The sequence below is a fragment of the Uranotaenia lowii genome, chromosome 1, assembly GCF_029784155.1.
Source record: "Uranotaenia lowii strain MFRU-FL chromosome 1, ASM2978415v1, whole genome shotgun sequence".
In the NCBI taxonomy this organism is placed as follows: domain Eukaryota; kingdom Metazoa; phylum Arthropoda; class Insecta; order Diptera; family Culicidae; genus Uranotaenia; species Uranotaenia lowii.
In genome coordinates, this window is record NC_073691.1 from 2,705,476 (window position 1) to 2,766,423 (window position 60,948).

The window sequence follows — 60,948 nt, forward strand, 5'->3', positions numbered from 1 at the left end:
TGGGTTTGATTCGCGGCATCGACAAGAAAACTTTTGGGTTCGATTCCCATAATTGTTCGACAGGTAAGAGGTGTTTGCTCTTATAACTGGTTATAAAATAAGAATGTTCAATCAGTTGCCAGCTGGTCAGGTCTATTCATATCTCTAACATATCTCTCACTTCATGGAATCAATTATCTTCACTTTTTTGCAAATTTTGGTCTTCTAGGACATTCTAAACGATTAACCATGTAAACTTAGGTCGAATAGTTGTTTTTCAGCTGTTTTTGGGTCTCCCACTGGGGCTTTTCTCGATCCTACCTAAAAAATTTTGCCAATAGACTTCCAAATTGAACGCTATCTCAAAAACCACTTGCTTGATAGATTGTCATCAAATGTTGTACGCGTACACATTACATTACTATTTAGGTGGCTACACTGAAAATTTCAACTATATTCATTCAGGCATTCAAAAGTTGTTCACAAAACAAAGTGTTGCATTTTTTTCGAATACACTCCTTATACACGAATGCCCGAATGCCTGTAAATAAACTAACCCTCAGTCAACTTTCACTTTGACGCTAACAAGATTCGATGTACCGTTGTAGCTACATAGGGTTTCAAAAAAGGTGCACTGTTTTCCCAAAAAATATCAAAAAACGTCGATTTACCAAACTTTAAAAGTCATAGACAAATCAAATTTGATTATTTTAAAGAAATTAGCGAAAATTAGAGAATTAAGCACTTGAAGAATATAGCAAAAAAACAAAAAATATTCTGCCATTGTTTTGGCTGATTGCCAGCGATTCTTCACTGCGCGAAGGCTGGCTAAGGAAGCAAATATCTCGAATTCTTTCATGCAACGATTGGTCAAACATGACTTAAATGGGTAAGAGCGAAACGTTATTTGATAACAACAAAACGATATAGAGCACTGCGACTTGAGCTTTTTTTTTTTTTTTTTTGCAAGGATTTTCATCCGTTTGGATGATTCATCCCGAAAACCCAGTGCGACTTGAGCGCTCAAAGCGATTGCTGTCTAAATTGCAGAAGAAGCAGCTGATCGATCGTCCTGTTCTCAGACGAGAAACTTTCTTTGACAGATCCTCCTAATTCATGTACGGATTGGTATAGTTCACCCCTGAAGGCTGAGGATGCCCCACAGAATGTGAAATTCATTTTTACTATCGAGCTTCCCACCGGGGTTTTGGTATTTTAGGCGGTTGCTTCGAGTGGATTGAAGATGACTCCTGTTTTCAAAGAAGCCTCAAATACTGAATTCTACATGAAAATTTTGAAAAATCAGATACTTCCGTTGCTTTTTCTCATCGTAATGGATGAGATTTTGACTGGATCAATTGACTGTAGACCAAACCGAGGATTGCCGTGGAATCCTTTGACAATGGAGCAGCTAAACGACCGTGACCTGGCAGACGATATTGTTTTGCTCGCCCAAACACAACAAGACATGCAGAGCAAACTCGATGACCTCACCGAAAGCTCCAAGGCAGCAGGTCTCAAAATCAATGTCGGAAAGACCAAGTCGATGGAGATCAACACAGGAAATCCTCCCAATTTCGTGGTAGCTGGCAAAGATACCGTCACTTCAAGATAAAGAAGTGGGCTTTGCCGCGAACATTAATTCTTCTCTACGGACTTTCGATGTTCGCAACGTCACCTTAAGAGTTCGGACAACAAGATTCATGCATCTAGCCATGGTAACAAATGTGTGTCTTCGAAAAACAAATCTGCTTTAAAAGTATATCTGTTGGAAGTGAGTACTTCAGAGCCATCTACAATGCTTTAAATGCTAAAAATATCTTTTGGTTGACCTTTTGGACGAATTATTTATTAACCTAGGGTTGCCATCCGTCCCGCAAAAGCGGGACATGTCCCGCTTTTCTGTGGAATGTCCCGCCGTCCCGCTTTTTCCTCAAAATGTCCCGCTTTTTTCATGGAATTTTTTTATAAAATTCACTGACTTATACTGGAAAAAATCAAACTTACCTTCATTTCAATCCATTTGTTCTACATAAAAAACCAAAGTTTACATAAGACAATTATTCAGTATAATACCCTTAAAATACAATAAAATTCTGATTTAGTTGAGAGTTATTGAGGCACGTTCAATGAATGCAATGTAAATAACTTTGGTTTGGACAAATTATTGTTTAAATTACTTTGAAATGATTATAAATCTCAGTTTATTGATAGAATCCTAATTAAATTGCCTTTTATACACCACTTTTTTAGACTCAGTTTTCTAAAGTATACAATGATGAAAGATTTCTTGAGTTTTCAAATTTATAAAACCAATTTGAAATATATTTGCTATTGTACAAAGATTTTTCATGCAATATTAAATCCGCCGTTGACATGTTAGACTTGAAATATTTCTCTTAAATATTGTGTTAATTTGCAAGAACCGTGGAAAATAAACCTATTTATGAAAAAAAAGACGGTGTAACATGACTTCTACATGGTCGCAATTCGACCAGACCGAACTGAACGCCAATTTGAAAAAAATTTAGTTATCTATTGCAACGGATGCGAAACATGATAAACTACCTATCCAATGAAAATCAGAACATTTTTACTATTTTTACTGATTTTATTAGAAAATTTCAATGTTGCAGACAGTCGAAATGGCAAAAATGCGTTGCGCCAAAGTGAACTGAGAGCCAGCTTTGAGGTGAAGATGAAAAGCATGTTTGGGTCATGAAACTGATTTTGTGCGAAATAAGCTTATGTTTGTTGGTTTTTTTTCTTTTCAAAACAGTTCTTCGGTTTGTCAGGAACTAATATCTAACAAATTAAATGGTAAGAAACGTTCCCGTAGCTAAAAACTTCATGTTGCGGATTGTTAACATTTCGTTCAGCCAAACTGAACCGAATCCCTTGAATTTTGTTTTCCAATTTACTTAAGTGAATGTTAGGATTTTTGACATTTAACGATAAAAGATGCTTTATTTTATTGCTCACTGTCGTTCAGAACGCAACCGGTAAGTTAAAATCACAGATATTCCGCTTTTCAAAAGTGCGAAATTTGTATGGCTCGGTTCACTCTGGCTCAACGAAAAAAAACATTTTTCAAGCATCAGTCATACTCGTTGGGTGCTGCTTGTAAACCGCCTATAAGTAGGCTCCTACGTTTAAAACAAATTGCCCATTCAAATGATGGTGCATGACAATTTTTTAAACATTTTTGTCCGACCAGAGTGAACTGGGTGCAAACATAATGCTATTAAAGTTAAGTTTTCTGCTTGTTGTGTAATCAGAAATCGACCAGTATAACCTCGATGGCTTTATAAGAGTCTAAATGTGATGGTAAAATGATTAAATAAGATATCTGATGAAATGGTATCAATTGGTAGGGCTGTGAACTTCGAACTCGATTTTCTCGAAATCAAGTTTATGGCGTTCAGTTCGGTCTGGTCGAATCGCGACCACATGTAAGACAAAATGGGGCAAAATCAATCCGCGTTAAAAGAAAAACCTTAGTGTACCTTTTATGAACAACTTTGGCTGATGGTATTCGTATAAGTTTGGCAATTAAGCTTTTTATAAAAGTTTCTTAAATGTCCCGCTTTTTTCGCCTGTGTCCCGCTTTTTTGTCATGAAATGTCCCGCTTTTTTCTGAAAGTATCTGGCAAGCCTATATTAACCATATATTGCCATTCGGAAAAAATTGATTTGAATTTGAATTAAACCGAAACTCTGCTTTTCTAATTTTACTCTGTTCGAGAAGAAAATCATCTATTGAATGCTCAATTGGGAATCTTTTTGTTCATAAAAATAAGTATGTTGAAATTGATACCAACAGTGCGAATACGAACAACGGTTGCTTTGATAATTTTGTATGTTATTTGACGTTGAAGTTGTTTAATACTCAAACCATTGACCCCCATGGAGGGTTTACAAGCTATTTTAGTCGCCTGTTATGATACCCCTTCTCAGAAGGGAGCAGCACTGAGCGCATAGAAAGAATTTTCGATAAGTTTCATGGGTCTGTAGCTGGGTAACAAGTTGAGAAAGTGGAGTGCTTCCACTATCTTGGTAGCAAGATAATGCCTGATGGTGGTACCAGAAAAGACATCGAAACCCGGATCAGAAAGGCCCGAATTGGCATCTGGCAGTCACGCCAGATCTCTACGAACGAAAATCCGAATCTTCAACTCAAACGTCAAATCTGTATTGTTGTACGGGTGTGAAACTTGGTGCACATATGCGGTGACGATGCAAAAACTGCAAGTATTTGTGAATCACTGCCTGCGGAGTATCATCCGCGCTTGGTGGCCTGGCAATTGGGTCTCAAATGAGGAACTACATCGCCGGTGTCATCAAAGGGTTCTAGAAATCGAGATTCGGGAGCTCAATTGGAGATTTGCAGAGAGGCACTTAAATGGAATCTAGAGGGACATCGGAGGAGAGGCAGGCCCAGAAACTCGTGGTGGCGAGACCTATCCGCCGAAGTACGAACTGTCGATGAGAGTCTTGACTGGGACCAAGTGAAGATGCTGGCTCCGGATGGTCAACAGTGGATGTCTTTTACCAAGGCCCTATGTACCAGAGGATCGGCGCGAGAACATTAAGTAAGTAAGTAAGATACTTCCGTGGATTCGGGCAAACTTTGGTGAACCCGAGAATGTTGATTTTCAACAAAATTTCATACCTCGAAACCTGGCCTGGCTGTAGGAGAATATGACGTTTAGACCGAAGGCTCTTTGGCCCTCCGAGCAGTCCCGATTTGAACCCCTCGACTATTCGATATGGGAAGGCGATTCTCTGAACGCTTTTATCTCTAAGGCTTCAATGTCAGAGACCTATTTTGAGAAGCTATGCTTTTGATTCAGATCTCACCTGGAGATAGTAATAGAGAACGAATGTGGATACATCGAATGATTGTTTCTTGATATGATTATCTGTATGCCTGAATGAATTAAAAGGTTTTTAAATCATTCAAGGGGCCCTTGAAATATTACGTAACACGTTTAGGGGGGAGGGGGTATAGCAGCTTGTTACGGTTTGCAGATTTCGGATAGAAAATCTGATGAGAATGATTAACGAGAGGAGTGAGGGGTTGAAAATGATCGAAAATTGCGTTACGTAATACTTGAATGGCCCCTTAATAATCAAATGTTTTAGAATCTTGATTTCGGATTTTCGAATTTTTTCTAGGTCATACTGTAGATATTGTAATTTTAAATGACAGATAGGTAAAAGAGTTTGAACTTTATCCGATTCGTTTATATTGTTTTTATACTGTTTGAGCGAAAAAAGGAACAATACTTAGACGAAATGAAAAGTTAATATGATTTTCTCACGATGCATAACCACCACCAATTTCAAACGCCAAACCCCAAAAAAAGTCGGCTTTGTAATTGTTTCGCTTCACAACCTGTTGCCGGATGGATCGATCGAATAAGTGCGGCACTCTTATTCAATTTGTTCAAATTAATGACTTCATTGATGTGAGTCACATTCATTGATGGCTGGACCAATGGCCGACCATATAGCATCGGCTTAAGAAATATTTTACGATTTCCGAATGTAATAATTATTGCACGCTCATAAAAGCCTCCCAACACCGGACAAAACGTGTGGATTTGTGGTGACATAATGTCCGTCAATGGAGTGGCCCCTCCGGTCACCATATTCCGAGTCCTACACGTAATGATTTACGATGGTTGACATTTCACCGTTCCGCGTTGACAATTTACGAGAAAAAAAAACTATCAAAAACAAAGCGCAAAAAAGCTGGTAGGTAGTTACTACCAAACATCAATCACCGAGCGACTCCGATCGAGAAGTGCCCAAACAACACGAAGAAACGACACTTGGAAAACAAACTTTATCGAATGTTTTTCGGTGACCCCTTCTATACTTTTGTCGTACCCCTCCTTAACATGCCGTTATGGACATGCCCGGCACTCGATCGACGCTCCTTTTAAGGACATCTTTAACATCACCTCAACAAAAGGTACGCAGCGAATAAGTAGCCAAAAATCGCGAATCAGACCCCTGCCTGTCCTGTCCTGTCCTGTTCTGTCTTTTATATTTGTATCCATGTAGGAAACGTGCTGGCTGAGGCAGACGGTTCGATTCGACTAGGTTCGGTCTCGTGACTTGACTGACTGGCAGCAAGCAGGAGGAAGTTAAGCGCACCATGCGATTCAACCATCGCCCGATGGCCAAGTCAGGCCAACCAAGCCAGGTCGGATGGGATCCGGTCGGGGCACAAAATCGCCTTAAATAGCAAGTGCGGAAGCGCGCATATTTGTTGATCGCTGATGTTGTCGCGGGTCGAACAAACGCCGGCACAGCAAAGTCCATGAACCAAGACGAGGTGTAAGTAAGATTTGCATTGCTCAGGCAGGATGTTTGGAATTGTTTTTTTTTGGATTGTTATCCATTTATATTCTGGAACATTTTACGCATGATCGAAACTTCGAGTCATATCTTTAATTTTTGTTGATTTATCAATTAAGTATTTTTGTCATTTTTGTCATTTTGTGATCTATATTATTTTAGAATTCAATTGTCATTTTTATCATTTTATCATTATCATTTTTGTCATTTTTTATATGTTTTTTTTCAATTCGTTCTTTTTGTAATTTTCAATTATTCGTAGCATTCTTATCATTTACTCAAAGTCCCTACGTCCAGAGAAAGTCGGTCCTGCAAATTCAAATAGTTATAACTTGCTTACCACTAATCCGAATTTCACGATCTTGTTGAATCACTTGTAGTATCTAGTTTTAGTTTGTAAAATTTATTTTTTGCCAAAATCAAAAAATTATGATAGTAGTGGTAACATTTTTTTTTGAAAAGTTACCTCAACTTCACCCATTAATCGTTAAAAATTGGTTGAAAATGCTAAATATGTCTTGTTTTGTTTTCAACTTTTCGTTTGTGTGATTACTTTTAAATAAAATAAGAGTCCTTCCTTTTAAATAATTGTTTGTTAGAAAATGAAGACTGAAGAAGAACAAACCGATTTTCTGTGCCAAAACTAACATAAAAATAAAAAATATCATTATCTTAGCTTAGCTTGATTGACTACTCACATCCACCTTAAATCATTGAACCCGAAATTATTCATACCATTTTTCAAATATCGGATGATTCGATGTTCTTTGAATTTTTTGAGGAATTTAATTTCAATGAAGGTAAATACATTTCGAATTCCATTATCTCTAGCGTGGCTCAGCAAACATACTTCCACATCGTCGATGGTTGTTACTGAGGCCATCAATTTTGATCAATGGTCAAAAAAATGTTGCATAGGATTGGCAGTAAAGGGTGATACGGTCAAAATTTGGTCAAGGGACAACGCGTGTAAATCGGTGAAATCGTTTATTAAAATCAAATTATATTTCTTTTTCAAGTAAATTAGTATAAAATTCAGGAAACATATTCAGTTAGGCTTCCGCTTTTCCAAATCCGAATTGCCGGGCCTTACGCTTAACCCCTGCCATCAGATTTTGTACAGCCACCTTGTCCACCTTCTTCGCCGCAGAAAGCCAGTTTGCCTTGAACTGCTGCTCGTCCTTAGCAGTTTTTTGGTCTTCTTTAGGTTCCGCTTGACAATAGCCCAGTATTTCTCAATTGGGTGGAGCTCTGGCGTGTTGGGAGGGTTCTTGTCCTTGGGAACCACCTGCACGTTATTGGCGGCGTACCAATCCATGGCCTTTTTACCGTAATGGCAAGATGCCAAATCCGGCCAAAACAGTACGGAACAACCGTGTTTCTTCAGGAAAGGCAGCAGACGTTTAATCAAACACTCTTTCACGTAAATTTCTTGGTTGACAGTCCCGGAAGCTATGAAAATGCTGCTTTTCAAGCCACAAGTACAGATGGATTGCTAAACCAGATATTTCTTCGCGAACTTTGACAGTTTCATGTGCTTGAAAATATCTGCTACCTTTCCCCTTCCTTTTGCCGTATAAAACTCCTGTCCCGGAAGCTGCTTGTAGTCGGCTTTGACGTAGGTTTCGTCGTCCATTACTTCGCAGTCAAACTTCGTCAGCATCGTCGTGTACAGCCTCCGGGATCGCGCTTTGGCCGTCACTACCTTCTTGTAAGTCGATAGTTCGGCTCGTTCTTTGGCTCGATGCACGGTTGTAGACGATACACCCAGCTTATTTGCGGCATCTCGGAGAGAGAGGTTAGGGTTTCGCTTGAAACTACCGGCAACTCTCTTTGTCGTCTCAGCGGCTTCCGGTTTTCGATTTCCCCCCGATCCAGACTTCCTGGCAGTCGAAAAACGTTCCCCAAACACTTAAATTACATTTGTAACAGCAAAATTTTGATATGCTGCTCTTCTTCCTTGGACATTTTGACAACTGAAGAGTGAATTCCAAAATCTAAATAGGAGCAACATTCTACACACACACCTTCAAAATTAGGGAGGTTTAGGTTTTTCAAATGCAAAATCGAAAGAAATACGTCAAGTTGATATTGACCTAATTTTGACCGTATCACCCTTTAATTAAAATTAAACGGACTCACTCACCAATTTCTCTAATCCGATTGAGGACTCCTAAAAAAAATTCCTTTTAAATTCTTGGAAAGGGCTACGAGCTGCATTCAGCATTCTCCGGAAAGTAGGTTTGATGTTTTTCCTCAAGGCCATCACATTAAAATAAAAACCCATTAGAATAAACAATATCATTCAACAAAAAAAAGGAACCTCTACATTTCAATATCTAGATCAAAATACTGAAACCTTATTGAAAAGTGTTGTTTTACAAAAAAAAAAAATCTCAAGACTTCAAGTAATAAATTTTGTCATTGATGATTTAAATGAATTGCATATTGCATTTTTTTTGCATATTAAAGGTGAACAAATTTGCTATCAATCGTCCCAACCAGTGCTGCAAATTATCTTCAAGCACGAATGATACTGACTGTGATTTTCTATCAGTGTAAAAAGCTTCATCTGAAAAGAACGGAATAGAAAAGTCAACAAATATAAAAGCTTCTGATCGGCTCGGTCATCCTCGTGCCTACAGAAAGCTGTGTGAGTGTGTCTATCAGTCAGTAGAAAGCTCACTCGTAAACCCGAACTAACTTGTTTCACTCGAAAGCTACGAAAGCGTCTTTCGCTTGGGCATTTCTGTCACTTACTGTTTTTGATCAGTGACTGCAGCTTAAGCATTCAATCAGTGTCAACGAAAGTTGCAGATAATTTCAGTAAGCATTTGTTTTTGCCATTTTTGCAAATTATGAATTGGGATTCAAAAAGAAAACGCGAATTGAAAATCGCTGAGACTATACGTTTACTTGAAGGGGGACAAGAGGATGGATGTATATAAAAAAAAATTAAATTTATGGTAATTAATAATGACAAAAACATGATAAAATGAGGTCAAAAAATGACAAAATTTTTACACAATGTGATAAATATGTTGAAAACATGATTAAATTTTGACAAAAGTATGAGAAAAATCTGACAAATATGACTAAAATTTGACAATAAAATGACATCAGTCAAACAATTATGTCATAAATATGATAAAAAATTGACAATAAAATGACAAAACATAACAAAAATAAGACAAAAATCCTACAAATGAGACAAAAATGTGACAAATGTGATAAAAATATGAAAAATAACACAAAAATGAAGCAAATTATTTACAATACAATGACAAAACATGACAACAAAATTATAAAATTTTGACAAAGTCTGACAAAAACGACATAAATTTAACAATAAAATGATTTAACTTCGAGAAAACTTTGTCAAAAACATGTGTTATGTGATGAAAATAAGACAACATTATGACATAAATCTTATTATTGAAACAAAATTATCACAAAAAATTGACAATAAAATTATTTATGTGGTTAAAAAATGACAACAATCTGGAAGATTTGTAATATTTAATCATTTTGTCAAATTTTTACATAGTTTGACGACATAGTCGTATTTTTGTTCTTTTGATATCAAATTTTCAAATATATAAATTTGTCTGACTTCACAATTTCATGTCATGATTTTGTCAATTTATTGACATATTTTTACCACGCTTGTCATAATTTTGTTATATTTGTCATATTTTTGTCAATTGTTTACGACATTTGTCATTTTTTTTTTGCCATGATTTTGTCTTTTTTGTCATATTTTTGTTAAAATATTGTCACATTTTAATCAGATTTGTCATATTTTCGACAGAGTTGTGTTAGTAAATATTTTTTCATTGTATTGTAAATTTCATTCCTATTTGTCAGATTTTTTTTTGTCATAATTTTGTCATACTTTTACCACATTTGTCATGTTTTGTCATTTTATTGCCAACTTTTTGTCATAATTTTGTCCCCCACATTCGTCTACACGCTCCCTCGCCAGCGTTCGTCTCGCCAACCCGAACACTCATTTCTAAACCTTCCCACCTCTTCACACCATTTGAAACAGACGTATTTTTTATCAGAATCCTTCAAAAATAGCGATCTCAGCAGTAATTCTGAAATTTGCGCAGGTCTAGCGAGTCGAACAATCTTTGTCACCATTCAACTAAACTTAATGATAATAGAAGGAAGCTTTTTTCACTTTCAGCAATGTTCGCTTGAAACTGAAAATGTAGATTGGATAACCTCATGAACCTGCAAAGAGCCTGAAAGTATACTAAGCACCGATGTTGCCGATTGATGAATGAGTGTGCAGAGAGCTTTCAGGACTGAGCTTTCAGTTCATTCTCGTATGAATCTAGTTGGAATTTAACTGACCGATACACTGCAATAAAGTCAGCTGATAATTTCTCACTGACACTGAAAATTTGCAGCACTGGTCCCAACATCATTTTTGCGTATGATCAACAGTATTGTTGATATTAGTGACTATATGATAGAAAAAAAATTTAAAAAAACGCATCTTTTTAGACAAAATTTTGTTTTAGCGAATGGTCGGTCAATAAAGTTCACGATTTTTTTAAAATTTTGTAAATAAATAAAGAAGCTATTATTGTCCCAACATTCACTTCTTCAATATAAGCTTAAACCTTCATTTATGATTTCTAAAAAAAATATTTTCCAACTTTTTTCATACAAAAATTGTGTGTTACTTTAAGGAACGATTTATCAATTTTTCTGATGCATCCAAAAGAATTTTTACAGACGAACATATGCACATATCGAATTCGAAAATTTAACGAGTTGCCCACATTTTGTTTTTATTATTTTAGAATACTATTTCCGGAAAAAATACTATACGAGATTTATATTTCGTGTTTGATTCTCATTTCACATACCTTGGTATTGGTATATGCTATATCCTACATGTTATATTCTTCCAAACAGGCCTACTCAGATCACAGTACAGTACCACAGTAGGCCGTATTATCGCTTCGCTGTAAGTCATTAACTAAGTGTGTTCCGTTTGGTGGACGAGTCAAGCAAGAGCTCCTCTACAGACACCAGTTCGGTTTGAGAGCAGGTCTCGAGGTTATCATGTAGGCAGGTGACCGGACTGGCGACAGCAGCCGCCGAGAGTCACTCTTCCTTCAACGTGGCGCCAAGCCAATCCAACGCATACTTACAGAATTTACCTACTTTGACATGCCGGCCGGTTGCACCATCACGCTAATTCCGCGAAATCTTACACCATACATTGATTAAACATACTTTGGATTAATTACACACAGAGTAAGAGAGATTGAAATGCCCCAACATTGGACCCAAAACAAATAATTGTATCTAGGCTCTAATCACACGATGAAGCGACGAACCTATAGCTGATGTGTAGATTTAGAAGACGTAATCAGATCGTCAGTGCCACTAGCTAGCTATCTAGCAAGCGTACAGTGATCATAATAATGATGCTATCTGGAGTGTGCACACGAGCCACAACACTTGAAGAAGCGAAGCGCCAGATTGGTAGATGCCTGAAAGTGGGCCTAATTTAAGCCAATGTTTTGGGTGGTACACGTCACGCGATTATAGTGCCAAACTCTCACTACGCCGCGCCGGTCGTAAAAGCTGCGATGCATTTATGGATCGAGATTGGTCGTATAATAACCGAAGATGAGTCGCGGCACCGCGCACCTGTAGGCTTGCTGCTAAGTGTGAAGCTGCCTATAATTGTCGAAAAATGAAACACGATATTGATCGCTACATGATTACAGAGAGCCTCTGATTGTGCGGAGATTTTCGGTTGCACTTATCTGATGTAAAACGGAATCGAGTAAAAGTGAAAATTTGATAGCTCCGTTGAAAATGTTAAAAACATGTTTGAACCCATTTCAAAAGTATGTTTTCCCTTAAATTACGTAGGGAATCGATCACCTCAAATTAACCATAATCAACATTTTAAAGGGTCAATTGCACCCGGCGACAGCCAAAAAAGTACTTAAACGATATAGCGATAATTCACCATTTATGACCAACAATGGCCCGAACAAACTGGTTTCCGATTTGAAGCGACCAGTTGAACTGATCGGTCAACAAGCTCATATGTACGTACGCTCCTCGAGTTTTTCCCCCATTTCAACGGCCCATTCATGTCGAAGTTGAGTTCAAAAAACGCATACTTCATTTGGATGACCATTTAAGGTACCGATCGCGGCGAAGTCGCGACTCGCGAAAAGCGGCTGAATATATTCACACACAAACATGTATTATTAACTCAAAATCCCAGAAAGGTAAGCGCTGGATGGAAACTACTGGTGGCTGGCAGTCAACATATCCCTTTTAAAGCTTAACATTATGTACATAAACTGATCGCGTCGACCCCATAGACAACTTTGTGCATTCGATTCGAGGCAAGTCACTTCAGACAGTGAGGCGCTTCAGGACGTTCGTTCCTTCTTTATTTGACCGAATAGTTGTCCTTCAACTCGCATAAAGTTCTTACGAACCGTCTCAATCAGCAATGGCTAGCGATCACAGAATAATTATTTTCGCGCCTTATAGCAGGATTGAACTTGATTTTACTAGGCGATTGATGTTTTAATCCTTTCATAGTTGACAATAATTTTGCATGTTTTTTTTTTTAATTCTAACAGGTCGAAATAATCCTCGAGTAGACTATTGTTCGCATGACGAAACAAGATGCCGTGACAGCGTTGACGATTTTCCCTAAATAGGTTTTACCTGTCAAACTATTTTCGTGGCATAACAATGGAAGACAAACAGCCGAGCCGAAAACAATAATCATAAATCCACAACCGGCCTAAACCTGACAGCCATTTGACCGGAGAATGCATTTGCAAAACTTTGGCGATCAGAAATCGGGCCGAGGGAACCATCACAACAAAAAAACCCAGTTGGCCATGTTCGGTAACCAACTTGATTACCCACCATGGAGAACATGGCATTGCGGGTACCGAAATTTGACCATTCACACAGCCTACTACTACTGACTGAGGTGCTGCTTCTTTCTGTCTAATACCGACAAGAAGTATGAAAAAAATACGACGCACCTTTCTTCAAATGCAAACGGTCCAAAAGTTTAAACAACAAAGAAAAACTTTGTAATCCGGCAAATCAAGCGGGTTTGCGAATGTTGTTCGCAAAATTGTGTAATCTTGGAGCACTTTTTCTTTTATATACATTTATTTGCGTCTTTCTTCCTCATCATTTCGGTGAACCGAAAACCGAATGTCCAATTGTTGATCTGTTGCCAAATTTTTGTTTCCTTCCTTTCATCCAAAGTTGTTGTTTGGTTGGGGTACGGCCAACGGCATCTGAGCTAGAGATAGGATGAAAAGTTCAACGCACCTTTATCCAGCGAATCAAAACACGACTAAATAAACGATACTCGACTGTAGTTGCGACTTAGGCAGGATTTATGTTGTAGTTCAAATCTACAATATTTATAAAATATTGAATCTGTATTTAACTTGAAGAAAACGTTTTTGATAAGCCTACTTTTTTTTTCAAATTATTGGTTGATGCTCCACTGACAGGTCGTCTAAGTCCAATATTTTAAAGCGTATATATTGTTAGATAAGCTGGTGAAATAACGCTCAAACATGTTCTTGAGTTGGGATTGAGGAAGTCCAAAACGTAATGTATCATTAAATCTGCCATTTTCACAAAAATTATAAAAGTTTTCGTCATTTCGCAAACAATTTTCGATCTGATACGATCTTTTGTCAAAGTCTATGCCAAACCTTCTCCCAAAAATTCAACCAGGTTGGTGGTCGCGTCGCATTGAAAGCTCTTACATTTATTTCGCGGCCTAGCTGGCTAGGGGATGGACGTGATGAGAGATGTGTTTTTTTATCTAGCGACACGTTTCGTTGCCGCATCGCGAGCGGATAAGCCAACGCCAACAATAACAGCAACGAAAATTTAAAAAAAAAAACGAAGCCCGCAAGACTTTCGATTCATGAATTTTAGATGCATCTCTCGTGAAACACAAAAGTATCTATTAACTATTAGGAGGCAGAAAGCTGAAGACCACCGCTGCGGCTAGGAAAAAAAACAGAGCATAACGTTTTCCTCCACACCAGGTGCCAGGTGAGATTGAAATGTGGTATCTATACTTTTTCTCTCCTCTTCCAGTCGGCAATAATATTAATTGCAAGGTGTGAATCACCAATTTGGGGGAGCTGCCATTGGGGGCGTTGATAATAAAGGTGTCTCATCTTCATCACACTTTGAGGGTGTACAAGATGGATTAACACTATTTTTGTTTATCTAACATGCATAAAAGCTCTTCAGCCCCGCGGTGTGATAGCCTAATGCTGTTTCAATCAGTTTAGAAAAAAGGAATGAAATATGATTCTAGATTTCCAACTTCGCAACACTAAGATTTCCTAAATCAGATGTAGCACGTTCGAAATGTTACCAAAAATATGTATTTTATTCTCCATTTTTCTGATACTATCGAAATAAGCGATAAGCGGATACCGAAGCTTACAACAAAATTATTGGAACTTATTAATTTATATTTTGTTTTCATAAAAGTTACAAAATTGGTCAAAATCAATTTGAATCATTTGAATCATCATGTCTTAAGCATTCGGATTTTAACATTGGCTCTTACAGTTTTCAATTTGGCAACCGTTCTTCTTTAAAAAGTTCAGATGGTGCATTTAGACATGAATCCTCTTCACGCACCAGATAAGTGCTTGTTACCATAGCATATCATAGCATAGGGTGACTACACACATCTCGAATTGGCTGATACACGAGTACAACTGATAATTCATAACAACACAAGATGCCAAAATGAGCACCTGGATTCAATACTCATTTCAAGCGTTGCCCTTGAAGATCAGTAAGGTGCTACAATGCACAGCGCAACATGTCAATGTATATATTTTAGCGACGATCTGAAACAGCAGAGAACTCTTATGACCCAGGATGCTGTGTTCAGAGAGGTGGGGAAGAATAATTTATGCTGAATCCTACTTGGCGAATAGGACTGAAGAAAAATAAAATAAACAAATACTAAAATCCGCTGTTCCCGACAGTAGATTCTCAACACTGATACCGAATTTATTATTGTTTTTCCTAAACTTTTACTTTCTCTAAAAACGATTTTTAATTCAACATAATCGTAGAATATCATCACTGATACTTCACTACCGAATTCTAACAGAATTAAGACCGTTCATAAAATTTTTAAAATAGAAAATTTTCTCGGAGCAGATATGAACACAACCGACTGCGATAACTTTTCATGGCCAACCCAGATACCAAATAAATGCGTGCTGTAACCATAGGTATCAGTTCTCCCAGACTGCTTAGAAACTTTGCCGCAGAAAACGTGCCCGAATAAACTGCACGAAATCACCAACGAGCTGTCCCACAGCACGTGGAAACCAGGTGTCCAAGGGTCCCATATGACTGGGATACGATCAAAGAGACATTGTTAAGTCCCTTCAGCTGAATAAAGCTCGAAGTACGGGTGGCATCCCGGGCATGGCAGTAAAGACCGCGATCATGGAACACCCTGAAATGCTCCGGTCGCCACTGCAACAGTACGTGGATGAGAGGGTCTTTCCAGATGTGTGGAAGCGGCAGAGATTGATGCTCCTGTCGCCACCAAGAAAGCCACCAGGTGACCCATAAATATATCGCCCGATATGTCTCTTGGACACGGCTGTTAGAGAAGGTGGTCCAGCTCTACACCGAGGGCGAGAACGGCCTTTCCGACAAACAGTTTGGTTTTTGGAGAGGCTGCAGTACGGTGGATGCCATTCGATCAGTCATAGAAGGGGCAGACGAAGCCAGGTTGAAAGGAGGAGAGGATCGATTTTGCGCAGGGGTCACCTTTACGTGCGGTACGCCTTTAAGAGCGTCAGTTGGGCAGCGATTACGTCGTAGCTTCGTATGAGGATCCCCCCCCCCCATATATCTGTAGGATGGCGAAGTGTTACTTCCGTTACCGCCAATTGCAGCGTATGACAGTGAGATTCTTGGTAGGGGTTCCACAAGGATCGATTCTTGGCCCGGTATTGTGGAACATCGTCTACGACAAACTGTTGAGGCCTAGTGGGAATCGCCGATGCAGTGGTTCTCCTGGCAAGACCGAGATGGTACTGATCACAAACCTGATATCAGCAAAAGCAGGACGATTGCTGGTGGACCGTGTGCAATCGAGCCCGAGCGTGCGATTCAGTAACAGGGGGCGATGATCGACAATCGGCTGAGCTTTACGAGTCATGTCGATTACGCATGCAAAAAAACTTCACGCGTGGCATGTCGAACAACTGAGCGATCCGTTGCAGCAGGAGGAGGGTCCTGGCGAGCGTGATCACGTCCATTCTGCGATATGAAGTGGCAGCCTTGAGCAGGCAGTGTAATCTGCAGAAGCTCTGCCGGCGTGCAGCGGCTGATGAACCTGTGGGTGATCAGCGGATACCGAACCGCGTCATCGGTAGTAGCTGATGTTGTGGCGGATGTCATTCCCATTTCGGTCTTGCTAGAGGAAGCTATCTTCTGCTACGAGCATAGGCACACGCCCAACGTGCGGAAACATGTCAGAGAGGCCTCGATGTCCAACTGGCGGCAGCAGTGAGACAGCTCGGAAAGCGACCTGTGGACCCATCGTTTGATACTTAACGTCGGATTTTGGATGGATCGGAAACATGGAGAGATAGATTTCTGCATGACACAGTTCTTAACTGGTTACGGATGCTTCATGCAATTACCACCATCGGTTGGGTGATTTCGCCACTCTGCCTATTCTGCGGTGATATGGTTCAGACGCCAAAGCATGTAGTGATCAACTGTGCAAGGTTCGAAGGGGTACTCATGAAAATGCTTGCCGCCTGTGGAGCCGATACGACAGCCGACAACATCGTGCGAAGGATTTGCCAGAATACCAATGCTTGGCGCGTGATCTGCGGCGGAGGGGATAAGACAATACCTCCTCTGTAGTCGAACTCGTAAAGGAAAGAGTATTCACGCTGTGGAATACTTTCGGGTAGAGAGGTTTCACGTCACGAGATTGCGTAGTAGAGGGAACACATCTGCTTCGTTCAGTCGTAGTTTATTTTCCCGAAGTATGACTCCTGTCGCAACACTGAATATGGCAATCTTGGGGTTCGATGCAGAGCAAGGAAATCTTGAATATGTATAAAAATCTCGTATTCATAAGTTTCGATTAGCGAAAAGAATGTTTGCCGTGCGGAGCCCGTTTTAAAATATTCATGTAAACCAAACTTCATGAAAACTTCAAAGAAAAAATATAGATCGATAACACTCAAATTTTCTGCTGCAATCCCTGCAACAGACACTGTTTAAGTCTGTGTAAAACCAGAGCGACTCTTCTTCTTCTTGTTAGTTACGGTCCATTGAGTGGTTTAATTTTTCCCCCATGTTAGAAATGCACGATTTGAATTACTACAACAATAATAAGCCATGCATTTGCCGGATTTGTTCATCTTTGAGCATGACAACTATTGAACGATCTTGCCAGAAAGAAAGCATAATTTCCAATGCACCCTCCTCCCTAACCGGCTTCAAACGGGCGAGACCATTTTACATCGAAAATTTCTTTCGATATGTTTTCGTTCGAGCCATCCGTTTAAATCTTCATGTGATGTCTCCGAGTTGTGACGACTATTCAGTTTCTTTCGTGCTTGAGCGACTTGATTAATTGTAAAAAGTGGTAGCTTTGTCCAAGAGAGTGATAGTTTTGTATTGATTTCTCGTGCCGGTTCTGTTTTTCAACGAAATATCAATCACTAATGGGTGACACAACATCTTGTAAATTGAGTTTTTGATTGATTCGTTTGATAGGCGAAGCAATAAATTTTATTTCAAAAAATGTTTTTTCGAAGGTTTAGCTTTCTCTAGGAAAATAATCCTTTCAAGGATATTCTACAAAATTCCAAAATAAATTCTCTTTATCTATCTTTAATGCTTTGATGGTTTATAACATGGTCGATCAACCAAAAATTCAATCTTCCAGTATTTACCAATAAAAAAAAACCTTATTCGAATGGGGTGCTGCTGGAAGCCTGTGATTTTTTTTGGTTAAATATAAGCATCCAAGCAGCTAGGGTCAATGGTTGCTTATTACTTCTTACCCATTTTGAAAACTGCAACCCATGCCTGCCTAGATCGTTTTCCTCATTGTAGCTAGAAGCCGCGTGGTCTCCTTTGCTTCCGATGGTAACCACCAAAAACTACTTAGTGGAGTTGGCGTTTCAAATTAATTCCGATATTTTATTAGTTATCTGTCTTTTCCTCAACTAACCAACTATTCTCGATGACTTCCCATCGAGCGTTGCACGCGAACGGCGATGGGCGCGCGATCGATCGCTTTTGTTTTTTTTCTTCGTTCCGAAATTCGTGTGAATTTCATTTCACACGTCGGTAGATTGCTGATCGATGAGATGGAATGGAATGAAAATTTGAGGTGCATCAAAGCAAGCTGTTGGTTTTCTAACAACTGTTTGCTCGGTATGCTTGATGGTTTCCATTTTTCGGAAAGCGATGGTTGACGCCGGATTAAGAAGGGCTTCTCGATTTTCGTCAAATATTTCGCGCGCCTGTTCATGTCCGAAAGAAATAAATATTTCAAAGCTTTTTAACCATATAATTTTTTTAATTTTCAGGGGAAATTGAGGTTAGGTATATGTTTCCATGGGAGATGAACAATTTGTGAGTCATTTTCCGCGGAGCTCAACTCAGGGGGGCTCGAGCTTTAACGGTGCTCACGTGTGGATGGGCGGATTGAGCCAGCGTGTTCGCTGCATTATGGGCAGCTAAAAAGTTGTTTTAATTAGTTTTACGAGTGTTTAATGAGAAGATTATGACTCGTGCTAAAATTAACTACAAAGAAGCTTGCTGCGGCCAGTCGGAAGGGAACAAGCTCTGACGTGCAGCAGACCACCGAAACGGGTATCTGCTATTAGTTTTCCAGATGTTAATTATTTCTTTGTAAAATTCCGTATGCCGTCAAATAAGGAAAATTGTTTAAAGCTCACTCATAACATTTTAAAACGGACCAATATCTTTCTAATGATCACACGAACATTTCTGATAACGAACGGAAACGATACCATGTGATTAGGGTGCCATTGATATGATCATGGAATTGTTTTCAAGTAACCATTGATATGATCATTGAATTGTTTTCAAGTAACCATTGTTAATATAATAACAACGAGCTCACGCTCTTTACTTCAAAGGGTTTTAATTTATACAGAAGTATTTTAACGCGGTTTTTTACGCGGGTAGAAGCACGATTATCTGAGAAAAAATTCATTATCGAAGGAAAACACTTCGAATTTATTGGAAACTTGAAGGATCTCTGGCCTTAAGATTCGGTTTATGAGACCTGAGACCTAAAATGAAGGATCTAAGACATGAGACCTGAGAAATAGAACATGGGACGTGAGACGCGTGCCATGAGACGTGAGATCTACGCAGTGAGCCTTGAGTAGTAAGACGTGTGGAGTGAGAAGTGAAAAGTGTGGCGTGAGGCGTGGGATGTGAGACGTGACAAATTAGAAGTGAGACGTGAGAAATGAGCCGTAAGAAGTGAGAAGTAAGAATTGAGCCGTGCGAAGTGAAAAATGAGACGTTCTCACGTTTCACCGCTCACTTCTTACTTCTCACGTCTCAGTTTTCAGATCTCATGTCTCAGGTCTCGGGTCTCGGGTCTCAAATCTCAGTTCGCATGTCTCAGGTTTCAGGTCTCAAGTCACAGGTCTCAGGTCTCAAGTCTCATCTCTTAAGGCTCAGGTTTGTCTCCAGCCGCAGGTCTAAGATCTCAGATTTCATGTCTACGTATCTACGAGCATGTTCGCCGGTCTCAACTTCAAGGTTGTTTTACAAGGTTCGTAGAAACTTTACTGTATGCGAATTGTAAAAATAAAAAAAAAGGTTAAATTTACCGAGATAGCAAGGTTAACGCTCTAGAAACTTACAGTTAAATTAGTTTTAAGTAGTTTTAAGTGTTGTCGTCTACAAAGATTGACTGAATAATAAATAAATAAATAAAATAGAAAACCATAAAAGGTAACTTCTATTTCTTCGAGGTGAAACTCACCTCGTAGCAAGGTGAAGTTTACCTGAATCGAGCTGAAAAAAGTACAATTCACCTAGAAAAAGGTAAACACAAAAAAGTACACAAAGAAGGTGGCCGAAAGGAAGCAGGAGTATTTATCCGGTAAAGGAGCAAAACCGGATTTCCACGAGCCTAGGGGAAGGACGTTGCTCTGGTCTTACTCCAAAAAAAAATATTTTTTTTCAAAATATGATCATACATCCCCAAAACAATTGTTATAAGGTCAAAGTCCCCATCAATCTTGAAGAAATATCAAATTTTTAACACATTTTGTTTATTTTATAGCCAAAGCAGGATACCATTCGGGGGAAAAATTTGGGCTTGTGATATAGCTCAGTTGGCAAGTCTGTTGTCTCCTGAGCCGATGTCCGCGAGTTCGAGCCCAAGAGTAAACATCGAACACAGTTGTACCGGATAATTTTTCAATAACGATCCGCCAACTGCAACGTTGATAAAGTCGCGAATGCCATAAAGATGGTAAAACGACTATAATCGAAACAAAAAAAAAAAAATCGGGGGAAAACGGGGGAATGGAAAAACGGTATAAAATTTACCGTTTTGCTAAGTGAATCTCAAAAACTTTTTCTAGGTAAATTGAAAAAAGGTACAATTCTCCTTTTTTCTAGGTGAATGAAAAAAAGGTAAAATTTATCGAGAAAGATGGGTGAAAAAAATCAACCCTGGCTCTCGGCAAATTTTACCTTAATTTTTACCTTTTACCTTTACCTTAATTTTTCCTATGCCCAAATTTCAAAAACTCAAGGATGCTTCTATTGGAATCAATGCTGATCTGTAGCTGTTGATTTGTGGCGAAGTGTGGAATAAATTTCAGGAAAATATGCATAAATATTTTAAATCTTTTACCGTGTTAGTTAGGTATTGTTCAAAAATCCAGGTCGGGATGACCTTTTCATTTAAAAACACGGTTTTTTATTAATCATCATCCAACCCACCCAAACTGCATGTTAATGTGTCGAAAGTGCAACAATGTGAAGCATCATTTTCCATACGTCACGTTTTCCAGCCAGAGAAGTGATTCGAATCAGCGATTTCTTGTGTATGTAACATCAAAAAGTTCCCCTCTCTCGCTTTATAACTGGGAAGAGGAGTAAGTAGTACCCTTGAATCCCGTCACCGTAATCGGTCAAAACCCCAAGTGGACCGGTTTTTTTTCTCTTTCTCCAGTTCGCGCTTCGATTTACCAACAAACGGCTTGTCTTCGCCTCCATAATTGTGCTTGAAATTCAATGCCAAGTGCGCGACATTACCACCTTATACCTACTTTTATATGTAGGTATGTAGACACTTGAATGGGGACTCTCTTCGATTAGGACGTGTGTTGCTGAACTTTTAGTCGGTTGAAAAACTTTAACTTAAAAAATTATTATTAAATTTAAGTTTTTCCCCATGAAGTATGTTGTTGTTGTTTAATTGTAGATATTTGAGCGAACAGCATTCACTATTTGATAAATCTATTACGCGATGAATTATCTGATACCTACTGCAGGTCTACTTACTGAATCACTTGTGATACAGCTCAGTTGGCAAGTCAGTTGCTTCCTGAACCGATGTCCGTGAGTTCGAGTCCAAGAGTAAACATCGAATACAGTAGTACCGGGTAAGTTTTCCAATAACTGCCCGCCAACTATACTAAAAAAAAAACGACTATATCCGAAACCAAAAAAACACATCAGAGTATAAGTAAAATTGAGTTAATATAAGACAATTGTAGATAATTGAACGAAAAATTATATCAAGTGAATGTAGAAATCACCCTGGATCAAATTTCGATACACTGGAAAGAATGAATTTTTTCTTCACGTGTTGTCGGCACCTTTCTAGTTATTACATTTGTATACATAGATTCTAGAACCAAATAGCTTTGATTTTTTTTTATTGTGTGTGGATGTGTGTTGTAGCTGAAACCCACGTGAAACAAATTCCGTCTGGTCGCGCGTTCTTCGCGACGACGACGTAGGAACCTATCAGAACAGAACCGGTTTTCCGTGAGGGCGGCTTGACTACGACTACGAGGAAAGCAAGGAAACGCTGGCCCCGTAGTCGTTCGTTACCCACTTTTTTTTCTCTTCGTCTCTCCTTTTTACGAGTTTTATGGCATTACTTTATTTAGACATGTCACGAATCGCATCCGGAAACAAATGCAGGAAACCTTTCGATTGTATTGTATACCTGGGGTACCTGGCAGTTTTGTGCTTCCTTCTTTCTGTTGGCTAATTTAATAATTTCACCGTGCGTCTTTGGCGCGCTGTTGGTTAGTTTTTGGTAATTCGATTTTGTAATAATTTCCAAAGCAGGTCATGAACTTGTAAATTCAATTTGGCCGAAAACAGCCAACTGAGATTTTCTGAACTCAACAATCATGATCGATCGTAGTAGGCATAGAATGACAGACTGACTCCGACGAAGATCTGCTTCTATAAAAGGTGCCGGCAGCGTGTGAGGCATCTCGTAAAACGGTACGATTAACCTTGTTGTACGCTGCCTGCCGATCAGAAAGGATGCACGCGCGTAGGTGATCCTTGTGTGTGAAATGCGGTCAGCTATTGAGCCTCCGAGAATCGAAAACATTCTCCCACACGTTTGATCGAGGAGGCACTTCGAGTTGAGTAGGTATTTGCGCGTGGCACAAAATTAAGCGCCGTCGATCGAATTCGGCACAAGGGTACATGATTATAGGTAGCTCTTCAATGCCATTGTTGCTCGTCGTCAGTGACAGTTGCATTGCTCAACAGGTTTGTCGATTGAGGCTTATCGTGGTTCTACTCAACGAAAAGCGTTAAGTTACGGGTGGAACACAAAATTTTCAAAATGATAATTATTATTGTGCATATTCGGTCAACCTTGTTATAGGTAAACATAAATCGAAAACAGGCAAAGCCTTAGTGAGTAAAGACCCTCTAAAAATTGGGCTTTATTCTGCAAACCACGTGACGTGACATGTCAAATTGTACCACTTAGTGCTGTGCTGCCTTTAGAACCCCTTCCAGACGAAACAAAAATGATTTTTCAGTACAAAATATTCAATTTTCCCATACAAACCTAAAAGTTCAAATTTAGTCATGTAAACGTTACTTAAAAATTCTGCAAAAAATCATGAATGAGTTTTGGACCAAAACGAAGCTTTTAAGACCCCAGGGTTTGAGAAATTCAAAAATGACCCTAAATCGACTCAGTCTACTGTTAGAGGCCGTCGACAACATAAGGGGTCGGAACGGAGAACCCGTAATGTGCACACACACGTCATGGCCTGGTGGACTGAACTGGTGGTGCTTCTGCAGAGTGCTTAGGGAAACATTCATGTAACTTATCGAAAATTTCTTCTATGCGCTCAATGCTGCACCCTCCTAAAGATAGATTTATAAGAGGCAACTAAAATAGCTTGTACAACACTATCTGGGATCAATGCACAATGGAAAAAAATCCTTCCTACATAAACCAAATCTATGAAAAAATACTTTCCTTTAGTCAAAATTTCCGAAGAATCGATTGGACATAATTTCAGACGCCGCACAAGCTTTCAAATGGAGTAAAAGTGAATAGTAGTGCTTCTACAAACTATTTTAATAGATAACTGCATTTTTAGGCAGCTAAAATGCTCCTCTATCGCTAAGGTGTGCTGGATGATTTTGGTCAAGAAATACATAAGTACTTGGCACCGTGTGAACGCCTCGGAAATTCTAAGATCCCTAAATCAAAAAATTTGAATTGCATCTAGGTCACTAAAAAGTGAATTTCTTGGACCGATAATCAGAATAATGTTGTACTTTCCGATGCAGCTTGATATATTATATCAAGTATATATAGTATATAGTTAATTTCAATAAATAATCTAGATTTTTGTAGAAAAACCTGAGAGATACTATCCTTATTTCGCATTCTCAAGCCGGTCTTTTTCACATATTATAAAAAAACGATCAGAAAATCTTCTTATAGTCGGCAATATTAAAGAAAAGGGACCAAACTCCATAATCGCAGCTAAACAATCATTCTGGTAGGTAGGGGAGAGGCGGGCTATATGCGCATTGCGCATATTAAGGAAAACCCTCATTTTCTCCCATATTCCGATAGATAGGAGTCTGAAAACTATATGCACATGAGCGGACATCTGTTTTATATACGTTAGAGCACTTTTTCTGTTAGAATCTCTTACAGTTTTTGTGGAAATAATTTTATAATAAAAGAAGTCAAAATAGCCGATTTCCGAAACCGGCGGGCTAAATGCGCATATTTATGTTTTAAGCTATATTTCATTTACACTTGCAATATTTTGAAATTATTTAATTGAAAATGGTAGAAACGGATGTTAAGCATACGTCAAGGCTGAAATTTTGGTGAAATTTTTTACATCACTAGTTCTCTTGCATGAAATATAGTTAAGTATGCCATATGGCCATATTTCATGGTAATATTTTGTTTATATTGTATTTCTATCAGATCACTATGAAGTTCTTCTTTTTTCGCTGTAAGATCGTGGTTTGAGCGTAGATTGAAAGTTTAAATGAAAGAAAGTAAAAAATTTATAAGAACAATCTATTTTTCTTGATATAGGCATTTAACCTGCCTTGATATGGGCATTCAGAACCTGTCTGTTATTCCAATATCTTATCATTTACAACTCTGCCAAAAGCTTCAATTTGTTGAATTTCCGATTTCCAGATAAATGAGAAAGAAAAACAATTAAAATTTTTGTTCACAGAATCTGTACGCACAATAATTAAAGTTCAATATATTATAACAAAACTGACAAAAATCTTGTTTGAATTTTTAAATTTTTTCGACTTTATATAACAATTTAATTTTTTCATCCCATGTGTTAAAAGCGTATTACCCTCAAACTGCAATGATTAGATCTGATGAATCTTTAGCCATATCGTCAATCGGCTGTATGCGCATATTACCCAACATGCGCATTTAGGAACACTTCCCCCTACCATGTAATCGAAGAGCCAAAAAGATTGATGGGAACGGTTCCTCCGAATATTTACCTTAATCACAGTAATTGATTTGACATTCTTCGTACGATGGGCGGAGAGAGAAACGGCACCAACGAGATATTTGGTAGTCCTATAGGTATAGTTTCGCCAGTCTTACAACATCGAGCAACCGGGCGGCGTTCAAAGGTCACCCGGTAAATGGCGAACACCGCGGAAATTATCGCCGGAACGGAACGGAACGGAACGGGGTTACCAAACAGCAACAAGTCTACGCCTAACGCCTACGAGCGAAGCGCGATCACGCAAAGGTATTCAACAACCCTATTTGGAGATGACGCGCGAAGAAAGCGAAACTGATCATCATCAACGTCGTCATGTACCATACATATGTAGATATTAGCTTGTCTGTCTATTTAGTTAGTAGCATGGCATGGAGCGCAGTAGGCCGCGAAAACCATCGATCCTCGTGGGCCTGCCTAGTGCTGGCTCTTCTTACTAGGTCTTAGCAGCCTTTTCGTCCGGCTAATGTTGTTGTTGCTTGCTTAGTAGGAGCCGCGCCGCCATATCGCACGCTATGTTGTTATTGTCGACAGTCTAGTAGTGCAGCATGTACTCTGAATATTTAGAAGGTAGATACAACGAAATTTGAACAGTTAGGCAGACGTTGTTGGACGTATTGTCTTAAAGCTCCTTTCATAGTTTGGGTACTCTGAAAATTTGTGCATTCAGGTGAAAGAAAAGAAAGTACCCCTGGAACACCATCATTACTGTGTGCTATACGTGTCTGAAGGCGACGAAGGGTATTTTTCAGATTTTTCTTCGCAATTTTCCAAATTAGGATACAATTGCTATCTTTTTAACAAGATTTTCAACACATTATAAAAAATGTTTTTTTTAGCTAACACGTTCCATATAACTGTTGTTGTATGAACAACATTACTAATAAAAAAGCTAAATATTTGTAAACGTAAGTAAATTTCCTTCAGAGTCTTTTTTGTTTGACCACGTGATGCACCGTACAATCAAAGGTGGGTAATAAAATGCCCCTTTGACAGGTCGGGATGGTTCCAATTAAAATCGGGAATATAATTCACCACACCTTTACACACACAGTATGTACCGCTAAAAGTGATATGGAATACAGCTTAATTGATGGGTGCCTCTTGAACTTGGCTTTCCACAAAATTTGTTTTATCTTCGCACCCTCGCTTTCGACGAGAAGTGCAGCTAGGCTGGATGGTCGATTTTTTCCTGTTAGGCATGAACCATAACGAGAAACTTTTACCCATTTAATTACTTCACGGTAGATTCCTTCCTGACACAGGCACGCAGGTACCACAACATCACTCGGAGGTAATATGAGCCAATATTTTCGGGCTTGGTGTTTTATATTGGTAACGCCACGCCTTGGCAACACTCGAACTAGTTCAATGCAGCAGGTTTCATTAACTTTTTGATTCAATTTGGTGTTTCTTCTTCTAACTTTTTCCCATCCGACAGTTGTCATATCATAAATAGTAAAGCGATAAAAAAGAAAAAGTTCGTAAACAGTTCAATTAATAAATGACAGTAAAGCCCGCCGAAAACTGCGCTCAACCTTGACCGTCGACGGACGGGCAACTGATCATATCATATGTATTTAGGTGGGTACTTGGGTTGAGGATCAACGCCGAGTATCGAACTGTGATCCAAATCGAGCCGAATCATAAATACGGGTCGATGATTTCGCTTCCAATTTCGAGTATAAGCAGTTAATTAATCCATCCATGGGTTGATGGTTGGTGGTTCGATGCCCTGCCAGAGCCTGATGCCTGAAGTTTGATACCTGGTGCGTTCGATGGGAGAGTTCAATCATTATTTTTTTGTTTCTACGAATAAATGGTCCGCAGTTTTGCGGATGCAATTCAAGGCACTAAAATGTTACAAGTTGTACTAGTGGAGTTTCACGTCTCATAATCGATACATTTTCGCTTATGTTTGGACGATTTCCAATTTTCTTTGTTATTTTCAAACAACCTCGTTGATTACCTGGCTGCAGCAGATTTTTCCCTACTAACGTATGTATGTATGCATTTGAAAAAAAAAATGGATAAAATTAGCCGATTTTTCATGGAAAAACCTTTTTACCTACGTCGCATCAATCATAGTAACCCATGGGGTCAGTCGACAAAATTTGACATCTCTATCAGTCAAACTCTAACCATGATAGCGTCCTGAAAAAACGCTTCTAAAGGCCAGAAAACGCATTTTAAAGTTGTGATCCCAAATTAAACAAAATTCCGAAAAAACGCTTCAAAAGGCCAGAAAACGCATTTTAAAGTTGTGATTCCAAATTAAGCTCAGAATTCCGAAAAAACGCTTTTAAAGGCCAGAAAAGGCATTTTAAAGTTATGATTCCAAATAAAGCTCAGAATCCCGAAAAAACGATTCTAAAGGTCAGAAAAGGCATTTTAAAGTTATGATCCGAAATTAAACCAAGATTACCGAAAAAACGATTTTAAAGGCCAGAAAACTCATTTTGAACTTGTGATCCCAAATTAAGCTCAGAATCCCTAAAAAACGTTTCTAAAGGCCGGAAACGCATTTTAAAGTTGTGATCCCAAATTAAGCTCAGAATCCCGAAAAAACGCTTCTGAAGGCCAGAAAAGGCATTTTAAAGTTGTGATCCGAAATGAAACCCAGATTACCGAAAAAACGATTTTAAAGGCCAGAAAACTAATTTTTAAGTTAAGATCCTAAATTAAGCTCAGATTCCCGAAAAAATGCTTCAAAAGGCCAGAAAACGCATTTTAAAGTTGTGATCCCAAATTAAGCTCAGAATTCCGAAAAAACGCTTCTGAAGGCTAGAAAACGCATTTTAAAGTTGTGATCCCAAATTAAGCTCAGAATCCCGAAAAAACGCTTCTGAAGGCCAGAAAAGGCATTTTAAAGTTGTGATCCGAAATGAAACCCAGATTACCGAAAAAACGATTTTAAAGGCCAGAAAACTAATTTTTAAGTTAAGATCCTAAATTAAGCTCAGAATCCCGAAAAAATGCTTCAAAAGGCCAGAAAACGCATTTTAAAGTTGTGATCCCAAATTAAGCTCAGAATTCCGAAAAAACGCTTCTGAAGGCTAGAAAACGCATTTTAAAGTTGTGATCCCAAATTAAGCTCAGAATCCCGAAAAAACGCTTCTAAAGGCAGGAAAATGCATTTTAAAGTTTTGATCCGAAATTAAACCAAGATTACCGAAAAAACGATTTTAAAGGCCAGTAAACTCATTTTGAACTTGTGATCCCAAATTAAGCTCAGAATCCCGAAAAAAACGCTTCTAAAGGCCGGAAACGCATTTTAAAGTTGTGATCCCAAATTAAGCTCAGAATCCTGAAAAAAACGCTTCTTAGGCAGGAAAATGCATTTTAAAGTGGTGATCCCAAATTAAGCTCAGATTCCCGAAAAACGCCAGAAAATGCATTTTAAAGTTGTGATTTGTGTCTGTATGAATTTTGTTGTCAAAAATACAAGCGACATCGGGGTGTAAGAAGCTTATTTAAAAATCAAACTGGTGGAATTGTGCTCAACGTAGATAAAAATTCCTTAGGATTAGATAGCAAATCTTTTGAAAAAAAATTCTCCTATCAATAGCAGTTGAAGATTCGCATAAAACAAGATTCGCATAAACAATTTATCAGTTTGAACAGCTTAAAAATGTAAAAATATCTTCGATTACAAAGTTTCGGGAAAAACATATTTTCGAAATTGTACAACATTTGTTTCACTGCCTATCATGTGCACGAAACTTCACCGATTGGGAAGCCATACTTTTGTTTCCCACACTCTTTGACGGTGATGACCAAACTGTTCCTCCTATCGGAACCGCATGATCGAGTTCATCTGTGCATAATCGATTTATCTTCTTCTACTTCCTACTGATCGTACAGATTGATGCGTAGAAATTGGCTCTGTTGATGTAGCCATTAGTCCCAAATTAGGAAAATTAGAGATGCACTCATCGCATGGAGCGCGTAGATGGGCAGGGCCTAATAGGTGTTTATAATGTGCGAGTAACATTTTCTGCACAATTAAGGGGTACCGAAACGTTTAGTGTTTTGATTTGTTTGTCTATACGACATATGTACATGTAAACATTTCGCGAGTTGAGTCAAGAGATGTTTACGATTCAGACCCGACGTTTTAGATTTTTTAGGCTTAAGTTGAGGACCCTTAGGCCTGGAAAATCACATATTTTAGAATCGAATTTCAGGCTCGGGATTATGAGCAAAATTTGTGATTCACTGGGATCTTATAATTAAACAATAAATCCATTCTTCGAATTTAAGTATCAATTCTCTTCTTTTTATTCAGATTTTAGTGTCATGTTTCAGCCCCAATTAAAAGATAATTTTTTTTTTTCTTAGAGTACTTCCCTGGTGAAGATCAACCGAACACTCTGAAGGCTTTTGAGAGTGTGCGCCTTGAGCTTTTGCAGCGAGTTGTTAAGCTCAAGGAAAAAAATCGAATAGCACCAATGGATTTAAAAAAAAATGTTTTGAATTAAATCTTCTTAAGTTTGAAGTTTTATTCAAATCATTTGTTAGTTCCAATTGCCGGACCCTGTAAATTCATACTCCAATAGTCCGATTAAAGCTATATTAAATAAATGATAAAATTTAGCATTCGAAAATCACCAGACATGTACTGAAAGATAAAAAAAATGAATTATAAATCACCCAATTTACCCCAGATATTCAATGTTACACTTACAAAGAAAAAAATCGAAATTCATTGTAAATAACGTCTCTGATTGTTCATAAAATCACAAAGGATTTTCTGTTCATTATTGTCATCTTGGTCGTTTTTGTCATTTTTTGTAATTTTTGTAATTTTTTTTCGTTTTTGTAATTTATGTCATTTGTGTCTTTTCATTTTTGTAATTTTTGAAATATTTGTAATTTTTGCCATTTCTTTTTTTGTAATTTTTGTAGTGCTTGTCATTTTTGTCTTTTTGTCATTTGTGTAATTTTTGTAATTTTTGTCATTTGATTTTTGTCATTTTCTGTCAATTTTGTCATTTTTTATCATTATTGTTATCTCCTAAAAATCCGAAAATTGCGATGACCCGAAAAGTCTCTTTACACTTCGGTATGCTTTCTTTCTTGGGGCGACTAAAATAAGAAATTCACGTGCAAGACCGAATGCGAATAAACTCTTGTCACCGAGTAACAATCGACTTTTCTAGGCATTTGAGGCAGACCACGTGTAGCTTGAGTTGTAGATTGGTTATAAAAACGAGAGTAGTTTGTGTGTCAGAGCTAGTTCAATATTTTTTTGGAGGATTTGAATAAAATTTTTAAAAATTTTCAATAGAATCAAATGCTTTGAAGTTTGACGCTTAACCTTTTCCATCTTTAAGTGGTAAGTCAATAAAAAATGCCTTTTATCATAATAAATTGATTAAATACTTCGACGAGAATAAATCATGGACAATAAACTTGATGAAAATGTTAAACACATAATTTGCGAGACGTTCGAGAAGTTAGATTGCATTTTCTCCATAGCACTTAACCGACATTTTTGAACCTATTCCAGCCCCAAGTTCGGCTATCTAATTCAAAACGGTTAACTTCTAACGGTTGTAATGAAGCAGCGCAAGTAATCAACAGATCAGCGAATAGAGGAACAAAAAACAACTCATCCAACACCTCTGCCAACGATGATTTGTCTGGCTCTAGCTGGCGCCCTCTTTTCCCTCAACCAACCACATGGTCCGGCCATAGTAAGATAAGCGAAAAGTTTAAGTAACAAGATAAATACCGATTTGCATTCAACGTTTAGCGTATCTTCTTCTACAATACGTACAGTATTTTGTTGTTGGATTTTTTTCCTTCTATTTGTTGCTTGCTTGTAAAGTGTGTCAGAAAGAGGCTGAGTCTACTAGCAGTGAGTAAGTACATCAATCGTTGAATGCTTGATGAGAGAAAAAAAAAATCGCGGACGTGTATCTTCTTCCATAGGTACTGCTGAATGAACGCTGTTGATAAGACAATTGAAAATCAAGCGGAACAAAAGTGAAGGTGATGTTCGACTGCTATTCGGTACAGGGAAAGATTAGCATACTACACAGCGAAGCGAGGGGAATGGAATTTCAATTATTTCCCGCTAGGGTAGGTTGCCGGTTTTAGGCCAACTGTTTGTTTAAATTTTCGAATTGACTGAGCTTGGAAATGAATAATTTGACAAGGCAAAAAGTTTTAACTTTCAAATTAGGCTATCACAGAGAGTGTTATTTATTGGTTGCGATGAATTGCAAATGATCACCAATTATCCACCTTCACTGACATAATGATTTCCTCTTTCGAGTGGCTTGCACAATACTTCAAGAATGATTAATTCCAAATTAATTCACTTTAGTGGTGCAAATCTCAAACATGTTGAGCATTATTCGATGGACTGTTTCTACAAGGCTTCGCTCTGTACTATTTTGCATCACTGCAGCCACATGTTTTACTTCCTCATCTTCAGGGGGTTAGAAAAGTGCACGATTGTACGGAACCCTCATCCATTTCCTTTCTCCTGTGCAACTTTTTAACATAACAACGTCGTCGTACCGATTGTTGCAAAAACCTGCAATGTGTACTCACTTAGGCTCTTTTTTTCTACTCGTTTGGATTGGTTTTGTTCTCCTCAGCTTACCACCATCAGAAAATCAGTAAACGAAAGCACTAAATATGCTAATCCCGATCGCCAACGCCAGGGCTATAAATTCATTCCGCGAAGTAGTGATTTGAATGCGCGCTCATGAGTTCATCCCCCCACGAACGCATGATGGCAGGCTGGAAACCGATTTGGTGTATCATATGTATATGTGCTACATTCTGTAACGATGCGTTTCTTTTCCCTTGACTTCATTTTTTTAGTGACGAACAGTAAAAGGTGGGTATTTTGTGTGAAGTTTAGTAAGTTCATTAAGTCATCAGTTATAACATGACTCCTATGAAACTCGATTAAAAATTTGTAGAAGATTTGATTATTTAAAAAATACGCAGGCTACAGGTTTTGAAATCCCTTGAAAAAAAATCCAACTAAAATTTCTGTAGGGGTTGAGTTCAGGATTAGGTAAAAGAAGCATTGAAAGTTGTCCAACTTTCGGTTGCGTTTTCAATATTTTAAAATAGGTAAAACTTTATAATTTACATGCTCATCCCATCAAACAAATGTTTTCTTTATAATTTCAGAGAATTTTCTTCTTAATACCAGAGAGAATTATGCGTGTTTAATTTTTCTTAAACGAAAGAATTTTAACAAAACTAACTGTCCATATAAACAAAAAACATTTTTTTGAATCAGTGACTTAAAACCACAAAAATCAATAAAATTGTTTTCTTCAAGATTTTTACTTTTTTTTCCTTTTTTATAGGAATTTAACCCATTAAGGTCATTCTTCCTCGAAAGATTTTGTTTATCGATGAAAAGCGTTAAAGTTTTGAGTTTATGTGTAATTGGTGGTTTATGTGTCCCTACGAAAGTAGGCAAGACGCCAGCGATTTCTCGCAAAAAAGAATCTGGCAAACTTAAAATGAAGGTAAGTGATGCATCTTTTATTAATCTTTTGGTCACTCAAATCTATTTGATCAATGTCTCTCATAGTTAATGACCGATTTTCTTCTCGGTAATTCTGCCGAGTTTAATACGGTTGAGACACGAAACTCGTTTTATTTCGATTGGTTCACATTTCATCAATAGGACAGTTCTTTCTAAATGCAAGACGTTCATCGCGGATCATAAAACCGATATATTAATCTTCAATCTACTTACCAACAGATAACTCAAACACCAACGCGACCATCTCAGTTGTTTAGATGTCGTTGATTCGTCCCCAGCCGCGCCGATCTCGCTTGATTTCCGTTCGCAACCAAGAGGGCACATCACGCACCGGGTGAGCATTGGGGAATCGCAACGGCGGCTCGGGTCCCTCGAATGGATGAGTTTTGGCCAGTTTGCGGGCCAGATATTCCTTGGCCACCTGTTTGGGATCCCGATATTTGTCCATGTACAGATTGAAGGGCCGCCGCAGCGGGAACCACTCCTGGTCCCTTAGGAAAGGCCGCGGGAAGTCGTACTCAAAGGTGGGATGTTTCATTTCTAACAAAAGAAAATTGGAAATTATTAATTTCCACTATTTTATGATAAAAACAAGACTCACTAAGAACATCGTGATAGAACTGGATCAGGGTTTTGTCCCAATCAGACTGGAAAAAGGCTAAGCCGGCTGGCGTGATATCATCTTGATACTTTCTATAGAAGTCAAGTGTTTCGAAGGTTCGAGCCGCTAGGTCGACTGTGCCTTCCGTTTCGCTAACCTTGTAGGAACTAAGATCCAGTTTCTTGTCTTGTTTGTACAAAACGAAAACATATCGGTGATAGCCAGTTCCCTTGGGAGGAATCGGTTGCAGATAGGAAATAATACGTTCGCCTTTCGCCACTTCTCCATTGGGTATGTTGGAACTACGAAATTAAATTTATAGATTTATATATTTTTTTTTTCATTTAATCCAACAGGGATTAGATAATACTTACACAAACCAATGGCAGTATTCCTTATTGTCTTCGGTAAGATGCCCATCAGGATTTGTGAGAACAAGGGTCCACCAAGTATCCTCGGTCTTCCCACTCGGTTGTCCCTTGAAATCAAACTGCCAATCGAACGAAACCTGTGGCTCGCCGATAGCTTCACTTGGTTTGATTGTATTTCCATAGAAGACTTGACTGACCGCTTCCGAATCACTATTGAAAGTTATCTTCAAATCAACCCGGGGCACAAAATAGGCTGCCCCAAACAGGTGCTCAAAAATGCCATAATGCTCGGCTAGAGTTTTGATCTGAAATGGTCCGCTCGTTTTCAGCCAGTCCGTGCGCACTTTTTCCGCATCTATTTTAACTGTTATAAAGAGATAAACTGTATTGTTTGTTTTTTTAACATTAACTTCTCGAACTTACGCGAATTATTTCGAGCTTGTTTTTCCAGTTCCGGATTGGTTCGTTGAGTTTTCAAATGTGCTAAACGCTCCTTTAACTGATCCGACCGGGACGGTTTCAAGTGAGGGAATCCGATGTTGATTTTCCGACTTATTTCCGGATCAACGATGCGTTCCTCTAAACAAAAATCAAAACTAATCAGCACTACTTCAAGTGATTACGACATCTGAAACTTACCGGCCAATCGTTGCTCCAACGTCCGGGCTACGCCTGGTGGTTTGCCCCGCAAACGGTGACCGTGGCGCAGGAACAACAGCTGATGCAAGCAAACCGTCGATCGGGCTAGCAGGTTCTGGTTGGGAAGCGTTTGAACAATACGAGAGGCCATTTCTTACCGGATTCTCCCGTGGAAAAATAGACTGGACGAATCCCAACGTGAGTTTGTTTTGATTTTGCAGCCGATTGCTCTTTGTTTGACGTTTCGTGCTATAGTCTTTTTCGTTAGTAAAGCCACCGGTTTATAAGAACAAAATTTGTTAGCATTCATGCAACGAATGCTCGATTTTTTAAACGCCGATTCCAATAATTTATCAAACTTGTATGCAAACTAAACTAGGATATTTGAATCTTATCATACCTATTTATGACCCTATTATTAAAAATTTGATTGATTGATTGATTTATTTATAGAGGCTTTAAATAATTAGTTCATTCGCCTCTTATTTTATTATTAAAAATTTAAATTTAGGAAGATAAAGATCTATTTTGATTTCATGTGGTATGCGAGTTTCTAAAACTATTGTGCAAATTCCAACTTTTAGATTGAAATGTTGAAATCTTTCAATTTTTATGACCTTATTAATAATGTCGCAGAAAAACCAACAAAATTAATAGGTAATGAAATTTTATATTTTGAGCAAAACATTTTAAATAATAAATTTTCAAATATATTAAAGTTTTAAAACTAAAGACTGGGAAAAAAATTTGTTGGTCATTTGGTAAATTTTGTCGTTCTAGTCATTTTTGACATTTCAGTCTTTTAGTTTTTTTTTTTGTCTTCTAGTCATTAATGTCATTTATGTGATTTAAGTCATTTTAGTTATCTTGGTCTTTCTGGTCTTTTGGTTTTTATGTCTCTGTCTTCTTTTTTGTCATTTCTGTCTTCTTTTTTTCTTTTTTGTCTTTTTATCATTTTTATCACTTTTGCATTTTTTGTAATTATCTTTTTTGTTTTTCTTTGTCTTTATTTGTCTACTTTGTCTTTTTCGTTTGTTGTCTATTTTGATTTTGTTCACTATCGGTTTTATTTGTAACTTTGATATTTTTTGTTTTCAATTTTTTGTACCACCCTAGTGTAAAAAACAGATCTGGAATGCTTCTTGAAATGAGGTTTGGAATGAATTATCTAACATACTTTAAGTAAGTTACTTCTTTAAAGGCCATATAAAGATACCGGTTTTCCAACAACCATTTTCGGTCAAAAATTTTTATATTTCGAAAAAAAAACGCTAGATTTGAAAGTTTACCTAAATGCATGCTTAAGTTGTTTTTTTTATATTTACCAAAAAATCTTTTCAGAAATATTTTTTTTTCTATTATCAAACATTCAAAATGGATGACAATCCCTTCAGAATTTCGGATGAATTGATTGTTAAGGGAAACATACTGGAAATTGTTGATTTATTTGTTTAATGGAATGAAATCACAAATTTGACCTTCTATGCGGCTTAGCACTCTTTTTGCCAATTTCGAAAAAAAATATGCACGATTTTTCTATCGTTTTTGCGCGGTATTTTTACTTGCCCGTTAACATAATGAAGGCAAAACTTTTCGTTTTTGTTTTAAAATTACCTACACGCTTATACTATGTATTTAACAATCTAAAACATTTGACATCTTTAAACCTAATACTTAAAAACAGAAATCATATTTGAACCATAAGTCTAAAATTAAAATAGCACAAACTCAATAACTGAATCCTATGGGTTGGAGACGGGAGTAATAAATGTTGTTTTCCCCTTTCAGTGAATCGATAAGTAATACTGCCATATGTATTTTAAAAATCGAATCTAGTTTTGAAAATGAACAGAGAATTGATTGAGAAGGGGTTAGTATTATTGCGTCTTTTCGTTGCAGTCACAATTTCTCTAAAATAAGGCCCCGACATATTTCCTATAAGGCATTTCCACTTTTGCATCCTAGGTGTATTGCATATCACTTTTTTCCTTAAAGGTGTGCGCTTGCTTACTGCAAAGTTATCTAACAAAAACAATAATATGGAAGTACATTGGTTTCCAATTAAGGCCTTTTTCTATCACACATCCTCGCAGTACGAATTCCAAGCCAGAATGGTGAGGAATGTGAATAATTCGCTATTATAGGTAGGTATATACGAAATTCTACTATTGGCAACCGATTCCTGTGACATCTTATAACATCATCTGTATAAGTACGCTTCTTTTGTACCAGTACAATCTCATGAAGAATTCCATGTTATACGTTTTCTGCCGCTGATTGGGTTACTTAATTCATTTTGCTCTTCAAAGTTTTTTAGAGCTACTAATGTCTATGCTGAGATCTTGCAACGATCCTTTGAACGCAGGCAGGAGCGGTTTTTTGTCTTCTTTGGTTTTCTTATGTTTAGAGCGATCATGCTTGCTGGCCCTAGAATAAGAATGAAGATTCGTTAGAAAAATTAAAACTTTGATTTGTACTTAGTAAATCTTACCTATTGATTACACCGTCCTCTTCGTCCATCATTCTCAGGATGATAATCTGATCGTTGGAGTCGATTGGCGCAATTGAAATATCTCGCACGGCGCGGAACTTACCGCAATTGTTGAGATGTTCGTTTTCCAGACGGAAAAAGTTCCACACAAACCGACGGAACACTTCGAGCGGGGCTAGAACCGAGGTCAACAGATCCCCGGAAACGATCCTATTTTCCGTGAGAGCAAACGAAATTGCCCACACAAATCGCAACAGCAAATCTTCGATAATGGCGAAGTAGTAGAAGAACTGCAGAAGAAATGATTGTCATACTAACAGTATTTAAACAAGTTAATCAAGAACTTACAGGTGTCGAGTACACAATTTCTTCCCGTAGAAACGTGTTTTCTCCGGCATTTTTGTCGAACAAACCCCAATCCATCTTGATGTCCCACGTGTATGCGTAACAGGAGGATATTACGGAACTAAGAAGCCAAAGCCACAGATACGGATTATCGTACGCATCTTCGTATTTTGCTTCATGACGAGCAGAATAATTGATAGCATTATAAAGGGGTTTTTTATATAAATTAAGTTAATTATGACTTACAAGCATGAAAATTTCGAAGCGTTGCAAAAATCACAACACAGAACGTTGTTGAATACTTTCCAGCATTGACTAGATGAGGAAACGCTTCCTTCGAATCCCGGTAACGTCTGAGACATTGTGCGAAACGGAACCATGCTGGCAAGCAGTTCACAATCGGTCTGATGATGAAACTTTCCTCCATGCATTGGCGAGTGTCTGTTGGAAAGAATTAGAAATAGTATATTAATAACAAATTGGAAATATAGTTTAAGTTGTTGTATGTCTCACTTCCAGCCTCCAGCCAGTTTCCGTTCATTACGTAAAAACAGCTTAAAAACTGGAAATCCAGCAAAGCTGTCACCAAACTGTTCAGTTGATCGGCAAGCCAGAAATCGGCGAAACTCACGTGGAAGAACGGAGCGGCCACCATTCGCCCTATTGTCTTCAACAGCCAAAATCGTGCCTCGTACCTGAACACCTTGAAGGGGTTCATGAGAAATGCAATCATTACGATCGTCAACGCCAACGGGTTCACGTACGGCGGTATGCTGAGACTGGCGCTGTATAGAAAGCTGTAATTTTTTAGGAAGGAACAAAATATTAAATTCTTTTCATAAAAGATTATGGACAAAATAAAAAATTACCTCAGTAAACTCAGAGTCCAAACAACGCCAAAAATCGCAGCCATTTCCATAAGATGTTGTTCTGATAGGTGGTTTCTTGGATCCAGTTCGAAAATGAGTACGTGATTAACACCGGACGATCGCCAACCGTAGATGTTTACGCCCATTAAAAAGATGAACTCTATCAGTAAAAGAGGACCTCGGTACAGCCGAAACGCGATCTTGAGATTCTCACCGGACCCGGAGTGGAAGATCGCCGACAAAATCACAGCGATGAACAGCACCACAAAGCTCCCACTAAACAAGCCCACCTTGAACGTTGTCCAGGGACTTTGTTGCTCGCCCAGAGGAGGAACCCGCAATCTCTTCATGGCCTTTTGACGATCGCCACTTTCCAGTTGGGTCGTAACCGTCGTTTCCGTTTCGTTTATAAGCTTGTCGATATCTTTGTTCGTGAAGAAATGACTCGATTCGACCTGCTCCTTCTGCCATCTAGCACCATTATCGGAGCGTAACAGCTTATCGTGCTTTTTCAAAATTTTCCGAAAACCGGTATGGTTCAGATTCTGGTAGTTCTGCAGCAGGATCAAACTCAAGTAGAACTCACTGAAGGCCAGCTTCAGTTCCTGCGCCTTCCGGTACGGTAGCGCAATTTTCTTCAAGGCATGTCCTTTGGTTTTGGTTTTCTGCTGATTCTCCAGCAGCGTTTTCAGCTGCGTCGATAAGGCCGCATATTTCCTAGTTGCCTCTGCCAACTTTTCCGAATAAAAGGTATTGATCTTTTTCAGCTCCTGGTCGCAGTAGTTGTAAAAATTTTCGTCGAAATTGGCAAAGTGCCGCTTGATGATGTCCTCCTCCACGCTGTCCAGGGCCGGCGCCTCTTCCACGGCCGTGTACAGCATGGCTTTCATCTCCTGAAATGGGGGATCGAAGGAGGATCGCATTAGAAAAAAAACTGGGTCGTTCTTTTTTTAATGATAAAGCCGAATCTTTCCATTCCATAAATATTCTCTCATTTTTTTCGTTTTTTTTCATTTCCCAAAAGATTTCAACAAGCTTCGTGTAGCACTTATCCCAAATAAGATGTTGTTTATTTGTATACAATACTCCCCTACGATTTTACATCGTTTTACAACATTTTTATGGTAATGATCTTGTCGTCTAACTGCAGCTTACTAATGCACAGAATGGTTTTGAGCATTTGAGAGCTGCTCTACAAACTTATTTTTGAAGTATGCGTGTTTAGAGTTTTCTCTTCGACTTATAATAATGTTAAAATAAATGATTGTAGTATAAAATATTGTCTGAGAGTTATATTTACATATGTATTGTTACAATGATTTAAAATTATCAATTTTGTACAGACTGGGTGAGAAAAAGGAAGATACAGCAGATGAGTCAGGAGTTTAAAATTGACACATCGGGACACATGGTTTATTCAGCATATGATCCAGGATGTGACTGAACATAACAGGTTGGGAATGAAAATTAAAATTCTAAAATGCGCACATAAAGATTAAACCGCTGTTTAATAAATAGTCTCCACAGAGGTTTGGTGGAGCGATTGACATTTATTAAGCAGTCTTCGACTTAAGACCGGTTTTTCGCTTTTGCAGATTTCATCTGCATATTTTCGGGAGAACTCAATGCTTAAAATGTTAACTTAGGTAGGAAGATTCCATCGAAATATCCAAGTAATAAGCCAGATTGCTTACCCATGGTCAGGGATTTTCGATTTTTAAAATATGTATAAAAACACATGCGTATTAGGCTAACGCCGATCAGTTTTTCAAGCGACTTCGATACAATCGGTTAGATATGTGGTTTGCGATCATTTTAGCGCTTGTGCTACAAAGTGGCAGAGTATCTTCGGACGATATCGATGACAACAACGCGCAGTTTCGTTGTGGAGTTCCCAGGCGTTTCGGAGAGCAGCTTATCCATCACGCATGGGCCAGCGAGCCCGGCCAATGGCCTTGGCACGTTGCCCTGTACCATGGGAAGTCAAACAGCTCGCAAGAGTACAAGTGTGGCGGCACCCTGATCGATCAACGGCACGTCCTGACTGCAGCTCATTGCGTGGTTCGTTCCAATGGCAAATCGATGTCAACGAGTGACCTATCGGTTCATCTCGGGAAATATAATTTGGGCGATCAGCTGAGCCGGGTTCAGATTAAAGTAGTTGAGAACATCCACGTCCATCCGAATTTCTCCCGCAATCGCCACGACATTGCGATCCTCGAGTTGGAGGATCCAGTTAGGTTCAGCGACTACGTTATCCCGATTTGTTTGGGCGACTTGAGGGAGTCAGACGAATTGGAGGGAGAGCGAGGGTGGGTCGCCGGATGGGGGTTGACTGAAACAGGCGACATCTCGGAGACGCTGAAAACCGCCCGGATGCCGGTTGTCAACAATACCGAGTGCGTTAGTAGTGATCATGTGCTGTTTGGACGGTTTATTTCAGCGGCTGTTTTTTGCGCTAGCGATAGAAATGGTAAGTTCGAATTTAAAAACGCAAAAAAAAGAGTGAGATTATTCAAGAATCTTGCAGGCACCAGCGTATGTCTGGGAGATAGCGGAGGCGGAATGTACTTTAGTTCTGGAGGATACTACGAATTACGTGGGATTGTTTCGTTTGCGGGGAAAACACCCGAAGGGAACTGTGAAACTAACAAGTACATCATTGTTACGAACGTTGACTACTATCATGGATGGATTCGCGCCATCACATTCGGAGAGACAAATTGGGTGGATGTTCATCAACCGAAACGGATCAGCGAAAAAAGTATTTTTGGATTTTACGTAGAAATGCCATAGATTGTTAAGAAACCCAAACCTATTTTAGAATGCCTGGAGTATGCAAAATTCGCAAAGAAGGAAAAGAACGGCGTGTGTGAGAACAACAAGAAACCACATGAGGTAAGACTGTTTAGTTAGATGATTGTTGTGCATGTATGTCATATCGGAGAAAAAAAAACAAAAATCAGTCACAACAATGTGATAAACCACATTTCAGTGTTAAACTATGGGTTGTCAAATTCCAGTAAAAAAAAACTGTCGAACTAACTGAGAAGTGATCCACGTTAATGTAATACAAATTTTAAATTCGGCGCACGTAAAAATTTATCTCAAGAAATGTTCCAAATGTCAAGATTTGATTGGGAATCTTCACACATAAGGGTGGTTGGTCCCAAAAATATATATGTTTCCGAATTCAAACCTTGAGGAGTCCAATTGTTCCTTGGTCTACCAGAAGACCCCATGCCAAGTTTGTATCGGTTGGTCCAGGATAAGGAAACTTATAAAGAGATTCAAAGAATGTTCACAGACGCACGTCGTGAATCCCATTCGGTTTGTATTTAAAAAAAAACGAGAGAGAAACTAAATCCAATCAACGACGTCAGTTCTGGAAATTCTTTAATTCGAAAAAGAAAAATAAACACAAGTTTGTGAATAACGGGTGGCGACTAAAATTTGGGAATTTCTCTTTCAAGCTTTGAAAAAAGTCAAGTACACTTGAAGAAGATTTGAATTATTGGAATTAAAGGTACATTGTCCATTGTTAAAAAAAAAAATTGGTAAACAGTTGAAAACGGTCCATAATCGGCTGTTTGGCGAAACTTCCGATTGATGTCGGAACAGGAGCGTTGTACGACCTTCATGTCAACTTTGTGAATACATCTCTTGATTTTACCAATCAATTGCAGTTCTTGGCTCTCCAATTATTTTTGTACACCAATGAGCTCAAATTTCTGGAAAAATCTTCGATCGGGCTACACTAAGGTAGGTTTGTCGGGTTGTGGTTCTCGGATATAAATGGGATCGAATGGGTATTCAGGAAGGATTGTAATTTGCGATGATTCTTTATCCGACCATTACACGTATTGTCCATCTGCATGATGTTTGTGTAGAAACGGCATTAAAATTTTCTTCAAACATTCATTCTGGTAGATGGTAGATACACATTTTTATTGATAGCCAAACCAGACGGCTTGAACCATGGCCTAGAAATACCTCTCTCGGAAATGGCGATGTACAGCATCACTTTCTGTCCAATTTTTTTTTTTGTTTCGATTATAGTCGTTTTATTATGTGTATAGCACCAAACCGAATAGCGACAGTTTTACTAGCGACACTTTTAACTAGCGAGATTTCTGTCATTCGCAGGTTTGTTATCCTTTTTTCGGTCCAGTAGGCGATTTCAATGTAGAAAACAAACATTATTTACGTTATTTACTGTTTATTTTCCTTAGGCCGTCAGTCGCATGCATCCAACCCCCTGGCAACTTGACGTTTCCCATACAAATCGCGTGTGCCAGTTTTTTTCTGGTTCTCTGGTTCTGTCAAATCGAAAATCAAGCGACTTAACATGTCGGAAGGACGCATATGGAAATATGTTTTCTTTTAACCGATTCAACAAATGAAAAAAACGTTCAGAATTGAAAATTAGTTCAGTTATACATAAAGTGAATCTGTTTTCAAAAGTTCAGTCGAATAAAGGGCACACAGACGTAAATCTGTATGTCCTTTATTACGTTTAAAACTTTTGGACTGATCAAAATAATTCACTGATATACGGCAGATTTTTGGGAAAAGAACCCCTTCCACCAAAACTATTGATGACGATCGTACAAAATAAATGTAAAACAAAACATTACCACAACAATCATCGAATAATTTTTATAAACTGCGATACATATGATAATTTTAGTATAACAAAACTTTCAAATTATAGCAGAACATTTCTCGGTTTATGGAAAACTGTTCCTATACAATAAATAAATATGTAGAATATTCAATGAGAATAATAATTTCGGTTGAGATTTTTTTTCATTCATTCGAATTTTATGATTTGCACCACATTTGATGATCTGCCCTTTCCATACGCATGGCTCGAAAAGTATGTAAACAAGCGGTACACAAGCGACACCTGCGGATTTCAATCAGGCACACGAAACTCGCCAGAACTGTCAAGTTGCCAGGGGGTTGCATGCATCAAGTCTCCTAGGATACTCGCGATGCGTCGTTATGATTTTCAACGTCGCGACGTATGCGACGTGTCGCTAGTAGGCAAAGCTGCTATGATTATTAGCGCTCAGATTATGGTTTATGGCATTCGCGACTTAAAGTTCAAACTTATGTTTGAACCTGTGTTTAATGTTCGGAGTATCCTCGGAATAGTATCGATTGTTTCCGAAGACGTGCGTCTTCGAAAGAGGGAAGTAACTTTCGTCGTCCAAATCCAAACATTTTCCGGAATATTTTTTTATCATCCAGCGGCATTGGGATTTTAGTCGATATCTGATCCTCAGTGTATACTGGGGCTCTTGTCTTCTTTCGGCACTGAATTCCAACTTTTTTCAATATCATGCCTATGCAATGGTGAAAACAATTGAACTTTTTGGAGGCATTCCGTTGGCTCAGTGAATCCTTGTTGTTGAAGGCAAGAGAAAGAGAACGAAGTCCTTTTGCGTCCATAATTTGTCGCCACATTTTCACTTTTAAAATGTTATACTGTACACTTTTTGCCGAGATTTTTGTGCAGTTCGTAGAATTGTACAACGTGCTAACGAAACGCTTCTCGTTTCGACGGCATTTTGAGCAAAACTGTTTTGCTGGAAATCGAGGTAAGAATTTACTGTGTATGGAAATTTACACCATTTGTTCTAACGAAACTGTAAAATCCGCTTCTTGGGCTCTAGCTTTTGAGCTTTTTGCTCTAAAAATTTATTTTTTTTTTAAACTAAACGACAGTCCCCAATGTTTCCGGATCCGGAACGTACCCTTTTATGGACCATCCAACCATCCATTTTCAAATTTGGTTAAAATGCTCCTAAAATGATTTGTGTAATGATTTGAGAACCACAAGCTGTAATGAGCTAACAGGAGAAAATTATAAGGTGCTAAAATGGGGTATCTTTAGCTTCAGATGCAATTAAAATCGGTTAAGAACAATTATATTACAATTAACATTATATTATATACATAAGAATTATATTATATACATAAGACATCGGTTTAAAACCTTTTCTGGTGCATGCATAAAGGAAAGTGATTGTGATTAAAATTGCATCAAATAGTTGAGCATAGTGAGTGTTGAAAAAAAAACGATGAGCTGTTACGATGAGCATGACAAATCCCAAATCCGTTTGACGCTTTTAAATTCTCATGCACACTTTTAATTTAACTATTGATAGCAGCATAATTTCTGTCTAAATTCCTCATCCTTATCCATTGTAGGTTCAAATTTATTACCGCTCCGAGCAAGTTTGTTTCGGAAACATCATCAGCGAGCAGTTTGTCATTAACGCGATTTATCCTTGCACTATTAACAGGTACAGACTACTTAATTAAGACTGGGTTAGTTCTAAATTAGCTGTTTGTCACTTTAAGGAGCGCTAAAGATCTGCAGATTCGTTACGATGGAAGATTCCACTCAGTCAAAGAAATCTACCGTCATCCGGGATACGTTGATGAGTACCAAGGAGTTAATCTGGCATTGATGAAGCTAAGGGAACCTCTGACGCTGAGCGGAAGCCTGCTTCCGGCTTGTTTGGCCAACACAGATAGTGAAAATTTGTACGATGACTTCCGGAAAGAATATCAGGGAACAAGTTCGTATTTTGCTCTAATCTAGAAAAGCTTGATGCCTTACTTACAATTAATTCTGTTTTTTACACGACAGGAATATTTCATTGGTTGGAAGGGAACAAAAACCTCCTAATGCCTCGGGAAGAGTGTTTGAAGGCGTACGGGAAATTGACCCGGAACCCATTGCTTCCTATCGAGGGCTGTGCCACCTTGATTGACCAAGTGAACTATCATTTCTGGCAGTTTCCTGGCATTCCGGTGGTCAAATTCAACAGCCGAAACTGTCAGTACACCATACTAGGGCTCTCAATAAGAGAACTAGATTACGGGAAACTTCTGGTGTTTACGCGAGTGGCTCCTGTTTTGGATTGGATCGAGCAGATTGTGTGGGCGAAGGAAAGCGAAGGAACCAAAGCAGCTGGAACCGCCAATACACAGTTGATGCCTATGGAAACACTAACAACAACAATGGGTACACCAGAAGGAACAACAGAATCGATAATAACAATCAGGATAAAAACGGATGCAAAGGTAGAAGAACCTCAGAAAGCTTTTGTAAAAATCTTAGAAAGTATCTGGAATAATTTTTCAGAATTTGTCAGACAATACGAAGATGCAAACAGGGAAAAACGGCAGGAAGCTGCAGATACATTCTTACAAAGTATCGTGAATAGTTTTTCGGAAATGTTTTCGTTGCTTGAAGCGGTTCCTATTATATCTGCTGATGCAACATAGTGTGCCAATTTTGCCAGTTCCCTAAATCGACTAGGTTTACTAACGGCGTGTTCGTAAATTGATTTTCAATCGAACTGTTTTTTTTTTATCGATGCTGGCGTTCCTAAATTATAAACAAACGTATGCAAAAGCATTTGAAAGTGATTTGACATCTACAAAAAAAAAAACGATCGACTGATGCATCGCCCAAAAAAAATCAATTTACCTAGAACATAGAGACATTGAAATCCGAACGTTACGGGCAGTTTCTTAGGAAGTCAATATTTTTTTCCGTGTAAAGCAAAGCTTCGTGATAGACTGATTTCAAAAGAAAAAAGATAATGGGGACTATGTAAGGTGGAAAGCTTTTAAATAACTAAACTTGATTAGAATACACAGAAAAAAATAATGACTATTACGTGTCACTGAAAATGGTTTCCTGTAAAATAAAACAACCTGTAAATAAAAAAGCATTCATTTTTAAATGCTTTTGTTCGAAAGTAAAGGAAATCCATTTATTATTAAAGCAAATTTCCTGTAACAAAAAGGAGCATGTCATTAGCCGTAATTTCACAGGTCGAAAAAAAAATTACGTGTCGTGATTTCGTGCCGTCCAATAATTTTCAGTCGCACATTACAAAAATCAAGTGCAACTGGCATCCCAATTCGGCATGAAAAAGCAAAACGTCAAAAATAGGTTTTTCTTTTGTTTTACCTCGGTTCGGTTCTCGTTTTGTGTTGAAGCAACTCCGGCAGTTCCCCGCTGAAAGAAAATCCATCGTCGTGGCAACCGGCTCTATCGGCGATATTTGTGAAAGTGAGCAATGAATATGGCTCGGAAACAGCACCGGTCAAATTACCGTTACTTTGTTCCGACGGAAAGCGCGAAATCTGAAAGCAACGATGTAATCGATCTTCCGGATGTGCAGCAGCGGCTATGTTTCATAGATCTGCATCCGATAGAAAACGCTGTTCTTGCGTGAAACTTATCGAGATGTTTATTCGCAATTTGTCGGTTTGTAAAGTTTAGGAAGATTGGGGCAATTCTTGTGTGCTTCTGTGCAGGCTCTCAGGTAAGATTCTTCCTTAGCAGTGGAAATAGCAATTGTGTATGAATATTTTTGTTTGCAGAAAAACCTACGAATATTTATTAAAGTCACCACCGCAAAAAGTAGGAATGCTTCGGATTTCATTGTTCTGAGTATATTCGCACTGCATATTGACTGACCAACAAACTCGGACAGCTGCTTCTAAGAGGAGAAAACCATTTGATTTCCTGCTGGATTCAACGTTGGCGGTGTCTTTTTGCCTTAATCCGGGAATACTGGCTGGCTATTTCCACTAAGTGACGGTATCACAATCTCTCCAGGAATAACAGTCGTACTGCAGGTGACCATTTGCCCTATTATGCATTTCTAAATCTTTCACAATTAGAAGCCTAGTCTAGTCTACGATTTCTGAAACTTTTTTCAAGGCCTTATGAATAGCATTACGCATTACGTTCTGAAAAAGGTGATCCAATTCCCATTCCTGAAGCCAACATTCTGGAATAATCAATTCTAAAAAATGATTCGAACCTTTAGGTTTAATCTAAGATGATCCTTGTTATGAATTTAATCAGTTCGTGATTAGCCATCTTCAAAATAGTGTAAAAATTCTTCGTTTTTATCAGCATTAACTTTAAGGAATTTTAATAGTGTTGTGATAAACTACTTTGTCAAAGATGTCACTACACGATTCACCGAAGAAAGTTGTCCCTCGAAGAACGATGAAATTGACTTCGAATAGTAATCAAATTATGAATAGCCTCCTACAGAGAAACAGGACATGTCGTATGCAAGTGCTAGATAAATGGTACATAAAATATCCTGCCCTGACATATCTGTCGTCCGATCACTACTTTAAGTCGATTTCTAGTAAATTCTAGTCAACTTGACGATAAGAGCACTACTAAAATTCGCTTACAACTGTTAAAGATATATTCGTCAAATGGTGAGTTAAAACTCGGAATCTGAATACGCCCAAGGGTAGACCTTCTCAAAAGGGAAACACCAACATATTGGCTTCACTTTCGGTTAAGGAAAACGCCATAATCCAGAGTGTGATACAATAATTTGTAAAGTTGTCCTCAAGAAAATTTAGTTTATCATCAACGATTGAAAATAATAATTACTGTTTCATACGTTACAGGTTGATGCGAATTTGGCCAAAGATGAATACTCTTTTTCGTATTTTCCGAATTTATACTACGATGTGGCAAACAACTTTGTGAAAGTATAGCAACGATTACCGATATGCTTGTGTTCAATCAGCCTCTGCCAAGATTTTTTTCGAACGCTGCTGATATGTATATAACACATCCTATTATACCCACAAGTTCTATTTTAGGCAAGGCGTTATTTTTTTTTAAATTTTTATTTGATTGTAAAATAAATTATTTGAACCATATTTTTTGACCATTTTTTTCCTCCGAAAACAATTCTTTATCTATTTAATATTTTTCAAAACAACGTTAAAAATTCTAGCCTAACCAATTAAATGAACTAACATTTTACAGTACTGTAATTTAAAACCAGACTGTAAAATAATTGGTTCCTTGAAAATTGATTGACCTGTAATTTTTTTACGACCTGTAAAATTATGGTAAATGTCCTGCTCCTTTTTGTTACAGGATATTTGCCGTAATTTTACAGTAAATAATTTTTGCTGTGTAGAAGAAGTCGAAATGAATAACGTAAAATAAGTTTGATAAGGAAAAAATGAAAAATATACATAAGTTACGTTTGAGGCGCTTAGGATAAGAGGGGTGCAAGTGCCGAACTGATGATTTCGAGAAAACGGGCCTCAAAGTTTTTTTTTCTAAATCAATATTATTCTACTCAATTTTTGATGGAGTGTGTCTCAAGAAGTCTAAAATTAATGATTCTGAAAGAAAAACCAAAGTTTATACGATATTTATGTTAAAACGGCAAACTACTTTTTTTATATCTTTTAAGTGCATTGCACCCTTCTGGCATCAAACGGAACAGGATTTTCCTTAACATGTTATTTTATAAATAGCTTAAAAATATCGAAATATTTTTTTACCTGTGTCTTCTACAGAATGATAGTCTATACTTCAAATTTCCAAAAAAAAAAACAGTTTATATCAGTTTTAATAGAAAATCACTCGCACCCCTCTGATCCTAAGTGCTCCATTGAAATTATTTAGAATTTCTCTGTTTGATGACAATAAGTACCTTGATAAAGAGCGTTTGTATAAGTGAGAAATCAGTTTTATTTTATACATTATGAGTCATTCCATACCAAGTGACCATGCAAATGCAACGACCCTCTCCGATTGGGCCCAAAATCAGTAGGATGACTCATTGTAAAGTAAATATGAAAAATTCAAAGTTTTGGGTGAATCGGACCACCACCAATCTAATGGGAGCCCCTTCCCTTTTTAAAAATGTTTGACTTTCTTCCCCAAAAACAGTAATTTTAGTTTTTAAATATCTTGGGAACCGTAAAAGCTACAGATGAGGTAAGACTAGGGTTGCCATCCGTCCCGCAAAAGCGGGACATGTCCCGCTTTTTTGTTGAATGTCCCGCTGTCCCGCTTTTTCCTCAAAATGTCCCGCTTTTTTTCTTGGAAAACTTTTACAAAGTTAACTGACTAACACAGGAACTTTAGTCTCACTTTTAATTCTATGATGAACAGAAATTTTTCTTATCAACTTTTTCATAAAATAAGCAGCTTGTTTCATAGCTTATATTAGACAATACAGAATAAATCTAAAGCTCTTAGCATTACAGTAAGATTCTGATTCAGTTAAGTGTTCTTGCAGTACGTAAGCCAATGTATGAAAAAATATTTTGTTAAAGTTGCCTCCAGATAATTATAAATTATAGAATTATATAGACAAACTCTTTCGAAGGAATCTTAGTTAAATTTTCAAATATTATACACCACCTTTTCCGACTCAATTATCCTTATATACTTTGATGGATGGAAGTTTTCTTTATGTTTTCAAACTTTTAAATAAATTACCAAACAAACTTATTCTATAAAAATTACACAATAGTGTTTAACGCGGTATCAAATCCGCCGTTCACATGTACGACTTGAAATATTGTCTCCCAAATAACGTGTTAATTTGCGTGAATCGTGGGAAACAACACGGTGCAAAAATCACTGTGAATAGATGTCATGTACTCAGTGTACTTTCTTTGAACCACTTTGGCTGATTGTTAACGTATAAGTTTGGCTACACAATTAGGCTCATTTTAAAATTTCCTAAATGTCCCGCTTTTTTCCGCTGTGTCCCGCTTTTTTTCGTGAAATGTCCCGCTTTTTTCTGAAAGTATCTGGCAAGCCTAGTAAGACCCTTGTTTTAAAGTTTATATTTTTGTCAATCGTTACTGTCAATTTCAATTTTGTGTGCAGTGTTGCCAAACCTAAAATTTTTGTATTTTAAAACATAAATTGATTTTATTTCAAACGACCTCCACATTTTTTTTAAGGCGCTAATGTGTTCAGCGTGAAATTTGACATAATGTTCACCCAAGCCAATTTCCGCCGTTCCGGAGATATTCATTTGTTAAGAAAAGAAATCCGTGAAACTATAAAGTATAACTATTGTTTACATAACTTAACCGTGCGTTACCATAAACATAAAATTATATCAAATCTAATGTTTTTTTAACTGAATTCATCTTGAATCTTGATACATCTTCGTACATGAAAATGATCACCTATTTCGTTACGTTTATTGTGGTGTAATTGGCTAACGCGCCGTTGTTCTTGGACAATGGACACTAAGTGAAATTTTTTTGAGCATTCCGTTTTTCAGAAGCACTTTTTTCGGATATTTTTTCTTAGACTTTGAATAACGGAAAATTGAAGAATAAAGATGGAGCTTGTCTGGCAATCATATTTGAGGTTATATCCCGAGGTATCTTAAACTATAAACTTTGGAAAAATCGGTTGAGACAGAAGAGATACAGCGGTTTTTAGCTAGGAGTGTCAAATTGACAGTCAAGGGGGTCAAATTGACACTGATTAGGGAGTTTTTTTTTCTGGGCGTCCATAAAAAAAGTAATGATCCAAAATTAAAGATTCCAAGAATTCAGGGTCCCCGAAAAAATTGTTTTATTGTCAAATTTTGTCATTTTCCAGAAGTCCCAAACATGAGGCCAAATGCATTCAAAAAATGATGGAAAATAGAAACGAAAAATTGTGATTATAACATAAGAAAAAAAAAACCCATATTGTAGAAGAAAGCTAACTGAATCTTACTGATGCAGGCTGGGTTGTCTTTCAAAACATTGTTTTTTTTATGTTTCGAATTACATAAAAATTTAAATGGGAAAAATGAGATTCGTTGATCGTTTTTCGAAACGTGAATTTAATATGCAGTTGAGTTATTCTATAGCTTAGCTATTTTGTTATTATTTAAAATCGATAGAAATAAACTGGAGATTCCCCACATAGAGTGCCTCTATATAGAAAACGCAAATTGAAAAATTGAAGGTCGGTAAGTTGGTTGATCGTCATCAGTTGGTTAGGTTGCAAAAAAAAACTAAGACCATGCGAAATGGCTTAGTTTGTTTCATTTCCAGATAGTATAAGGTAGCTTGCTAGCTTACCTTCGAAGGCAAGGCAAGTATAGATAGGTAGGTACGTAGATACTACAACGAAGGTGCACTAAAAAGCTTTGAATGGCGGTAAAGAAAATACTTATAATGTATGTAAACTAGGTAGGTACCTATTTTCGTTTGTTGCCATCCTCGCGTGTTCACGGGAGTTTCGGTCGCTGTGACTGTTTCATGTTTATGTTGTTTTTTTTCTATTCCAATTCTCCACTACGAATAATAATTGGCGATGGACATGACACGTCGATATGCAAAAACATAATAACGTTTTTGATAACAAACATAAACAAATATGGTCCTTCTCAAAGCGACCGGATTGTTCAGACGGGCTATTACAAGTGTATAATTGTTGCAATAAAACTAAATAATTCGCACATGATTCGTAATCCTTCGTAGGTACTCGTGTGATTGCTTTACGTCTGCCAAACCATTCCTGTATTGTTCTTCTACTATCAGAGATAGATGACGGTTATCATCGTCATTATCATTATCACCGAGAAATGTGTCTTTCAAACCAAACGGCTAGGGTAAGGCCTCCCAAAGTTATCTGGACCAATCGAAGCTGCTGTACTGCTTCTAAGGATGTCATAATGCATCGTTTATCGTTTTTTCGAATTGAATCTATACAGAAATGTAGTTGAGGAGGTTATTAAAATCCGTCACAGAAATGCTCATACCATTTGAGTATTGAAGGAGCTTCTACCATGCACGAGATTCAGTAAATTTCTCACGAATTTCTCACGTGATTACATCGTTTAGTAAAACAGCAATCAAATGAACAGGTCACATGACTCTCCATTATGATTACAATTTAACGTTTACCGTTTTGTTTTTCTGCGTTAACAAATCAGTTCTCTCGAAATGTAATAAAATAAACATGGGTACCGAAAAGTATTGTAAATTGCAATATTCGCATCAACAAAAAAATCTTTTAAAAATTATGTGTCCCAGTTTTATCAAAATTGTCAAAAAATGTGACTAGTAATATTTTTGAGTTTTTATATTGATACATGACGTTCTTTTGATATCTATCGAAAATAGAACGTCTACGTGAGGGAGGGACAGGCGTCCGAATTATTGCATGTTTAACTCAATCAAAAACCACAGTGGAAGGTAAACAACAACACCACAACATGTCAGTCGGGCCACATAAAACCATAAGTACAGTCACTCGTCTCTGTGAAGATTCGATCAGACAAGAAAGAATTTGCCATAAATATAACTTTTCTTTGCGACCCAATTCAGGCGGAGACAGTCCTGGCCAATAATAATACATATGTGTAATTAAAATTCAGAAACATCATCCGCCGTCAGTCGTACAATTGGCTGGCAAGCGATTTCAGTCAAGGCCAAAATATTTTAGACTTCTCTTTAATACAAGCAAAAAAAAGTAGGTGCAACTGATAAGCATTGAATATGATATTTGAACTTCCGTAGGGTTAAATACATCTTCAAATCAGTTTGTTTCAACTTTACTTACCTCGTAGTTGATGTACTGCTTTCGCCATTCCGGAGTAATGTGTGCGGACAAATGTTCCGCAAACTTCATGCTTGAAAGTAACTTTCAATCTACTACGTATAGGTATGTACACAATTTCTTCTTAAAACTATTGGCTGGACGCTTCACTTTGATTTTTTTTTGTTTCTCCACAATTATTCAATCGTTAATATAACGAGTATGAAACATATGCACATAGTACAGAATAACGACACTTTTGGTGTTGAGAGTTGAGCAGTTCACAGAATTTGCGCTCGGAAGGAATCAAATCACTGTTCTTGCTTGATTGGTTCCCGATCGACACTTCGTCCGTCGCCGGGGCTCGTTGAAATAATCTGAAAGAAATTGAGAGAGCAAAATGGAACGCGTTATTTACTAAGCCGAGGCAAACGCCACACATTCATTCATTGTCCACCGCCTGTGTAAGTAAAAGAGGAAAATGAAATTCAGCATCTCTCCCTCGATCTCACCAATCGAAATGCTAGAGCATCAGTTGTTTTGAGTGCTTATTATAAATGCCAATCGGAATTAAAACCATACACTCGTGTTCCCAAAAATATGTATCCAATCGTTCAGTTCACTAGCAAAGATTCTACCCGTTTAATTAAGACTAATTAGCGGACAGGCCCCTCGAGTCTCGCGATTATTCTCAGTAGTGGCAACCTGTATATGCATGATCACTAATCGAATGATGGCCTATTTATTCGCACCTCCTCCTGGCTGGCGGCGCTTCTGGTAGATTGCATGATTAGCAGCCACACTTGGCTCTGGGTGTAGAGAGGTAGCACATGTCATAGCGTGTAATTTTCCCTACCTAATTGGATGGGACGATTTGCGCTTTTACAAGCAGACAGCATGCGGGAGCGCGCGTTGTTAGACAGTTATTGGACAGCTGGCTTGGGCAAAGTACCGGTCAGAGGCAGATGGACTTTTGTCATGAAGCAAATCACTTATACCTAGTACAGTGTCGGTTTAGCTCTAATAGCTCTGTAGTTGTTCAAACTAAGAGGAATAGCTTCGGACAATCGATTTGAGATGTCAATAGATCGGCGACGAAAGAGACTCGTGTTGCGTGTCTTTAGGAAGAGAATCCATGTCTATGGGACGGCATCGATGTTCGTAGCTTGACAGGCAAAACGGATCATGCCAGATTAGGTATCGGAGAGCATATAGAAAGAAACGCCGCAGGATAGTCTCGAGCTGCTCGGTTCCGTTCTGGTAGTAGGGACACCAGATGCGTATTCGAGGATGAAACTAGCTTTGCAGCGATACAGGCTCTTCAGGCAATACACGTCCTTTAATACTCGAAATAAAATCCAATACTTCCAGAGGCTTTATCGACGACGTAGTTCGTATGTGTTTGATTTCCAGCCTTCGGTCGAGTATTACACCTAGATCATTGGTGCAGTCCGCCCGCGCGATGGACTCATCTTCTAGCAAGTAGTCCGCCGTAAAAGGCTACGATCTTCGTGATGACTGCCCATTTACTGCAATTCAAAGGCAGGCAGTTGATGTCACATCAGTGTGCGAAAGGTTTGAAATGGTTTTGCAGGAAATCAATCTCGTAAGTTTTGGACTGTCGAAGAGTGAAAGCACATCAGTAAAATAGTTATTAAAGGTAATCGGGCCTAGATAACTACCTTGAGGCACACCTGCTGAAGAGCTAGCTGACGCCGCAGAACTGGCATATCGATGGATAGCTCCATATGATGGTTCTTACGTTTCGAATAGCATCGGCATCTTGCGTACATGGCTTTCTAAGGATTGGAACCACGGATGTCGGGAAGTTCCTTTATAGAGTGCGTTCAAACAGCTTGCTGAGTCAGTAAGGAGGGTGGGTTCATTTCTGTTCGATTCTTGAGAAGCAACGTTTAATGAAAAAATACTGAAATCGCTTGGCAAGTCGCGACTGATTTTCCTGGGTGGCAGAAAAACTCCAGTCCCAGTGTTGTTGTTATTTTTAGAACCGTCAATGTATACGTGTCGAAATGTGGAATGAGAAAATCGGATCTATTTACTTACTTAATGTTCCCGCACCGATCCTCCGGTGTATAGGGCCGTGGTAAAAGACCTCCACTGTTGGCGATCCAGAGCCAGCGTCTTCACTTGGTCCCAGTCAAGATTCTCGTCGACAGTTCGGATTTCGGCGACTAGACTTCGCCGCCACGAGTATCTAGGTCTGTCTCTTCTCCGATGTCCTTCTGGATTCCATTCAAGCGCCTCTCTGCATATCTCGTTCTCATCTTTTCGCAACGTGTACCAAATCCAAATCTCGACCTCTAGCGTCCTTTGATAACACCGGCGGTGTAGTTCCTCATGTGAGATCCAGTTGCCAGGCCACCAAGCGCGGTTGATACTCCGCAGGCAGCGGTTTACAAATACTTGCAGTTTTCGCGTCGTCACCGCATATGTGCACCAAGTTTCGCACCCCTACAGCAATACGGATTTGACGTTTGAGTTGAAGATTCGAATTTTCGTCCTTAGAGATATCTGACGTGAGCGCCAGATGTTCCGGAGACTCGCAGATGCAAATCGAGCTTTTCTGATCCGGGTTTCGATGTCTTTCCTGGTACCACCATCAGGCGTTATCTGGGTACCAAGATACTGGAAGCACTCCACTTTCTCAACCTGTTGCCCAGCTACCATGAAACTGGAGGGATTTCCTGTGTTGAGCTCCATGGACTTGATCTTTCCGACATTGACTTTGAGACCTGCTGCCGTGGAGCTTTCGGTGAAGTCGTCGAGTTTGCTCTGCATGTCTTGTTGTGTTTGGGCGAGCAAAACAATATCGTCTGCCAGGTCAAGGTCGTTCAGTTGCTCCATTGTTGAAGTATTCCACGGCAATCCTCGGTTCGGTGCACAGTCGATCGTTCCAGTCAGAATCTCATCCGTTACGATTAGAAAAAGTAGCGGTGATAAGATACATCCCTGTCTCACTCCAGCAGTTACCGGTATTGGTTCGGACAAGACACAATTGTGCAAGAACTTGCACGAAAATGCCTCGTATTGTGCTTCGATGAAATGGACTAGTTTCTCTGGGACTCCTCATCGCCTTAAAGCCGCCCAGATGTTTTCATGGTTAAGTCAGTCGAATGCTTTTTCGAAATCAACGAACACCAACAGAAGAGAGTCTTGGAATTCGTTGATTTGTTCCAGTATGATTCGTAGCGTAAATCGGATCCATGACGACCAATTCGAACAGTTCGGCAATACCACCTAAAACTGATATCCTTCGTAATTTGTTGACATAACTTCTATTTCCATTTTTATGGACTGTAAGTACTCACACATTTCAATGGAATACAACTGAATATTACACCGATGGAAGCAGTCACACAGATTTATGCCAATTGTCAAGAAATCAATGGCAAATTTGCAATACAGTAGGGCTGCGAGTCATCTGTTATGACTCTTGAAATGTAACTTCGTCGTCCTGACTTCAGGGAAAGCTCTTGAAATGAAAACTGTGTTCAGAATGTCTTGTCAAGTTGTAGATAGGTCAAATGTTCATAGTTTCGGTAACGAGCCTATAGTAAACAAAGAGACGAAATGTCACGATTGGAATTTTTCCTTTTCTGTCAGTGTCATTCCAATCGAGCAGAACCAAGCAGTCTTAAAGGCAGCCCTACAGCAGGGTTGCAAGCTCATTATTTGGAAAGGGATGAGATGGCGCCTCTTTGTTTACAGCCTCTTTAAGTTTCGGGCTCCTTTCTTTCCTCGCGCTTTGGCAAATTTTGAAAGAATTCTTGAAAGATGAACTTTTTTGTCAACCTATCGTCATTTTTCACCCATTAAATTAGAGTACACCAACTTTAGATTAACTCATCAAAATCATATTTACTTTAAAAGAAATTTAGTATCGATACTGCTTAACTCGCTTAATCTGTGATTAAATTCCAATAGCAAAATATTTCTCAAAATTGCTTACTAAATCGTAGAGCAACACGAAAATATGTTAATTGGTCAAACAAACATCAGAGCAAACGAACAAAGACTGTATCCCAGAATCAGTAACATCCATCCATAAACACAAATCTAATGCGGTTGAGTCATGACAAACGCAAAGATAATTTGAAGCAGCGCGAAAAAAATCGTATAGGTTCCAAAAATATACCCAATCTACCGATCAAACTACTGCTTCCTTCCTTCCTTTTTTTGTTTGACCAAAGTACATAAAGTCACACTCAGAGAATGGCCGTAAATCTTCGGGGCTATAAAGTTTTTTTTTGTTATTGTGGACTGTATCGCACTTTTTTCGCTCTCGTTAATGGCGAGGAAAACGGTGTGAATGTCCTGCTTATTCCCTGATTTTGTGCCTCATTCTACGAGAGTCATTTTCTTTCTTTTTACTCAACAGAAACGAGATACACTGCCGGCCAAAAGTTTGGGATCACCCACTAAAAAACATGCAAATTTTGATCGTTCATATCTCAGTCGTCTTAGGACATATTGAAAATTTTCTGATCTCATTTGAAAGATAATGAGCAATAGCTATCTCGGAGGTATTTTGCCCAAATATAATGTTTTAGTTTTGAACTTAAAACTTAACCTAAAGTTATACCATTTTCAAAAAATCGCACTCAATATTCAAAGCCGATCATCTCGGGATATGGTGCACCAAATCTCAAAATTTGAGTGGCATTAGAATTCTTGTTCTTTACTTCTCAAAACACAATCAAAAAATTTTGTGAAAAAATTCAAAAACGTATTTTTATTTAATAAAATAGACACTTGAGTTATCGTCCAAAAGTTTGGGATCACCTCTTTGTATGGTGAGTTTGGGATCATTCTTATAAAAACATGCAAATTTATTTTATTAATATCTTTCTCATCTAACATCGTATTGCAGATCTGAAGGGTTCATTTGGAAGCTAAGGAATTGTTGTTTTTCGATAAATTCATTCAAAAATAATATTTTGAAGTGATAAACATAAAAATATCCGCTAAAATTATTTGTTTTTTTGAAAGTTCCCAGATTTTTTTTATAGTTCTCACCTTAAAATAAAATTTTTGAATGATTTTATTAAAAAACAACAATTCCTAAGCTTCCAAATGAACCCTTCAGATCTGCAATACGATGTTAGATGAGAAAGATATGAATAAAATAAATTTGCATGTTTTTATAAGAATGATCCCAAACTCACCATACAAAGAGGTGATCCCAAACTTTTGGACGATAACTCAAGTGTCTATTTTATTAATTAAAAATACGTTTTTGAATTTTTTCTTAAATTTTTTTGATTTTGTTTTGAGAAGTAAAGAACAGGAATTCTAATGCCACTCAAATTTTGAGATTTGGTCCACCCTATCCCGAGATGATCGGCTTTGAATATTGAGTGCGATTTTTTGAAAATGGTATAACTTTAGGTTAAGTTTTAAGTTCAAAACTAAAACATTATATTTGGGCAAAATACCTCCGAGATAGCTATTGCTCATTATCTTTCAAATGAGATCATAAGATTTTCAATATGTCCTAAGACGGCTGAGATATGAACGATCAAAATTTGCATGTTTTTTAGTGGGTGATCCCAAACTTTTGGCCGGCAGTGTAGGTACCTACTTATAAAAATATTAAAGATTCGCCCGAAAATTACTCCCGCTTGTAATGATAACCGGTTTTTAGGGCAGAAACAGAATTGGAGAGCGGAAAGCGATGCGCAGCCATACCTTTTCGTATGTGCAAGCAAGCAAGCAAAGCTGCACATTGCAAATATAAACTGATAACGCGAAATAATAGTATCTCTATTACTGAACAGCAACAGCAAAGAAACCGCGGCACCGAAGATATATTTGAAAACGTTAATTGGCTATCTCAAATACTTAGTCTTCTCGTGGCTATGACAATAAAGGTTTTTCATTATTGATAATTTATATTCGGAGGAGAAGCGGAGGTAATATTTACACATTCTACACACTTGTCGAAATTAGATTATGTGGGACTCGCTTCGAAAGATATTGTTGTCATAAGCTAGATTCTGTTTGTTATCATTGTGTGCTACAGTAATCGAAAAGAGGAGATGATATTTCAATTATCTGCTCATATGAATCTGAGTCACCTCTGCGATTTGTCTCTTTAAAACAAATACAGTCCCCCCACAACCATGGGTCACACACAATTATTAGTCACCGATCATTAGAACTGCTGATATCTACTAAACCAAAAGAAATTATATCAGATTATTATTTTTAGTTAATCGACAATATCATTAAAATGCATTAAAAATATTATCTGTGCGTTTGATAACAGTAAAATTGCTGTTTGAATACTTTTTATCAAAGGTGAACTATAAGCTGTGGAACCATCGCATAAAATTCCAATGTTATAAGGTTGACATCTTAAACCGTTAAGCCCCTTATGCGGGTATTTCAAAGATTCCAACCAAATGAATTGGTCCCATATAAGCACAAAAGAAGAGTTTACATTTTCCAAATAAAACAGAGCGAATGAAATGCGAAAATTCAATAATATTTGGCAAAATAAAAGTGACTCATAATTGTTACAGAATCCACCAAGTTCCACACAATCATGGGTCACTTTTTCGCAAGCAAAACAAAACATTTCTTGGTTGCTAGCTCAACCCAATTGCCCCTTGAACGTATACTGGGAAAGAATGCCCCTGAATGTTTGCCAGAAACTTGTTGATTTTCATGTTGATATTCGGGTGTTGCCATGGACTTCTATGTGACTAATAATTGTGGGCAATATGACTAATAATTGTTACAAGCTTCAATTTTGACCCATAATTGTGGTTTTGAAAAACGTTGATTGTTTCGGTAAATTATTTTATTTTTCAACAAAATTGGAAACAAAATCATGTTTGAAATCAAAGAGGGAATATTTAATGACTGAAATTCATGCAAAGCTTGATTTTTGGTCCACTAACACCCGAATCAACTAACATTTCGTGGTGAAATGATACGTTAAGTGACTTATGATTGTGGGGGGACTGTATGAATGTTTTTTAATAATCTTTATAATTTGATTGAGACGATTTTAACTTTAAGAATTCTTTTTTAAATCTCTAATTTCTAACATCAATGCTAATGTGTCTATCTGAATATACAACCAGAATGACTGCAGGATCAATGATAAGATCTAAACTGTGGCCTCCAGTTAAACGGTCCTAGCTGGACTTGGTAACAATCAATATTAAGTTACGGCAGAGATTAACTTACAATGATCGTGATATCATTTATCAGCTGCTAGTTCTACAGATTTTCTTGTTACATTTTACTTGTCCAGAAGGCAGTCTGTTGTTGCATTTTTGCATCTAATTATCTCGAAGTCGGTTGCCCTTGCATTCATGCGCTAAACCCCTCCTTTCCTATCTGTTTGACGTTCAGGAGAGCAAAAGAAAAATAAACACATACCTGTTGCAGCGCTCCGGATGATTTGTAAACGCAGACACGCTTCCTTCCAGGATACAGGATTCTCCAGTTCACGAGTTCCGATAATCAGCTGTTTGCTCACATAATAGAAATCAAATTCAGATCCCTTCTCCCTCGAGCAATCACTTTCAGAGGAATTTATGTTCCAGTTTTCCTTCCTAGTTGGAGGCCCTCCAAGATTTACCAAGAGGCGCAGTAAATATTCTATTCTTGCGTGATTTCGAGATCCAAGCGGGTTCCGCACAATGGTTCACATTTCTAAATTAAACTAAGCACAGTCTTTTTGATTCGCTGTGATCGTTGCGTACAAATTCCACAAAAATAAAACAATCAATCTGTATAGAATTATAAATAAAATATTCACCATAAAAAAAACTATCACACCAAGAGAGGAGTAAGCTTATTAGTCAACATTGGCAAACAACAAACGCCATCAGCGGAAGGCGCAGGAAAACGAACCGAACTCAACGGGATAAAGGAAAGGACTGAAAAAAAAACAGGGTCCAGAGGAAACGAAAATAACAAAAAAGCGGATGTCACTACGGGTACACCGTAAGAAAAAAAGAAGAAGTATTTGTAGAACAATTTTAAGAAACCTTGAAACTTTTATTTTAAATTTTATGGATTTTTTCTACAGAAAATTAGTTTTGATTTGATGTAATAAACGACTATAATAAATTCACTTTTAAACACACGAGAAGAATGAAAAACAGGAAAGAGTTAATGTCCCTGATTTATAGAATCCCACTACAGATCTCTCTCCATGTTGAGGCAGCTAAAGAAAATGAAAATTTATTTTTAGTGAAGCTCGTATTAATACAAGTTAATCT

The 60,948-nt window shown here is 38.0% G+C and overlaps 3 protein-coding genes across 3 annotated transcripts; 1 reads left to right on the forward strand and 2 right to left on the reverse strand.

Annotated features, from left to right (window-relative positions):
* Positions 1–33,166: 33,166 nt before the first annotated feature.
* Positions 33,167–34,838, reverse strand: LOC129757399 (39S ribosomal protein L38, mitochondrial). Its single transcript, XM_055754615.1, has 5 exons — positions 34,606–34,838; positions 34,390–34,545; positions 33,970–34,330; positions 33,596–33,897; positions 33,167–33,534 (listed from the first exon to the last, which is right to left on the reverse strand). Exons 1-5 carry the CDS (start codon positions 34,754–34,756, stop codon positions 33,248–33,250), a joined length of 1,257 nt encoding a protein of 418 aa, XP_055610590.1. The 5' UTR covers positions 34,757–34,838; the 3' UTR covers positions 33,167–33,247.
* Positions 34,839–36,031: 1,193 nt separating this feature from the next.
* On the reverse strand, positions 36,032–60,590 carry LOC129738924 (xenotropic and polytropic retrovirus receptor 1). Its single transcript, XM_055730253.1, has 8 exons — positions 60,101–60,590; positions 52,712–53,064; positions 38,311–39,203; positions 37,955–38,238; positions 37,688–37,882; positions 37,445–37,614; positions 37,097–37,386; positions 36,032–37,032 (listed from the first exon to the last, which is right to left on the reverse strand). Exons 2-8 carry the CDS (start codon positions 52,778–52,780, stop codon positions 36,909–36,911), a joined length of 2,025 nt encoding a protein of 674 aa, XP_055586228.1. The 5' UTR covers positions 52,781–53,064; positions 60,101–60,590; the 3' UTR covers positions 36,032–36,908.
* On the forward strand, positions 40,006–45,874 carry LOC129738925 (ovochymase-2-like). The gene is made up of 6 exons (XM_055730254.1): positions 40,006–40,783; positions 40,841–41,074; positions 41,135–41,208; positions 44,530–44,624; positions 44,683–44,903; positions 44,975–45,874. Exons 1-6 carry the CDS (start codon positions 40,108–40,110, stop codon positions 45,613–45,615), a joined length of 1,941 nt encoding a protein of 646 aa, XP_055586229.1. The 5' UTR covers positions 40,006–40,107; the 3' UTR covers positions 45,616–45,874.
* Positions 60,591–60,948: the final 358 nt, after the last annotated feature.

What these genes read in the sequence shown, in the direction of transcription:
- LOC129738924 (XM_055730253.1), bottom strand. Translation starts at nt 52,780, where the DNA reads ATGAAGTTTGCGGAACATTTGTCCGCACACATTACTCCGGAATGGCGA. An exon ending in AGCAGTACATCAACTACGAG is followed by an intron (nt 39,204 to 52,711) that starts GTAAGTAAAGTT and finishes CCCCCATTTCAG; the next exon opens with GAGATGAAAGCCATGCTGTA. An exon ending in GCTTCGAAATTTTCATGCTT is followed by an intron (nt 37,615 to 37,687) that starts GTAAGTCATAAT and finishes CTCGTCATGAAG; the next exon opens with CAAAATACGAAGATGCGTAC.
- LOC129738925 (XM_055730254.1), top strand. Translation starts at nt 40,108, where the DNA reads ATGTGGTTTGCGATCATTTTAGCGCTTGTGCTACAAAGTGGCAGAGTA. An exon ending in ACAACAAGAAACCACATGAG is followed by an intron (nt 41,209 to 44,529) that starts GTAAGACTGTTT and finishes TATCCATTGTAG; the next exon opens with GTTCAAATTTATTACCGCTC. An exon ending in TATCCTTGCACTATTAACAG is followed by an intron (nt 44,625 to 44,682) that starts GTACAGACTACT and finishes TGTCACTTTAAG; the next exon opens with GAGCGCTAAAGATCTGCAGA.
- LOC129757399 (XM_055754615.1), bottom strand. Translation starts at nt 34,756, where the DNA reads ATGGCCTCTCGTATTGTTCAAACGCTTCCCAACCAGAACCTGCTAGCC. An exon ending in GAATACTGCCATTGGTTTGT is followed by an intron (nt 33,898 to 33,969) that starts GTAAGTATTATC and finishes TTAATTTCGTAG; the next exon opens with TTCCAACATACCCAATGGAG. An exon ending in GTTCTATCACGATGTTCTTA is followed by an intron (nt 33,535 to 33,595) that starts GTGAGTCTTGTT and finishes TTCTTTTGTTAG; the next exon opens with AAATGAAACATCCCACCTTT.